General features: G+C 36.0%; 5 protein-coding genes across 6 annotated transcripts; 3 read left to right on the top strand and 2 right to left on the bottom strand.

Annotated features, from left to right (window-relative positions):
- The first annotated feature begins 415 nt into the window (after positions 1 to 415).
- LOC113357377 (putative homeobox-leucine zipper protein ATHB-51) lies at positions 416 to 1,474 on the top strand. Its single transcript, XM_026600756.1, has 3 exons — positions 416 to 560; positions 690 to 1,099; positions 1,199 to 1,474. Exons 1-3 carry the CDS (start codon positions 416 to 418, stop codon positions 1,472 to 1,474), a joined length of 831 nt encoding a protein of 276 aa, XP_026456541.1.
- Positions 1,475 to 25,431: 23,957 nt separating this feature from the next.
- Positions 25,432 to 26,441, top strand: LOC113357368 (rRNA 2'-O-methyltransferase fibrillarin-like). The gene is made up of 6 exons (XM_026600749.1): positions 25,432 to 25,450; positions 25,650 to 25,807; positions 25,913 to 25,984; positions 26,078 to 26,113; positions 26,225 to 26,308; positions 26,409 to 26,441. The coding sequence occupies exons 1-6, from the start codon at positions 25,432 to 25,434 to the stop codon at positions 26,439 to 26,441; spliced, it is 402 nt and encodes a 133-aa protein (XP_026456534.1).
- Positions 26,442 to 26,898: 457 nt separating this feature from the next.
- LOC113357359 (beta-glucosidase BoGH3B-like) lies at positions 26,899 to 28,025 on the top strand. The gene is made up of 4 exons (XM_026600741.1): positions 26,899 to 26,975; positions 27,072 to 27,315; positions 27,430 to 27,534; positions 27,627 to 28,025. The coding sequence occupies exons 1-4, from the start codon at positions 26,899 to 26,901 to the stop codon at positions 28,023 to 28,025; spliced, it is 825 nt and encodes a 274-aa protein (XP_026456526.1).
- Positions 28,026 to 30,367: 2,342 nt separating this feature from the next.
- LOC113334978 lies at positions 30,368 to 32,672 on the bottom strand. Its single transcript, XM_026581202.1, has 2 exons — positions 32,535 to 32,672; positions 30,368 to 32,338 (listed from the first exon to the last, which is right to left on the bottom strand). The coding sequence occupies exon 2, from the start codon at positions 32,290 to 32,292 to the stop codon at positions 30,844 to 30,846; it is 1,449 nt and encodes a 482-aa protein (XP_026436987.1). The 5' UTR covers positions 32,293 to 32,338; positions 32,535 to 32,672; the 3' UTR covers positions 30,368 to 30,843.
- Positions 32,673 to 42,032: 9,360 nt separating this feature from the next.
- LOC113311590 (polyubiquitin) lies at positions 42,033 to 44,520 on the bottom strand. 2 transcript variants are annotated; one of them, XM_026560418.1, is made up of 2 exons: positions 44,341 to 44,520; positions 42,033 to 43,645 (listed from the first exon to the last, which is right to left on the bottom strand). In XM_026560418.1, exon 2 carries the CDS (start codon positions 43,643 to 43,645, stop codon positions 42,269 to 42,271), a length of 1,377 nt encoding a protein of 458 aa, XP_026416203.1. In that variant the 5' UTR covers positions 44,341 to 44,520; the 3' UTR covers positions 42,033 to 42,268. The 2 variants fall into 2 exon arrangements, with proteins under 2 accessions (XP_026416203.1, XP_026416200.1); XM_026560415.1 differs by lacking the exon at positions 44,341 to 44,520 and having other exon boundaries at positions 42,033 to 43,651.
- Between the last annotated feature and the right edge of the window lie 16,428 nt (positions 44,521 to 60,948).

Raw genomic sequence — 60,948 nt, 5'->3', positions numbered from 1 at the left:
TGTATATAATTATTATACATTATGTCATATATCTACATACTGTACTAGGTATCACTTGTCTTCATCCCAATTTTAATTTCAACTCTTTTCGTTGTATCTCAATCTACTTACTTTTAACCCTGTGAGCGTACTCTCATTTCCTTTGAGGCATATATCTCTCTCTTATGTCTCTTTCACTTGGGATCTTTCTAGTCTCTCTATCTCTCCCTCTCCCTCAATCCACACACCATTTTTAATTCTATAAATGTTGAGGGCATTACCAAACCACAGCAAATCACTAGTTTTAGGTAAAAAAACTCACCTGAATATATATAGTAGTGGATATTTATGGATAGATAAACTTTTGGTTATATTTAGTAAAATCTAATAATCTAGTGTTTATTAAGGCAGTACACAATCCATATCAGTTTCGTTGATGGCTAATTGGAGTGATTGCAGTAGCACTACTCCTCAAATTCCCTCCGCAACTAGTGGAACATCAGGAGGAGAACAACAGAATTATGTGTCATTTGTTCATGATCATCAGTACCTCTATGAATCATTTGGTCACCCATTTCCAGGTTTGAAACATTTCTCTTCCATGTATAATTTTGCGGCCAACGCATTACCTTTTTTTTTCCCCTTAACGTGCTGTGTATTAACTATTTTTACCCTTATTATAACTGTTCATTATATTGCAAATTCAATAGGATTTGTAGGAGCGGAGATGATGAAGCTATGGTCTAGAAGTGCATATGATTGCGGAGCTGAAAATGGTGTGGGAGGTTATGATGCAAACATCAACAACCAAGTGGAGACAAGGAGGAAGACGCGGTTGTCTAGTGAACAAGTAGATGCACTGGAGAAGAGTTTCCAAGAGGAGATAGAGCTGGAACAACAATCTGGTGCTACACTCGATGAAAGGAAGAATAAGGTAAAGCTGGAACCGGATAGGAAAATGAAGCTGTCTAGAGAACTAGGGCTGCATCCTCGCCAAGTAGCAATATGGTTTCAAAACCGACGTGCCAGACTTAAAGGAAAGAAAATTGAGGAATTATACAATGTACTTAAACAGGATTTTGAAATTGTGTCAAAGGAAAACCAGAGTCTTAAAGAAGAGGTACTACGTAGTACGTATTACAAATAAAAACATGAAATCTATGCGTTTGTACACAAATTAACTTAATACTTACTGTTTTAAACTCTTTATTTTATGAAGGTTATGAAATTAAAAAGCAAGCTTGACGATCGTGAGTCTATGCGAGCATCAAGACGATACATAGCACAAGTGTGGCTACATGATAAGGTTGTCGCTGACAGCACAAACACAGGGATCTCTGCAGCTATCCAATCCATAAATGAAGTGCGGCAAGGAAGAACCAATAATCCAAACGATATTCCAGGGTCCAGTGGTTATTTGTTCGGCGAGGACTATTCTTCAACAATGTTGCTTCCTTATTGGGATGTTCCCAACTGTTATCCTTCATCACAGTGATAAGAAAAACGAAAATGCTTTGTTCCTGCATTGATTAACCTAGCTACCTATAGGGGAGGTTATATTGTGCTATGGTATTACTTTACCATAGGTTTATTATGTTGTGCTATTGTATTACTCTATGCTTCGGAGTTCTAACTGCATCTAGGACATGTATTTGTACTGGCTATTAAACAGTAGCTAATTTAGATGGAATCATGTGTATTAATTTTCTATGCTCCTTTTCATTACAGTCACTATGTGATGCTAATATTTTTTTATTAGGGTGCTGTCGTCTAGAAAAAATAGGTGACTTCACTATGGTCTCACCCAGCTACCCTTCTTGCAGGATGGTACAGTAATTACTGTCATTTAAATGCATAATTCAGGAAAATTTAACCATAAAGTCTAACCTATGTACATATTAGCAAGTAGCCTAGATAGACATGGTACAAATATTTGGTTTTAAGAAAAGGACGGTGCCTTGAAGCGGGTAGGACTTGCCCCGCGCTGCCTTTAGCTTGTTTTCTTGAGCAGTGCAGGAAAGACTGCCCAGGCCGAAAATATATACCTTTGCTGGCTATAAAGAAAAAGAACTAAGGGGTCAACCCGATCATCCAGAATGTTTGGCAGCCATGACGATATAATTTAAAATGTTGGCGTTTATTATGGCAAGATCGGGACAGAAAGTGCTGCTACTGACCAGTTCTCTCTGAGTACCTGGACCGTGCCTGTAAAACCGGTCCGGTACAAGTCTGGTACCGTGTTTTAACCTGGTCCTATAGCTAGCTGGTGAAAACCATGTAATCCACTTGACCGATTGCTAGCTACAACAAGACTTGGAGACTAACTGGAAGTGGTTTCGCAAATACCTTTATGCAAGTGGAAGTGGTTCAGACATTTTATGCACGATTCTGATGCTGGAAAGATAACCATCTGCTTTTATGTTGATTTTTATGAAGAGAGATCTCCATCAGAACTGGGATTATGAAGAAATAGAGCAGCCGTAAATAGGAAGACCAGGGAATCGATTAAATTATAAACACGGGATAGAAAGATGGTAAAGGGAGAGTGGGGATAAATCAAAATATGACATCAGGATTATGAATGAAATTAGTTTTCTAATTTACACAAACATCAACAGCTTAAGGAATTGTTCGTTGATTTCTCAACAGAAGATGATGAATCTACATAATACCAGCTCTAAAACACATATCTGCAAAAGCTTCGCGAACCAGATCATGTCGGAGACCAACCTCATGTGTTTAATATAGAGCGTGGTCGCCGTAAGTATCCTTTTCTCTGTCGCAAAAAAGACACATGTTGCCTTCAGTAAATAATGGGATGCCTAGGCGGTAACATAAAACAACACTAAATTGTTGAGGCCCAATCTTCTGGTTAAGCCAGTCAATGGGAATTACAAAGAGAGAATCTTGAGCATGTTTGATTTTGTTACATTGCCACCGCGCTTTATCTCTGTCCGACATATGGAATGTATTGCACAAGTTTTTCGCAACCTCGTTGAACCATCCAACTGCCAAAGACGAGATAGTATTGGGGGAAGTTTCTCCAAAGTGGGTGGAAGAGGTATCAACACCACATACATTAGCGTACAACTCCAAAGCTTGCTAGGCCCACAAGCAGAGAAATGCATTTTATGCAAAATAAGCTCTTGCAAAGTTTCAGTCCGAAGACACAAGGCTAAGTAACAATAGTTCATTGTATCTGCCATGTTATATATATATATATATATATATATATATGGCTAAATCACCCAATTTGATAGGGAGTGTGACTAGATGTTGCTGCAGTTCTCCAAACCCCCGACCATCCCCTGTCACTAACAGTCTCGCATACTGTGATAAATGGGAATCAAAAACTAATTGAGCCTTTGTGACAGACGACATCCTATTAGTTCTCATTATAAAATATAAGCGAGAAACACCAACACAGTTACGCAACAGATTTAACTTACTTTGGGGGTCTTGCAGCTTATGAACAGCTTCCATGAGTTTTATAGTTTTGTGTACTCGACTCAGAATCATGTCGCTACAGAACTCTTCGTCAAGGCTAACAAGTCCGCCTAACAGTTGACACCATTTTTTGGCCTGCATATTTAATCTGGAAAAACTCCATCTAATTGACTGCGAGCATCAACCGAATTGTGACCCCTCAATATTATTCCGTGTTCAGAAATTTTGACCTCTATTACATTTCTTTAGTTTCATAATTGTGTCTGTTTATATCTATATTTTTCCAATAAACTATGTAATTTATCCTTAGATTTTTTATATTTATAAATTAATTTTTAACGGGTTCCAATTTGAAATATTAATCATGGCTTTGGATGTAGAATTTTAAAGGTGGGATTTACAGGTTAAGGGGATTTGGTGGAATTACATTTCCCCTGGTACGTTTGGTTATCTAAATCCTTGGAATTAGTTTCTGACGGGATTCATCTTTCTAGTAAGTCCTCCATATGGAGTTCGACCCCTCCCCCTAAGATTTGCTGGGAAACTTATGAGAGGATTTATTGACCCACTTTTTTTTACTTCAAATCTCATATATATCTAATTTTAAGATTCTTAGGGCAATGTCAAACAATACATGGACTTTAACACAAGAAAATTTTATGAATCCTAGAAATCTCAACTAAGTTACCAAACATATGAGGGAGTTACATGAATCCCAGAATTTGTAATCCCGTGGGATTATAAATTCCTGGAAATTGTGAATTCTACAAACAAACCCACCATAAAGAAATTTACATAATTATGGAAACAAATATATCCTTCATTTCTTTTAACAAAAAATATATAATTCGGCTTCAAAAATTAAATTCCTTATAAAGTTTATACTCCATAAATTTAACCATGTTCTCTCATCATCCCAAGGAGAGTGTAGCAGGGTGATCCTTTAGGACCACTGTTGTTTTCCCTCACGCTTCATCCTTTGATCAAGAGAAATGTGGCACAATGTGAGCTCGAGATGCAAGCCTGGTACCTCGATGATGGTACCTTGATAGGTGATACTTTGATGTTTGTAAAGGAATTGAAGATTATACAGGATGAAGGGGCTGTAAGGGCGTTGCATTTGAATGTAACGAAAACGGAGTTGTTTTGGCCCTCACCTGATCCTAGAGATTCGATAACAAATGTTTTACACCTTAATATGAGCAGGTCGTCTATGGGAGTGAAACTATTGGTTGGTCCGGTCAGTCTTGATGCTCAATTTAACAAGGAGTCGGTGGTCAGTGGAGTGCGCAAGACTATGGCTCTTATAGATGCCGTAAAGAAGCTAGAAAACACTCAATGTGAGATGCTCTTCTTTAGGAACTGCATGGATGTGTCGCGGCTTTACTTTGCGTTGTGAACTACCAAGCCAGGATTTTTACAAGAGGCTCAAGACTTTTTTGACAAGCGGTTGTTTCAATTCCTTAGGCATATCATCACAGGGGACGGGCCTGGATATGGGCTTCTTCAAGGGAGACTCTCTACCCTACTGTTCAACCACGGTGGTGTAGGTGTTTACACTATGTAAGACACTAAGCATTATTGTTTTCTTGCTTCTTGTCTACAAACCCTAGAATTGCAGTCCACCATTTTGAGGAACACCGGTATCAGTGGTAGTGGTTGTTCTCTCCGGAAAGCTACGGACTCCTTCAACTCTCTATGTGGTGTTGTCGCTCCTTTATGCGCTATTAGTTTTTCCGCCCATTCCATGAACTCCTTGGAAACTATCTACTTTGATGTTGTTAAGAGGAACAAACCCACCAGTTATGTCATGACTGAGCGTGAGTCTGTGCTATGGCGATGCAACCAAATGAAACATGCGTGGGATTTTCCGATGGCAATTCCAATTTTGAGGCTCAATCAACATATTGGAGCTAGGAAATTCATTGTTGTTCTCCAGTATAGATTATGGATCCCCTATTCGAAGTGGATGGTGCTTACCCCTTCTGCAAGAGGGATTTGGATGCTTTCGGTGATCTTGCCCTACATCATCTGTGAATGAAGTGGTCCTTAAGTTTAGGCATGACTTGGTGCGTGATACTGTCGCTGACATGTGTTATCGAGCGGATGTGCCGGCTAGGAAGGAGATTGACTTGGTTTTTCTTTCCAATAATGGTACTGCTTTGAGACCAGATGATATACTCGTGTATAACTGGGATAATGGGCGTGACATGTACTTTGATGTGAATGGTGTTTCGCCCTTTACTGGAGGTGGGGTTAGTACCTTTGCACCGATACTTGCCATCGAGAATATTATGACTCGGAAGAATGTTAAGTATTGGGGTAGGTGTACGACACATGGATATGATTTTGGGACACATGTCTTCACCACCCTTGGAGAGCTCGGTGAGGATATCATAGAATTTTTGAAGCGCTTGTGTAATTTTTTACGGTTGATAAATTTTATATCCAAATAAACTGTTAAATATTATTAATAACTTATAAAAAAATCACTCAGGTATATTTACCGTTCGTTATATTATAGTCGAAACCAACCGTACATATTTTTATAAATAAAAAAACTAACGGCAACTGGACATTTTTTAAAAATTACGGTTAGTTTCGGGTCCATGAATAATCGTAACACTCTCAAAAATCATAGTTATGGTTGGTTAATGAAAAACAACCAATCGTAACTCCATCTGCAACGAAGTTTTTGACGAACCTGACTTATTTATTTTCTTAAAATTAGAGAATTAGGTTATTATTTTTGTTTTGATTTTTGTAGAAGGGTTGTTGATAATGATTGATTTTAACGGTTTAATTGATGAAATGTTTGTTGATGATGCCTGATTTTGAGTTGTGTTTGTAATGATTAATTTTGAGTCATTGTGATGGTGATTAGCATTAGCGATTTTTTTTTGGGTGGGGGTGGGGGTTATTTACTTTTTGTTAATGAAAGGGTAACTTAGACATTAGACATTTACTATACCTTCGAGGCACCCAGGTGCGGAGCCAAGAATTGATTAACCCTGGTTCTAGCCCCCTAAAATTTCTAAAATCCATATTTCACCCTTAATGTTTTTAATAATTTATGTTTAATTCTCTATTTTTTAAAATTTAGTCCCCTTATTTTTAAAAAATTTAGAGTTTAGTCCACTTGGTGTATACAGTACAATTTATTTTTTAGCTCCCCTTAGACCTAAAAGTTGGCTTCGCCACTGAAGGCACCACCCCTTAACTAACTAACTAGACATTCGAATTACGGTGAAGTCCTTCTAATGAATTCAACAGCCCCTATAATAAGTTTCATTTAAATAGGATGGTTGCCAGGCCAAACGTGGTTGTTCACGGTTAACCAAAGAGTCTAGGTACCAGCCTCACAACCTCTAAAATTTTGAAGTGGGCACCACAGTCTGGTTCTGGACTTGAGTACGAAAGTTCAAATAACCCGATATATAATTCTGTATAAAAGTTCAAATAACCCAAAATTCTGCCAATATATCTGATAAAAATCCCTTAAATATACTCCCTCTATCCTAAAATTTCTGTCCTTTATTATATTTCCGTTTGTCCTAAAATACTAGCCAGCTTCTATTTATAGTCATATTTTTTAGTCAAACTCTCAAATATATCCTTCAATTTTATAATTATAAGATTATTTTTAAATGTAAACAATCAAAAATCTTAAATGATAGCTTCCTCAGTAAGAAACAAATCTACTAAATCACTCCATGAATATTTTTATTTTTATCTTCTATTTAAATATCTTAAATGATATCTTCCCCAATAGGAAACAAAATTACTAAATCAATCCATAAATATTTTTATTTTTATCTTCTATTTAAACATTTTTATAAATAATAAAATTACCAAATATGTGTTTTTCTTACGTGCTCCATATACTCCTTTTAATTTTAGTAATAACATAACATTTAATTGGGATAGTTTGGTAAACTCCTTCGGTCTCCTTAATATCTGAGTTATTTAGGATTTGGGTCGTAAGTTTTAGCAAGGTAAAAGATTTGGGTCTTAAGTTTGTCCATTTTTGAGTTTGGGTCGTAGACCCGTTAGTCAGCTACAGATTTCGGTCGAACTGTTAGGGGAGAGTTAACTGTTTCATAAGTTCATTATATTTTTCTCGATTGTAATTGATTCTTCTATGTAGTACTTCTTTCCATGGAACTAAAAGCACACTGAATAAATCAAACCCCACGTCAACCACTACACCAATACTTATCGGTTTAGTCAGCTCAGATTTCTTCTCATTTTTCAAATCAATAAAAAGAAATGGCTCTTAGATGATACATCATACAAAGAATTGGGGTTTCACGTGAATCAAGATAGAATTGATTTTGCATTAGAACGGTAATCAGAATCTGATGCTCTGATTATAAGTTAATTGATAAATCCAAAGTTGCTCTGTACTATTTCTACCATTGTTATCATTCAAATTATCTGTGAGGACTGAGATGGTCTTGGTGTTAAATGGAGAGGTTAGAAGAGGAAAATGGAGGAGGAGCAGAAGTGAGGGACCGCCTTTTAAGTGTTACCGAGAGGAAGTCAGGGAGAAAAAGAGAAGGGATAAGGTGAGGAAACTACGGTAAGCTGGATACCCCTAACAGTTTAACTAAAATCAGTACCCAAACTCAAAGATGGACAAACTTAAGACCCAAATCCTCTACCATACTAAAATTTAGGACCCAAACCTTAAATAACTCTTAATATCTTGACTTAGTCAAAACGGACTAATAATTTAGTACGGAGAGAGTATATCCCAACATAATATGCCTAGCTAACAGATGGTAATTTTTCCACAGCAATATTGTTTTTCTAGAATGAGATAGTGTAGAGCTTGGTAATTTTGGGTGAGGCCTTAATTATGGAACACCTAGTACTATTTTTTGTAAATTAGGACGGGGCTGGACGGCTGGAGCCAAGGTAAGCCAACCCTTGTTTGCGCATATGGCTTCATCGTTGAACCAATAAGTATCGCCCCCTGATATCTTTATATTTGAGTTACTGGTTCGTCTTTGCTCGACATCATTTAAGCACTGAACAGCAACAGAAGTCCATGTACTCTCATGAACAGCAATATTGTTACTCTCAGCTTGCTCTAGCGGCCCATGTTCCACGTTTTCTGTCGAATCTTGCAAAGACTGGCGACTGTCAAGCTTGTCTTTCAGTTCCATAACCTTAGTATTAATGCATATACATGTAATACCTGTTAGTAGTCATATACATAAACACACATAAGTTTATGCTCATATCTGTAGCTCTGGCAACTAACCTCTTGATGAAGATGTTGGTTTTTCCTTGAGATGATTTCGTAATCCTTCTGAAGTACATTGTATAGTTGTTCCAGTTGTTTTCGTTTCAGCTTAGCACGTCGATTTTGAAACCATATCGAAACTTGACGAGGATGAAGTCCTAGTTCCGTAGACAGCTTCACTTTCCTTTCTGGTTCCATCTTAGCTCTATACTTTCTTAGCTCGGTAGTTCTACCAACTGGCTGCTGCTGCTCCAGCTCTATCTCCTCTTGGAAACTCCTTTCCAATGCATCGACTTGGTCACTCGTCAACAATGTTTTCTTTCTTGTCATATCCACTTGGTTGTTAATGATGTTTGCTTCATTACCTACACCATTTTAAGCCTCACGATCATTCACACAACTAGGTAGACCAGATATAAGTTCATCTTTTCTGCTAGCTAATTAGCATATATTTGAAATGCATGCGTATAAATATTAAAAAAAAATGTAATATGAACCTGGAAATGGGTGACCAGCAAAGTAGTCACATGGGTAGTGATGATGACCACCATTAACAAAGTTTTGTTGTTGTTCTCCTGCTGCTGCTGCTGATGTTCTACCAACTATTGAAAAACAAATTTGGCGATTTCTAAGTGCAGTGTCGCTACAGTATACATGGTTCAATTTAGCCATTATATAAAACTGATAGAAGAACGGGTAAGGCTGTGTAATGCCTAATTAAAACCTAGTAGCTAGTTATAAAAGTAACTGTATATAACCAAAACTAGCTACCTGATCTATCTATATATACTACTATGTATATATATCTTCCACTTTTAGTACATGATAGAGAAATCCAGGGGTCCTATGCATTAGTTTGCTTGCCTAATGCGTGCGTGTTATATATGCTTTCCTACTTTTTATGGAAGTGTATCTGTGTGCACTGTGGGGTATTGAAAGCGAAATATCGAGAATGCATGCAAGGAAAGTGACGGTGCAATCAGCACAGAGAGAGATGCAAAGAACGCATTCTATTATTGCATCAAGGTCATATTACATCTAGGTACGGAAGTATTATTGTTCGTTAGGCAACCCGGGGCCAGCTGGTGGTGGGGTTGTATTTCGAAATGATACTAGCTTGGTTGTTGGTTGCTTAGGGCAAGCCATTGGTCTGGACGATTCAGTTTCCGCAGAATTTTGGGAAGCCATATTTGCTTTTAGGATTGCTCGTACTAAGGAGATGACTCGCATATGATTTGAGAGTGGTTCAATGCCATAACTAAAGCACGAGTTAATTAGTATTTGGGTTGTGAATTTTGGTACTCTTTAAATTTGAGTCCTAAATTTGTCCGTTTTAGTGTTTGGGTCGCTGACTCATTAGTCAAGCTAGTCAACTAGCGATTCAGGTCAAGTTGTTAGGCATTTAGTGTTCTGGTAGTGTTAATTGGAATTCAAGTGATTTTCTTTCGGTGGTATTTACACGCAGTTGGTAGGCGTCAAACTTGGGGTGAAGGCGTCTCTTTGTTATTGATTTCTAAGCCTTTTACGTGTTCTCCTTCCCCGAAGCTAATCGGAAACAACCCATTAATCCTCATCATACCAGATTTCAGTAGAATTCACTAATTTCGGCAATATCACCATAAAATCAACTGCAATAGCATATATTTATCATCCAAATCTCTCATTAGTAACTTGCACCCAATCTCCCTACACAATAAATCCAACAAAGCAATCGGAATGGACTTCTTCTCTTCCTTTTCAATTTTTCTAACACCAACAGTGCTCTCCTGCAGTTGAACTTGTAATGGTGGTGGTGGTGGTGACTGGTGATGGAATAAAAATTTACGGAGTTGGTTGTTGTGTTTGACTCATTCTCTTAATCAATCAATCAACTCCTTAATTTAATTAGTTAATGTACATCCAAAAAACCAATGATCGAATAAGTTTTAACAAAAACCAAAAGATGATTAGATTAAATTTTGGTATCCAGGTTCTTTTCTTCTTGGATCTTGGATTTCTTTTCATTTCACGTTTCTGGGTTCTTCTTATAGATATAGGCCGTTCAAGTAAAGGAGATTTAGCGATGGCAAAATGTGTAAATAATTACATTAATGGTCGTTACGACCTAAACACTAAAACGAACAAACTTAGGACCCAAACCCAAAGAGGTTCCAAAATCCACGACCCAAATACTAATTAACTCTTAAAGCACGTTGATCCATTTTTAGTGCCTTACAGATAACAGGTCACTAGAGAAAGGGTTTTGGGTAGTCTTACTCCTTCAAAATAATGTTGAGACTATCTATTTGTTCTAATTTGGTCATACTATGGACACTACCAACCAACATTTCATCTCAAAGTCATTCATACACTTCTTCATGCAAAGGAGTGGTTGGTAGTGGACACTGCACATGCAATACATATTGTCGTGTGATAAAAATTTACCAGTATGGGGGACAACTTGTCATTTTAAAGAGAAATAGGAGAACACACGGCATACAATCTACCGTATGGAAGAATAACTAGTGAAAACTGATCATACACGGCATACAATCTTCCGTATATGAAGAAAATCTTGACAAAAACTAGATTGGGCGACATATTGTATGTTTTATAATCTTCTCCTTCTTCTCCTACTTAGCTTCTCTTCTTCAAAAGCTTGGTGTCTCCTTAAAAATGAAAGAGTTAGATTACCCATATCTCTTGCTCTTAGGAAAATTGATTGAGATTTTTTTCGCCCTTGAAGTTCAAAATTTCTCACATTTACAGGAAAGGTAAGGAGGTTGCTGATTTCTTGGCTAAATGGCGGACTGTTACCGGTTCTCACTGGCGGAGGGATCAACTTTAGCTTATTCGTGCCACTCTGGGCAAAGACAGATCGAGTTCGTTTGCTTAACATTTTAGATAATCGTAATTAACCTCCTATGTTTTTTTTTTCTCTGCTTCTATTTTTTTTTAATATTTTGGCTTAGTCTTTTCAGGTTTTTTCGCTGCTTTCCAAATTTCATAAATCCTAATTAAAAAAAAATGATCTTTTTGTCTAAATATCGTCGATCCAATAAAACTAAGGTAAATTTCCATCAACGCGTTCTACTAAGCTGATTTATTCATTGATTTAATATTTAAAACCAGTTTTTGAAAAACAAAATCTCTGATATCTACCCAGAATCGGTTTTTGTGGATCCACCGTATCCACCGATTCTGGGTTATTTCTTCGCCTTCATGAAGAACATGCAGAAGAATTGGTTTGTTAGATGATTATCATCGACCAATTCTGGGTAGAAATCAGAATATATAAAGACATCACCAGAATCGGTTTATAAGTGCATGAACATAAAACCGATTCTGGGTACTAATTTTTGAACTATGTACTCTGACAATCGATTTTTATGTACGTGCTTCAAGTGTCGATTATGTCACTTGTATGTTGAGATTACCATATAAGAATCTATTTTTATTTATATGTATTATCTACCGATTCCTATGGTTTTATTTTCCTATGTATTTTTCTAAACAAAATCAGATTACATGTATATGTGTTATGTAACGATTGCTTAACTTGGTATTTTTTTTTATTGTACTTTTTGTAGATATGGATTTCAGCCACCTGAAATTTTAAAAGCGACAAATTCAAGTAAGTGATCTTAACGGGGAGCCAGAGAAAATCTTTGTCAACAAATACAATGTTGAATTTTATCGAGAGACCAAGCTAGAGAAGGCTTTGGAAATTGCAGATCAGTTTTCATATGAAGAACTTGGGGTGCTCGGTAGCTTTGCAGAAAGGAGGAATCAAGAAATTATAGATCAGTTGCATCTTGAGGAGAAGTTTAATGAAATAGATGAAGCTTTAGCAGAAGATGTTGTTGCTGATGTTGCTGCCAATGGTGTTGATGTTGCTGGTCCTGATGTTGGTGCTCCAAATGTTGCAGCTCCATGATGTCAATGCTCCCTCATGCTTTGTGATGCTAGCTAATTATTTATTTTTCCCAATTGATACTATCTAATTATATAAGTTTAAATTTTTAATACTTTTAATGGTTTGTAATTATCGTATTTGGGTGGTGATTTCCTTGAATTATGACACAAGGGTGTGATGCTACAATGAACTTATGAGTTTTAATGGGTTTATGGTACAACGAGTTTATGCATGCTTCAAACTTTGCTTTCTAAATACAGGAACACAATCGGTGTAAATAAACAAGAGTTAATTAGTATTTGGGTCGTAAGTTTTTGGTATGTCTTTGACTTTGGATCGTAAGTTTGTCCATTTTAGAGTTTGGGTCGTTGACCCCGTTAGTCAACGAAGTCACTGGTCAAACTGTTAGTTAAAGTTAACTTCGGTTAGTAACTTATTTACGCAGTTTTCCACTCGGTTAATTGTTTCATACACGTGCAAACTTAAAAATCACGTGCCACCACTGAAAAAATACATCGTCCAAATTACACTGAGATGTGTGGACGACATCTGCTCTGACCGTTATAGGCCTTCATAAGGTACAAAAACAGATCCAGTATCCGTTTCAATCAATTACAACAAAAAAAAACAAGTAGAACTGCTGAGTTCTTAACACCAACAACTCCCATTCAACTATATGAACTCCCCATACATGATTAATGGAAAAGAAATGCTCTGAACTAAAAATAATATAAACTAAACAGGTTTAGTTTAACAAAATATATCCAATTGTATTTCATTTAAATTTAACATACCACAACTTCTGTTTTGCTTCCAATATCAGTTTTGCATCCAAAAGAAAGTAAGTTAAAAGTTCTGAAGATACTTGATTTACAATTAAGCTATACTATAAAAGATGCTTACCTAATACCACTGCACGACTGTGCTTTTCTTTGATTACTTTCCTTTCTTTGCAGGTGGTTGGTCTTGAGTCATTTCCATCAAAGAAGCATTCCTCCTAGTCATGTTCTCCACTGGATAACTTGGAAGCCCACTATTTTCACCCCTCATTCTGGCATTACCAGCTCCTCTTCCTCTTGGAGTTTGTTGGGTTATTGCGGAAGTTTGGGAGGACTGAGTCCCAACAGCTGCAGTTGTACTAGTACCTCTACCTCCAACAACTCTAGTTCTACCTCATCTGCCTCCACGTGCACCATCTCTTCCTCCCCTGCCTCTAACAGATGCAATAGGTGGAATTCCACCTCTAATAACTCCTCCATTAGTACTGCTATTGGTGTTGATACCAAATCTTGTGGTCCTTACTCCAGCGGTTTTCTATTGTGTCTAGAAGAACCAACTTCTGTAGAAATGTTAGCTTCATCATCGTTACGAAGCCTTCTCTGATTGTACCATAGATTATATTCACACTTGTACGAGGATATACTCATTATTTCACAGACTATGATTTCCATTTAAAGAAAAAACATTTAAAGAGAACAAAATCATACATATAGTGGATGGATCACCATCAGGAGATCCTTTGCAACCAACCCTATTGTGTCCATATAGCTTGCATACTCCACATTTCTTCTGGTTTCTTGTATAACCATCATCTTCATCCCTATCTCTTCTTGTTAGAGTTCTTGGCCTACCAGCTGACCTTACTACCCTTGGAGGATTAACCTTAAAAATATCCTACAAAAAATTGAACAGAAAGTTAGAAGATGCTAATAATTGCTTAAGTAACATTTAGAAAATACATAAATAACAATTAGAAGATTCTAAGTTACACTCTTACCTCAATCTCAAGCCATGTCACTGGATTTGCTATAGGACTGATATTCCCAGCATAAGACGCTACGTATTTGGTGACTAAATGGCATGAATCCACGTAGCTGTCAACAGAAACACCAAATGATTAAGTAGAGAACCTACAATAAAAAAGTAATTACAAGAGAATGTAAATGTATTATACCCATAAGTAACTCTCAGCATTACCTATATTCATCCAATCTTCTATCCATCATGATGTTCATGACATGAACACATGACACACCACCAACTTGTCATGCTCCACAATTGCATTCACGCCTAAGAAAATTAACTTTCCAAGTCATTTCTCTATCATTCTCCACTAACCATACATTCTCCGTTGAACGATAACAATTAAAAAATCTCACATTGTCCCTATGTCTAGAAAGTCTACCCTCTTCCCACTACAAAACAGAGTGCTTTTAGTGACGGTTCAAAAACCGTCACAAATAAGAAAAATCGCCACAAATAGCCAAAAGACCGTCACAAATACACATTGGTGACAGGCGATCATCCGTCGTTACTACTGGGGTCACAAATGTTATTTGTAACGGTTTTGGTTCATTTGTAACGGTTGGTCAACCGTCACGAATAATTTTGATCATTTGTGACGTTTTTTTGCCCGTCATAAAATTTGGACCACCTGGCGTCGTTCAAAATTATCCGGTAACGGCCACCGGCTACAAAAAAAAACTTACATTTTTTAGTGGTGTTTCATTGGAAGATAAAACAACACGGGTTACGTAAAACAAACCACAAAAATACTCACAAATTGTGCAATGGACAAGGTGGAGGGGAGAGTGTTAAAAATCTGAGGTTGGAGAGCTAAAAAAGCAAGTATCGCGTTTTCGAAGACTTGGTGCCTAGCGTGCACTTGTTGAAGAATTCTTGCGTTAGGATTCCCAAACTCTTGGCTAAATTTGTTGTGTACCCTAGTCCAAAAGGTTGTGGAATCCACCCTTTCGGAGGATTGACGTCTAAGTCGATTTTTCGCATACCATATTTTGGTGATTGCCAAATCTTCATTAGAATCAAATGAAGTCATTTCTTGTATGTGGATGTATGAAATGAGTAGTTGTGGAGTATATGGAGTGAGGGCTAATAAAATGATCAATTTTGGGGCAAATGGGGTCCAAGGGTGAGGTCTCTATTTATAGAGAAAGTCCCAAACGGCAATTTTTTTTTGAAAAAACGTGAAATAATTTGAATTAATCGGTCTTTTAGAAGGACTTTAAACCCCGATTGTGTTTGTATGCCACAAGGAATCAGACTTTCTTGCGACCAGCGCAAACCGATTTAAAAAATATAAGAAATCGGTTTTTATGTATTCATATGTAAACCGATTCTGGCTTGGCTTAAAAACATCCAGGAAGAATGGCTTGCACAACCGGTTTATGTTGACATATCGAGTAAACCGATTGTTGGCATGTCAGGCTAGATTCGATTTAAACATTAAGTGCATTAAGTTCAACACAAGATCATCCAAAATAAAAACATCAACCACACAAATATCATCCGAAATACAAACATCAACCATCCCAAAAGACTTAAAACACCCACAAGTCTTGTAAACTTAAAGTTTTAGTATCTAAAAGTTAAACTTAAAAACTTAAGGAGCACCAGGAGCATTTGCAGCAGCAACAACATCAGGAGCAGCATCACCACCACCAGCACCAGCATCAGCAGCATCATCAAGAGCGGCAGCTTCTGCATCATCCACATAGCTATATGTTCAGCCATTTCTTCAAACAAACCTTCCACACTAGTCCAGAAGGGGCTATGAATAACGGACGAAGTCTGTTATAAAACAGGATTTATCACGGTTTTCGATTGTTATTCGAACCATTATTTATTTGGTGTGACTTTTTATAAATAAAAAACAGAAAACGTTATTGAGTATGACGAGTAAAATTTATGACTCATAGTCACGCACAAAATTTGTTATTAAGAATCACGGTTATTGTATGTGAAATATAATAACGGTTGATGGATGTCATAAAGAAATAAAGGGAATTATATGCAAAATATAATTATGGTCATTTTCTAGCTACTGAATCATGTTTGGCCCTGATTCAGATTTTGTGAATCTAAATTCCGTTTAGATTTATATTTGTTGTGATGTTCAAATTCATATTATCAAGCATCTGAAACTGATTTTGAAATGTGATCGGGACACAACTTACAATTCCAAAATGAATACTTTATTAATTATTTTATTCAAGAAAATAGAGTATTCGAATACAAACTGAAAGATAAAATACTAGAATCCCCAACTTAAATACTGAAAATTAAAATCGTAATCAATCTGTTGTCTTCTTGCAACATTTCCCACTCCAAGAATTCTTTAACAAATGGATATCCATTAGAACAATTAACATTGTCTGTGTTACTTTCATAAGTATTCTGGTTGACATTTGGTTGGAAATACTTCTCCAGTGATAAGAAATTATGTCCAGTACTATGATGCCGCTGCAAATTACCAAACCTTGTATGAAGATGCCCACATAGGTAGACTGATAAAGAATGTTTCAGGAATACCTCTTTCAATGTCTTCTCAGAATCTGTGGCAGCTGAGAATGATAGCGGAAAGTGACCAAAAGAAACTTTAGCAATTGGTGTAGCAGGCTCCTATTACATGCCACTTAATCATATCACCTCTTGAAACATATCTCCAAGTACTCCATCTACATCACCTAACATGGCAATTGTATCCATTTGGCGGCTTTAATCTATTAACATATGCACATCGTAGCAGCCTTGCTGTAAAATGAATATGGAAATAGAATGACTGAATCAGAAAGAAAATTTATGAACAAGAGAAGAACATCCTACTAGGAAATCTAAGACCAAGTGTAGAGGCAATTGAAAAACTGAAGCAATGAGAGATTGGAATGGTTATTGAAATGTAAAGGGTATACGAGAAATTAAATTTAAAACAATAAACAAAAGTAACTAGACTATTTCTTAAAACTGAAATACCAATGAGGATGAAGCAGAAAATGAAAATTGAGGCCACGATTATGACGTAAGCAATAAAACAGACATGTACGAGCCGACACACTAACGAGAAATGCATTACAGCTGAAATCATTTCCAGGCCCCTAAACATGAGATTGGAAGAAGCATTGTTGAAAAGTGAAAGCCACACTTAGATTTCCGTATGATCCAACATACATCCAACATTCCAATTACTATCATTTACAAAGCTAAACATCAAAGGGAAAACAGTTGTGAAAGCTTACAAAGGAACTCAAAAGGTTTAAACGACAATGAAATGCAAGTAATATACTAACAGACCTCAAAATTTGAACCTCTATCTAAATCAGAACAACCGCATTCATATTAAGGTTTGAAGAAAACTCACTTCTGATGTTGTTCATGCACAATCTAAGGTGCATATTAAGAAACCACTTGTTGCTTTTCTTCAATACAATTGCAGTATCTTGAACTTTAGGATCAGTTGCAATATCTCATTCCAACACAGGAGAAACAACTTCACATTTTATAACAGTCGAACACCTGAAGAACTCAAGTTAATAACTACCACAATAACTAGTCCCACACAAAACATGTAATATAGAGGAAACAGTCTTACTTTTCTTGTATCTTAATTTGGAATGATCTGTATCCATGATCCTGAACAAGGATGAGGCCAAGGTTTTGGAATTCTCACGAATTGGCATCAGATGACATATAAGATGGAAGCATTTCCTTGAGTTGCATCTTTCCACCTCTAGCTGTGAATTTGAAAATCATCAATTTAAAAATTATAAATTTCTAGATAAAACCACACAGATTAAAACCCAAGAAACTAAATCTTTTCAAAGATGGAAAAAGCTAGATGTATCAAATGGATTAAAAATCAGAGAACATCTCAAAAATCCCATACTATAGATTCCCCTAAAAGGAACATCTTTACCGATAATAATTCTATGTTAACTGTTTAAAAAAATCGATTTTACCTTGGTAAGACATTCCACATTACTGAAATCACGAAGAGTTTCGATCGTCTCTTGGTATAAAAGCTGCAATAACAAACATGAAGATATCAAACCCCTAACAAATTCTAGATTCAAAAATAATTCCCAATTTCAATTAAAACCCTAGACTCTTTACAACAATCTACCCAAAATCATATTTTTTAATGAAAACCCTAGAAACTTACAAGAACTTTAACTCTATTTAAATCCAAATTCAACAAGAGAAAACGAAGAAGAAAAATCATACATGAAATAAAGGTTTTGTTTAATGAGAAACAAACTATTTCTGTTGTGTCTTTGGGTTTGTTTGAGAATTTGGGTTTTGTGGAGAAGATGAAAAAGATAGAGAAAAGGGTTTGATTTTGGGTTTAGTTTCTCTCAAAATTTCAGTTTCTGGTTTCGTGAAGATGGAGAAAATGGAGAGAGGCGCACAAAGGTTAGGGTTAGAAGGAAAATAAATGAAGTACGAATAAGAATGAGGATAAAGAGCTTAAAACTGGGCCTGTAGAAATAAACTAGATGTTCTATCCTCCAAGACCTCCACTAGTGACCAATAGGTTCAATACCGAACCAGGTGATAGGCTCGCGGCAAATTAAGGGTGTGTGTCTAACCATTTTCAGACTTATAGTAATGTCGCATTACATGTGGCTAGTCACCTCTGGGTATGCAACAAAAGATTAGTAGTGGGCGTATAAATACTAAAAATATATGTTGGATTTATTGTGTGATATAATGGTTTCTCGTTAAATCACGTACCTAGTAAATTATCACGTTTGAGAATGACATCTTTTTTGCGTTATATGGTGGACCCAACTATTTTCATGTGATATGACGGAATTTGTCTGTGAAATTCTATTCACGTAATTAATCCGTCATTTAAAACGTGATTTATAGCCCTTTCTGGACCAGTGTCAATTCTTGGTGGCGATCCCTCTCAGCTGATATAATGTTTATCCTCATCCTAGCGAACCCAATGACCTCAACAAGCTCTTCCAGTGCAAGCATATCAATCAACGCGAGGGATTGTTCTAGACGGGTCTCAGCTCCGAAAGCAAACTTATATAGGCTTCTCTCTGGCACTCTTTGTGGTTTCCTCAAAAATCCTCCAAGGTTACCTCTCGATTGTAAAATCCTAGGTGTGTGAAGTCCATTCTACACAAAAAAAAAATCAAAAAACAAGTAAGAAATCGGTACGTATATAAACATAAGTAACCCGATTTTGAAAGAATCGGGTTATGTGGTACATGTATAAAACCCGATTTGGGAAAGGAAGATGAAGAGACTATAGTAATCGGATTATACATATTACATATATAAACCGATTCTGGTGATGTATTTTAAATATTTCATTTCTACCACAGAATCGGGCTATGTTAATCATCATGTAAGCCGATTAATGTGCACGTTCTTCATGGACGAAAACCCAGAATTGGTTTATTCGATAGGTCAATAAAAACCGATTCTGGGTGCAATCAGAATTTTGATTTGCCAAAAATGAAGATTTAAACATGTAAATCAACAAGATACGAAGAATCGTAGATTGGGTTTATGGAGATTTACCTTTTTCTTGTGTAGATCGTAAATTGACTAGATTCATTGGAGAAGAAGATGAAAATTAGGGTTTTGAGAATTTGGAAAGATAAGGATGGAAATAGAAAAAGAAAATTAAGTTTAGGTTTCTTTGTTTTTGGATTTACTGAAAATAGAAAGATTAGAATTTACATGAGAGAGTTTTAGTAATTAATGTGGGGGTAAATTTGTTTTTTTTAGAACTTTGGGTGCCTATAGTAATTTGGTGGTGTGGGAAGGAAAATAGCTCCAATTAAATGGTATAGGTCCTAATTTAGCCGGGTTTTAAAAATAAAGATTATAGGTTTGAATTTGATATGCAGGTGAAGGACTGTATAGACAATTTTTATTTTTAAGACACCCGATGCCACCTTCGTTTGATGGGCATAAACTTAGTGGCCGCACCTAAGAACTCCAGGTTATTTTCCCTAGGAAAAGTTCTGGATTGGATATGGTTGACAATACCCTGCAGTCCTTGCTCTTTTTTCTTGAAATTGGTTGCTCTTATCATTGTACTACATTTACATAAGCAATTATTTTCAATAGGTACGCGTTTGTCCTAAGTTGACAAAAAAGGTGGATCATCACGTGCTATAGTAGTAATATGTCCTATATTTTTGGATGTAACAGCACCTTCTGCTGGATTTTTACTTTCTCATACGCAACATAGATACATACACTCAAAGCAAATCTCTAATGTCTTCAATGTCATTCTCATTTTCCTTCCAATAAAAAATCTATGCACTGTCATTTTCATATTACCGTTTTTCTTTTATATATCTCGATACAATCTCTTAATTTTCGAGATCTGCAAGTGAAAATGATACCCCTTACTCATGAATGTATATTTTCTACTGCTTCAGAGTTTGCTTGTAACTTTTGCATTTCTCTGTAGAAAATTCAAGAACAGAACATGAAGTTTAGGAAGTACCTTGTGAAAATTAAACTCTTAAATATTTTTCGTATCTTTTCATTAATAGGACCAGCCTTTTATAGGCTTACATTAAGTAAAACCCTTCTTAATTAACCGTGCAACCATTTAATCCTAAATAGTAAGGATTTGTAAAACAAATTTAAACGGAAATAAAACTCCTAAATACTAGGATAATTATTGGACTGAATTCAAAAATATTCAAAAATCAAAATTACCTAAATCCTAAAATATTTGAATCTCAAATATCCGAAACAACTTATTGACTTAAAAGATGTTTGAATTAATTAATCCCAACATCCTCCCATAATTCAAACATCATCATATCATCATCATCATACATCGCTATCATCATCAACATCATATAATCATCTTCATCTGCATTATCAAATAATCATCATTAAAACAAAAGCAATTCTTCTTCATCATCAGATGCTCCCATGCATAAATTTGCATGCTCCTCTTTTGGTTTGTCACGACATTATTTTTCAATATGGCCAAACTTTTTACAATGGTAGCACTGCAGCGGCTTTTTGTCTTTGAAGTAACATACATCAGTAGTATGGTTTTTCCTTTTGCAAATTGAACATGATTGAGAAGAAGAATTTTTACCCTTTTCTTTAGCCATAAGAGCTTTCTCTTCATATAATTCCAATTTCAGTAACCTGTTCAACCTTTGCTAATGTGCTTGAAGAGATCCAATTAGTTCATTCAAAGAATAAGTTGACAAATCCTTGGTTTCTTTAATAGCATCTACTACATGCTCAAATTTAGAGGGAAGGGAATGTAATACCTTTTCCACAATTTTTTGATCAGAGAGTTCTTCACCATAGGACACGATTGCATTCACGTTTTTCGTAACTTTGTCGAAAAATTTCTGCACAGATTCATTGCTTCCCATAGAAAAAGTTTCAAACTCACGGCGAAGAGTTTGTAGTTTCACAGTAATCACCTTATTAGTACCTTCATACTTTCCTTGCAACATAGTCCATGCTTCTCTTGCTGTTCTACGGTTAGAAATATTTGGAAAAATTGAATCATCCAAACCTTCTTGTATGAATGACAAAGCTTTTGCATCTTTCTTCACTTTTTCCCAATACTCATTCCTTTGTGCTGCGGTAAGCCTTTCATCTGGATTCACTTCATCATAACCATTTTCTACTAATTCCCATAAATCATGAGAAATAAAATTTGTTCTCAACTTAATAGACAAAAATTTGAAATTATCACCTTTGAAAATAGGAATATGTGGTGTGGAAGCATGCCATTAGTCGCCATCTCCACAGGATCGTCTAGCTCACGATGCCAAATGTAGAAAATTTTAAGAACAGAACATGAAGTTTAGGAAGAAACTTGTCACTACGGGAAAAATATACATCTACAACTGGAGATTTACAACACTTCGCTATACATCGTAGAAAGTCCTATGTTTTACAACTGGTTTCAAAGGAAGAGTTGTCGTATATCATCACTACCAACCCTTAGGAACAAGGGGTTGTGCTAAGAAAACAAACGACAACTCCTTTAGCAAAACTGTTGTGACGACATTTTGGTATAACAACTTTGTTTCATAAGTGTAGTGACTTAGCCTATCACAATTCTCACAAGTGTTGTTGAAGAACACAAAAATATGATAATGAAAAATACGTTAGAGGGGAGATTCGAACATGAACCTAATGCATGGATGTCTAGCTCATCAACCATCCTTACAGTTCACAAGTTTAGGTTTTTTTTTTTAATAGAAACGTATAACAACACTTATAAGTGTTGTTGAAGTTAAAATATAGAATGTCGGAAAAAATGAGGTTTGGGGGATTCGACGGCCAGGTTTCGATCGTGGATCCGGGTACGCATACAATATGCAGAAATATGATTTTTTTAATGTTTCGTAGAATATCTCGAAGGAATCTTACCTGTAAATGGAATATTCTGATGGAATCTTATCTGTAGATTGGTGAATTCATCGTTCCTATAAAGTTTTCGACTTATAATAGTCCACTCGCGACCAACTATCGAGCTTAGATCCTGGTTCAGTGTCTAATTTGTGGTGTATTTAAGGTTTCGGAGAATATTCCGATGAAATCTTACTTGTATATGGGTGGATTCATTCGTTCTTACGCAGTTTCCGACTTATTGTAGTCTACTCGCGGCCAGGTTTTGAGCTCGTCGCCAGGTTCAATGTTGAAGTTAACAAATTTGTGGTGTGTTTAAGGTTTCGGAGAATATTCCGATGGAATCTTAGCTGAATATGAATGAATTCATCGTTCTTAGGAAGTTCAAACCGACATTGAGCTTCAAATTTATCGATTCGATGATGTATCATGCTAAGTTTGAAGTCAGAACTCTCCCAGAGCTTCATGATTCATAGTTTCCATGTCGTTATACCATATTTGAAGTTCGAATCGACTCTAAGATTCATATTTATCGATTTTGATGATATATCATGCTACGTTTAAAGTCAGAACTCTCCCGGAGCTTCATGATTCATAGTTTCTATGTCGTTATACCATATTTTAAGTTTAAATCGACTCTGAGATTTATATTTATTATTGATTTCGATGATGTATCATGGCAAGTTTGAAGTCAGAACCCTCATGGAGCTTCATGATTCATACTTTATTTGTCGTTATACCTAATTTGAAGTTCGAATCGACATTGAGATTCATATTTATCAATTTCGATGATGTATTATGCTAAGCTTGAAGTCAGAACTCTCCCGGAGCTTCATGATTCATAGTTTCAATGTCGTTATACCATATTTGAAGTTCGAATCGACTCTGAGATTCATATTTATCGATTTCGATGATGTATCATGCCAAGTTTGAAGTTAGAACCCTCCTGAAGCTTCATGATTCATAGTTTGTTTGTCGTTATACCGAATTTGAAGTTCGAATCGACATTGAGATTCATATTTATCTATTTCGATGATGTATCATGCTAAGTTTGAAGTCAAAACCCTCTTGTAGCTTCTTGATTCATTGTTTGTATGTCATTATGCCATATTTGAAGTTCGAATCGACACTGAGCTTCATAATTATCGGTTTCGATGATGTATCATGCCATGTTTGAAGTCAGAACCATCCCAGAGCTTCTTGGTTCATAGTTTTTATGTCGTTATACCATATTTGAAGTTCGAACAGATACTGAGCTTTATATTTATCGATTTAGATGATGTATCATGCTAAGTTTGAAGTCAGAACCCTCCCAGAGCTTCTTGGTTCATATTTTCTATGTCGTTATACCATATTTGAAGTTCGAATCGACTTTGAGCTTCATATTTATCGATTTCGATGATATATCATGCTACGCTTGAAGTCAGAACTCTCCCGAAGCTTCATGGTTCATAGTTTGTTTGTCGTTATACCATAATTGAAGTTCGAATCGACTCTAAGCTTCATATTTATCGATTTCGATGATATATCATGCTACGTTTAAAGTCGGAACTCTCCCGGAGCTTCATGATTCATAGTTTCTATGTCGTTATACCATATTTTAAGTTTAAATCGACTCTGAGATTTATATTTATTATCGATTTCGATGATGTATCATGCCAAGTTTGAAGTTAGAACCCTCATGAAGCTTCATGATTCATACTTTGTTTGTCGTTATACCTAATTTCGAATCGACATTGAGATTCATATTTATCAATTTCGATGATGTATTATGCTAAGCTTGAAGTCAGAACCCTCCTGGAGCTTCCCGATTCATAGTTTGTATGCCATTATGCCACATTTGAAGTTCGAGTCGACACTGAGCTTCATAATTATCGATTTCGATGATGTTTCTTGCTAACCCTAGTTAAAATAAACCGAAAGCAAAAAACAAAGCACAAAAGCACAAATCGAAATCACAAAAAAAGAACAAAAAAACACACAAAGAGCTTCATATTTATCGATTTCAATGGTGTATCATGAGAACCCGAGTCTTCCATTGTGAACTAAAGCTACTTCATGACATGTATGGATAGTAGAAATTACTTCACGACTTATGTGACTAGTCGAAATTCAATCCGGAAGCACATAGAGAAAGCACAAAGAAACACACAAAGAAAACACACTTTCCTTGATCCGTATGACAGTCTCAAATCAAATCTCCACCGTCCAAAGATATCCCTAATCCGTATGACCATATTTAAATCAAATCTTGGCCGTTTAAAGATAGGTATATAGAAGATCAAAAGAAAATTTCTCACAGTTTCTTCATTTACCTCTCTTATCTTCGTCTCTAACCTTATCTTCCGCCTCCCTTGCAAGAGAAAAACCACAGAATCTATTTCTCGATCACTCTCTTATGTAAAAAAACCTACGGAAGTTGTAGATCGGTTCTTTCAAATTGCAATGGCTTCTTTGAAACTCATTTTCTCTTCTTATTCTCTCTTCTTCTTTCTTCTTTTTCGTTCTTCTTCTCTGCTCTTCTTCAGTTGAAAATCGAGAGGTGAAATTGAGGTATGGCTTGAGGAAATTTAAATCGTGAGTATGTATAAAAGAAGAAGGAGTTGGTGTTTCTGCTAATTATGAAGAAGAAGATTGAGTCCTGTTATGAATCGAGAATTAGGGCTTTCTCAGTGAATCGTTAATTGAGTTAGAAATGGAGAAATTAAAGATGGGTTTTGTGAACACTGTATGATGAGGAAGAATTAGTGATTGATGTGTGAGTTTTAATGAAGATTAGAGAAGCTAGGGTTTCTGTTCTTTCCCAAAATAGATATTAGGGTTCTTGGATGTAATTGAATCAAGTGACTGAAATTGAAATTGAGGTTTTAGGGAAGGATTAGAGATGGGAATGTTTGATTTTAAAAATTAGAGGTCGTGGTGGTGGTAGAGGCAGAGGAGGCAGCAAAGGAGGAGGTCGTGGTAGTGGTGGAATGAAAGGTGGTAGTAAAGTGATTGGGTACAAAGTCTGGAATCCTTTTAGATCAAAGCTTGCTGCTGCTGTACTTGGTGGTGTTGACAATATTTGGATTGTAAGTACTATTTGTGTATAATGTTTGGGATTTTTCACTTTGTGTTTTTACTTTTTTTTTCTTTGTCATTGTTTTAACATAATGGTGTTTGATTTGCAATTTCAGGTACCGCCTGATTTAGACCTAGAGGTGGTGCTAGTGGAGGAGGAGGTGGTAGATGGAGTGCTAGTGGTGGTGGTAGTAGTGGTGGTGGTGGGAGAAGGACTTATGAGCCAAACCCATTTGATGTTGCTGACAAATTTGCTGAATTAAGTGTTACTGAAATTGAAGGAGGAGATGAGGGTATCTAGAGAGTTGTCTTGCCAGGTGAAAATTGCTAAGTTATTTGTTTGAGTTTCTGTTTAATGATTGTTATTAGTGATGTAGATACACTTTTCTAATTTCTAATTACTCATTTTTGGTTTTGTGGTCCTGTAGATACATGATGAAGCGAAAAAATTCTCTTATCAGACTGGTGTTAAAGTCGCTGTTGCATATGGTGGAGCACCGATGCACAAGCAGGTTTGTTGCTCGCCCGCATACTTATTTTGTTTGTATTCACTGGCTATTAAAGATAGTTATTAAGAAATGAGATCTTATGTGTTGAATCAATGGGAGATAGCTGTTGATTGCTTCTATCGACGATGAAGCTTGAATAAGTATTGATCTCGAGCACAGTGGAGAAGAGATGCTAAGATGAATTCAGGTGGAAGAAAAGGGGATCTTATGGTAAGTTTATAAAGTCATGGTTTATTTATTTGTGTATTTTTGTGGGGATTTAAGGGTTTTTTATAATCTAATTGAATCTTGGAAATGATATAGAGGTCTAATTGAATTATTTGTGTAGGGTTTTTGTTATTCAATGCTTTTAGAGATTAGGGTTCTTATCAGGATTTGAAATTGTTGAGTTCCCAGTGATGATTAACTACCGTGTTTATTCCTTCTTATTCGTATTCAGTGACTTGTGGGTCTTTAATTGATTCTATCTAAAATGGGTTTTTGACAATTTTGTTTCTTGTTTGCATACTAAGCATGATGAAATTGAAGCAATGTTTTTTAAAGAGAGAGCCATACTTGAAGCCAAGTACCAGAAGATGAAGATTGTTCAGGAAATGATTGAGATTATTCTTGGTTTACAAGGAGATGTTCCCGCGGATTCTCGAAAAGGAGTTCCTTATGTTGGTGGAAAGTAAGATTTCAAATCATTTTTACTATTTCATTGCAAGAAGATCATATAATTTTATTTGGATTGACTTATTATTTTGTTTGGTGTGTTGTGTTGTAGCAACAAGGTTGCTTCTTGTGCAAAGCATTTCGTTGGTGATGGTGGCACAACAAAGGGTATTAACGAGAACAACACAGTGACTGACTGGCATGGACTACTCAGTATTCATATGCCTGGTTATTATAATTCAATCATCAAGGGTGTATCAACCATCATGGTTTCGTACTCAAGTTGGAACAGCGAAAAGATGCATGCTAACCGTGATCTTGTTACTAACTTCCTCAAAGACACTCTTAATTTCAGGGTAGATAGAAAACTCTCTTTGAACTAGACCAGCATTAGCTAAACTAATTTGGACCAAGAAAAATGAAGGCATGGCTGACAGACTGTTGTTTCTATTGCTTGAATTATGTGTTAGGGATTCGTCATTTCCGATTGGCAAGGTATTGACAGGATTACTTCACCAGCAGGAACCAACTATACTTACTCCGTCCATTCTGGGATTAATGCCGGCATTGACATGGTATGATGGCCATTTTGACATAAACTAAAAGTTCAATGTTAGAACTACAATAAGTTACTTTGACATATTAAATGTTTTGGGTATTCCTGCAGATCATGATTCCAATGAACCACACTGATTTTATCCATGATCTAACCTACCTGGTTGGGAAGAACGTAATCCCCATGAGCAGGATTGACGATGTTGTGAAGAGAATTCTGAAGGTAAAATTCATGATGGGCGAGCAACCATATGCAGAGACAACGGGGGACAACCTTAACTTAACAATTCATGAACCTGGTTTGAGCACTATGAAGAACTTTTGTGGCTCTATCAAGTGTGTTGTTGTTGTTATCTATGGACGACCTCTTGTGATTGAACCTTATCTATCAGATGTTGATGCTCTCGTAGCTGCATGGATCCTGGAAGTGAAGGTCAAGGTGTATCAACATTGCAAGGATGCCTCAAAATACTTTAATGAGCATGGAAGATCGAGAAGATGTCAGAGGTAACCAGTTAAGAGTTAGGATGCCTCAAAATACTGTTCCAGTTGGCGACATCAATTTGTTTGAGAAAGAAGCAGATTGTTGTTGCTTATATTGTTTAGTGGTATGTTGTTTTTTATTGTTTATACTTGAACTTCTGTAGTAAGATTTTGAATATTCGTTTTGAATATAGGTGATGATGTAAATAAGGGAACTTATGTCGAGTCTTTCAGTTTAATCCAATTGTTTATTTACATTTCAGTTTAATCTAGTTGTTTCTTTACATTTCACAAATAGTAGTGACAAAAGTGAAATATATATTCTGAAATATGGGTTTGATCTTATTCACAAGTATTGTAAAATAGTTTATTTACAATCATAACTATGTGTTGTCCAAGATAGTCCTACTACACATAGTATAGTTGTATCAAGGTACTTCTACAATGCTAACAAGTGTACTAACTGTAATATTCACAATACTAATAAGTGTTGTGTTAAAAATTTCTACGATATGCTACTTATGTTGTCCACGATTGTTCTACAATACAAGCAAGAGTTGTGTTAGGTTATCAAAAAAAATCGAAAGAGAATCGCAACATTGACAAACTATTGTCGAACCATGAATCACATCACCCTTTACAACACTTGTCAACCATTGTAGAAAAACTTGGACTTTTTATAATACCCCCGTTCCACAATGCATGAAATGGAGTTGTCGTAGGGGTACTACAACGCTTATCTTGTGTCGTCAATGATGATTTTTCCCGTAATGTGTGAAAATTAAACTCTTAAATATTCTCCATATCTTTCATTAATAGGACCAGCCTTTTATAGGCTTACATTAAGTAAAACCCTACTTAATTAACCGTGCAACAATTTAATCCTAAATAGTAGGATTTGTAAAACAAATTTAAACGGAAATAAAACTCCTAAAGACTAGGATAATTATTGGACTGGATTCAAAAATATTCAAAAATCAAAATTACCTAAACCCTAAAATATTCCCTAAAATATTTGAATCTCAAATATCCGAAACAACCTATTGACTTAAAAGATGTTTGAATTAATTAATTCCAACATTCTCTTATCATTCAAACAAAATTACAATCGAAAATGTTAGATGTACCGTGAATCGGTACTTGGGTGTGCACCTTGTGAGATAAAAACTGGCCCTACTTGAACCCTTTCTAATCCCAATGCAGAGAAGTGCTGCCGGGACCGCACGATCACCTCTCGGTACACACTGCGGTAGAAAAGCGCGGTATGTCTATCATCACTCAATTACAATACCAGAAAATTGAACCCAAATTGAAATAGATGTTGGATGTTGCCATCCCACTCTCAGAAACATTTTAAGCAAAAAGATTCCTTCAACTAAGTGTTGACCAAGAATACACTGGTTTCCAATTAAAATCTGTTATTAGTTTTTACTAAAAGAACACAACATTTTACTTCATCATATCATATGTGTGGTAGCCGTTTTTCTGGCATTACATCTCACACCCCACACATCAAAAGAAAGGTTCTAGCAACCATTGAATCAAAATAAATGCAATCATAAAACAAAACATGTAAAGAACACAAGAAGAAGTTACATGGGTTTAGTATTGATACCCAAGTCCACGGAGAAGAAGAGCTTGATCTTTACTGAAGCAAAGGGTTAGAAAACATCAAGGGATAAACTCTCACTCTCTCAAGCTCGACAAATTTCAAGTCTCTCTACTCACTCTTGTTTCACAAAAAATCCGACCCTAAGTTGAACACCAAAACTATCTCGTGTTTTGTTCCTCCCCCAATTCCTTAATTCTAGGATGCTTCCAAGTGGAAACTCAAAAAGAAATCAACGCATACTTTCTTCCTTTCAAAAATAAAGGCGCAATAGGAATTGTATACATTTAAACTTTTCAAAGAGCAAAAAAGTTCTGTGCAAAACAATTCTGTTAACTTGGTAACAGTTACTGAGAAGGGTAGCCCATTAGCAGCCATGCATGGTGCAAAACCAAACAAACATATAATTGTGAGACATAGCTATGAAAACTATTATTCAACCCATACAATTCAGGGTGCAATACTTATGTTCGGCAATGAAAACTATTATTCAACCTCCTCCTCCTTCCAACAGAACCTAGCTACCTAGGGTTGGTTATATACTAAAATTCATGAATTCAATTCACCAAAGTCCAAACATTAAACCACAGAACTGCAAATACCTCTTCTTTTTTTTTTTTTGAAAGAAACTGCAAATACCTCATTACAAAGTTAAACAGATGATGAAACAGAAAACCTAACAATGGCGTCAAAACGAGAAAGAGAGGAACTATTTAGACAATCAAACGAAAAACATTAAAAAACATATATACTCCTTGCGTACTGGAGGACCACAGCAAAAACCAACATTCTTTAAAAGGAGAAAGGAAAGGAGCAACACCTAGTAATAAAACACAGACAACTAGATTCATCATAAGTTTAATCACTATCCAACTTTCATCCATACTCCAATCAGAAGCCGCCGCTTTCTTTCTTTTCCTGTCTTTTATATACCAGAAAACATGAAGGCAAAAAACCTAAAAATTACTCTCAACATTTAAGAGTTTCCTGATAATAGGAGGTGGAGAAGATAACCGTCTTTCAGCAATCATGTTGGAGTTGGCATAGCTAGAGTATGAGCACCCATGTGGCCACTTTTCTTGATAAAATTGTAAAGATATTCTGAGCATCACACTCAATAACAACATTATCATTCAGATTATTTCTGACAGCAAATTGAACTCCAGCAAGAAAAGCTTCGGCTTCACCTTCCACAAATCTATGTACCAACAAAAATTCAGTGCATCACCCTTTGAACTCAGCCAAATGATCTCTGGCACCGACTCCACAAGCAGCTCTCAGCATTTAAGAGTTTCGTAATAATATGAGGGGGAGAGGATAACCGTGTTTCAGCAACCCTGTCGGACTTGGCATAGCTAGCTAGAGTGTGAGCAACCATGTTGCCACTTTTCTTGATGAATTTGAACTTGATGGAACGAATGCTGCTGGCCAGCTGTCTGATTTTTTTAATCACGGGTTTAATGCGAAATGGCACAGGGTGATTAGCATCATTTAAAATTGTAATGATATTCTGAGCATCACCCTCAATGATAACATTTTTCAAATCATTGCTGACAGCAAATTTAACTCCAGAAAGAAAAGCTTCGGCTTCACCTTCCACAAAGCTATGGACCGACAAAAATTCAGTGCAACACCCTTTAAACTCAGCCAAATGATCTCTTGCAACGACTCCACAAGCAGCTCTGTCCCAGGAGCTAACAACAACACCCACATTTACTTTTGTAACATTTTCACCGGGTGGCCTCCAACGGTCCTCACTAGAAGTGATGTTGCTTTTGTCACAATTCGACATATTCAAATAACTATTATCCTGATTTGGTTGTTGCACATTTAACCAGCTTCCACGCCCATTTGGTTTCTGCATATTCAAATGCTTATCCCGTACAGTTGGCTGCTGCACATCCAAATGACTAGACCCAGGCCTCCAGCTTCCACTGCATTTTCCCTCTTTTGGTTTCTGCTTATTAAAATGCTTATCCCGCACATTTGGCTCCTGCACATCCATAGGACTAGTTTCAGGCATCCAGCTTCCACTGCGTAATCCCTCATTTGGTTGCTGCACATCTGAATTCTTATCCTGCCAACTTGTTCCACTGTGTAATCCCTCATTTGGTTGCTGCACATCTGAATTCTGATCCTGCCCACTTGTTCCACTGCGTAATCCCTCATTTGGGTGCTGCACATCTGAATTCTGATCCTGCCCACTAGTTCCACCGCGTAATCCCTCATTTGGTTGCTGCACATCTGAATTCTTATCCCACCCACTGGGCTCCTGCACATCCAAAGTCTCGGGACTCCACCCTTCACTGCTGCTGGCAATATCCACAGGTAATATATCTTCCACCGGCTTTTGCAGATTTGATAACTTTGAAACTAGATGAGAATTGACAAATACTGTATGTTCCTCTTCTTGGGATTTCTTTAGTTTCGCCAACTCTGACTTCACTTCATTCATGAACTCAGTCCTCTCCTTCCTGCCAAGCATAATTTCTTCGTTCACTTTTTCTTCTAGCGTATTGACTCGGTTACTCAGTCCCTCCAACTTATCGTTGAAGAAAAGAACAGAATCAATCAGCTTCTCCAGAAGAGTGTCTACTTTAATACCATTATTCTTCCCAGACCAACTTGGCATACTACTATTATCATCATCATCATCATCGGACGCGATGCATAACCTCCTCTTCATTATATTGGGTGCGTTTTTCTTCTCTGCACTATCTCTTTATAAAACCCTATTTAGAGTGAAAGTGCGGATTTGTTATGTTAATAATTGATTATTAGCCGTAATTTAAATTTTAATAAACTCATAAGCACAACCATTAAAGATACAAATAAACAATCAAAAAAATCTCTAACGAAACTTTACAAGAAAAAATTCTAGGGTTTTAATGTATATAGGGTTCATAAAAAAAAAAAAAAAAATCTTACTTGTTTGTCTTCTTTTGATGATCAGTCGGACTCGGTGGATATAAGAATGCAGAAATCTCCCTACGATAAGTAGACAAAAAGACAAACAGAGAGGGAAATTGGGAAAGCTATTGAGAGAGCGACTGTAAAAGAGAAGGACGGAAAGACCAATGTTGATTTGGTATGAAAAAGCAGCAATTGGTGGTAGTTTTATACTGGGAAAGTCATGCCGGGCCCGACCCCGTCTGCTAGGCTAGTGAATGCTTCCGGTAGATTTTTTTTTTTTTTTTTGAAACTGAAGTTTTCATTGATTAAAAGTCTTGTGTTACATGTTGTGCATCTTTTTGTAATTGAGTTGCAATCTCATCAGCAATAGATAAAATCCAAACATTACTTAAAAGAGAGACTCTAGCTAAATTTGCTAATATATCAGCCACCTTATTTTGTTCCTTTGGTACATAGTTGAACTTCTAGAAAACTTTATTCTTGAGCATACTTTTTATATCCAAAATCATGTTATATTCTCCAGTTTGTGTCGAAATTTTCTCGATTCACTGCATCAGCTACTAATTGTGAGTCCAGTTCAAATATCACCTTGTCCAGCTTCATATCCTCTGCCCATAGTAAAGCCTCTCATAATCCTTTACATTCCACCTGTTCTGGACTCAACGCCGCCTCTAGGAAGATGCATTTGGAGCCCCTGTGAGTTCGTGCAAAATCACGAGGAATTAGTCTCATTCCTCCCATTTTAGTAGAATATCTGAAAGAACCATCAACATTAATTTTATGAGTGCCTATAACAGGTGGTTTCCAGTGAAAATTTGTCCTCCTTTGTCTAGCATCATTAGTGACAATAGTGACTTTTTTTTGGCTTTAGCAGATCTATTTCTAGTTTACTTTTCATAATGATTGAATTCAGATTGATCTTCCAACCCTTAAAGGCGTTGTCACATCTTGCATTCCATATGGACCAAGCTGTGATTGCTATTTTGCATAGATATTCTTCCTGGATTTGGTTAGTCTTCAGTCTGTCAAACCATTCACAAAACCAATCCACCAGATTAACATCAGCCTGAATATGAAGACCTGGAACAGCAAACCAAACTGCTCTTGAGAGATTGCAATGCAAGATACAATGAGAAAAAGTTTCTAGTGCTTGAGAACATAGAGGGCGGATATAATCTCCATTGCGAATCACATAGACCAGCTTATCTCTAGTCTGCAGGATATCCTTAAGACACTTCCATATGAATTGCGCTATTCTAGGCAGAATAGGTAGCTTCCAGAGTTTTTTGAATATGTACTGGATTCTTTGTCCAACAGATTGATTTGCATTTTGCTTTTCAAACATTTTCCTATAAGATGATTTAACTGTGAAAACCCCATTTCTCTCCAGTGTCCAAACCATTCTATCTGAATGATGAACATGAGTTGTAATATTGAGAATTAGTCTTGCAACTGGTTCTTCAAAAAGAGATAAAATAAGAGATTGATTCCACCCTCCAGTTTCTGAGAATAACTGATAAACATAAGTATATTCTTGATACTTAAGACATCCATTCTTTGGAGAAGGAGGAGTTGATAAATCAGCGATCCATCTATAGCTCCAAATTAAGATTGTTTATCCATTACCAATGCACCAGCAGATGTTGTTTTTGATGAATGAGAGTTCTGAGCTGATACTTTTCCATGACCAAGTGGAACTGGAATTATCTTTGATGTCAAAAATCTTCCCATCTGAAAAGTATTTAGCCTTGAGTGATTGAGCACATATAGAAGTATTATCTGAACACAGTCTCCAAGCAGATTTTGCTAGTAAAGCTCTATTAAAAAGCTTGAGATGTCTGAACCAAAGACCTCCTTCTTCTTTTGACTTACTCACGTTTGTCCAAGAAATTAATGGCTTTCCTTTATTAATTTTCTTTTTCCTCCAAAATTTTTGTTGAGTAGAATTCATATTCTTAATTGTAGTGTCAGGCAACTTGAAGCTCAACATATGATAAACTGGGATAGCATTTGTAACATTTCTTACCATTACAGATCTTCCTGCTTCAGACATATTAATAGAACACCATTTTGTCATTCTTGATTCCACTTTTTCAGCAAGATTTGAGAAAGGTATTATCTTGTTTCTTCCCACAAAGAATGGCAGACCTAAATACTTTTCATCACTAATGTTGAACTGTCTAACTTGAAGAGTACCACTGATGAGCTGGCAGCAAGAAGGATTTGTATTTTTACTGAAGTAAACTGCAGACTTATGAAAATTAATCATTTGGCCTGAGCCAACACTAAATTCTTCAATAACTTGGAGCGATTTATTTTTTTGGGTCTGATTTTCCTTGCAAAATAGAAGGAAATCATCTGCAAACAATAAATGGTTTATTTTAGGTGTTGATCTTGAGATTTTCATACCTATAAGTTTCTTTTGTTGCTCATAATGATTCAATTGTCTTGAAAAAGCTTCCGTGACCAAGATGAATAGATATGGAGAGAGAGGATCTCCTTGTCTGATTCCTCTTGTGGGATTGAAAGAAGCAGAAGGAGAGCCATTAATCATGATTTCTATAGAAGTAGTACTGATACATTGCAACACAAGATGGCAAAAATTTTCACAGAATCCAAATCTTCTTAGAACCTCCATTAAAAAACTTCATTCCATTCTATCAAAAGCTTTAGACATGTTCATTTTAAGAGCAAGATGGCATGTTCTTCCCTTCTTTTTCTTCATGGCTTTGACAAGTTCTTGAACTAAGCAAATATTCTCAGAAATTAGTCTCCCAGGTACATAAGCTGATTGCATTGGAGAAATAATGTCCACCATGTGTTTCTTGAGTCTGAGAGCAATAATGTTTGAGATCAATTTGTATGTTGTATTACATAAAGCTATGGGCCTGAAATCTTCAGGTTTATGAGATCCAGATATTTTTGGGATTAGAGAGATTCTAGTGTTATTCAACTTCTTGAATAACACTTGCACACATCACCTCCTACTAAATGCCACTGAGATTGATAGAATCCAAGTGGGAATCCATCCGGCCCTAGAGAAGTCCAAGGTTGCATTGACATAAGAGCTTTGTGGATTTCATCATCTTCTGGAATTTTGATGAGTTCTTCATTACTATGATCTGTAATACAAGCAGGAATGAACTGAAGAAAATTTGACGGATTTGCTGGATGAGAAGTAGTTCCTATCTTCTTGAAGTGAGAAACTAAGAGATTTTCAATAGTGTGCATGTCTTGACACCAAGCACCATCTGGAGTTTGAAGAGAATTTATCTTATTCCTTACCTTTCATAGTTAGCTCTTATATGGAAATATCTAGAATTTATGTTTATGTCATTATAAAAGTGATCTCTAGACTTTTGCATATTAGAACTAGCTTGTATCTCGTTAAGGCTGTCTATTTCTTTTTCCAATTTCAACACTTCATCAGTATTGTTACCCTGAATATCTTGAGCTTGTAGTTTTGAAAGATCTTCTTGTATTTGAATAATCCTTGACTGAACATGACCAAAAGTTGTTTTGCTCCATTTAGAAAGAAAGTATCTTGTACTAGAGAGCATGTTAGATAAAAGATAAGCTGCATAACCTGAGAGATTAGTGTAGCGCCCACTACTCTAGCAGCTGACTAATCCAATGAGATTAACTAAATACAGAGACACTAAGAATCCATAACATAAACTTAAGCATTCAATAAGAAATGTGCTACAGAACTTAGCCCGAAAACTAACCCCGCTCAGAAATATATACATGATCTTCTCTCAAATGATACATATACAATAGCATTTTTGTTTACAAAAAGAATATACAACATAATAAGCAAATCAGATCATAATCAACTAAAGAAGTCAACTTCTCGGATCTTTCGTTGAGCAACTCTGATTTGTCTCTGAAACTGAAAGTGGGAATAATTAACATTTAACTTCTAAGTAATCATAGGCAAGATTTGGAAAACAATACATGTGTTCGGAAGCATTAAATAGTGACCAAGTCACTCAAATAACAAACATGTATATGGACAAACTTCTTCTTCAAACAATGTACTAATATGGTTGTGCAATCCCGAACTCGTTGATCCACACCTAATCGTAAATATGGATGTCGACGATTCCGAATCGCAAACTGCCGACCAATATATCATAAAAGCTCTAGGTATAAATGTGAAGAAGCGTATCCCATATACCACAGGTGGAAATTCTTATTTCCCATAATAATTCACGACGACAACAAAACAATACAATTCCTTTCCAAACCATGGAAAGATTAACAGAACCAACAGAATAATCATAATGCAATTTAAACAAAGCATGGAATGCAGAACTAGACAATACATGAGTTTATTAAACAATGACTTTCATAAAAGAAACAACAATGATTACAAAAGAGTCAAATGTAATCCCACCTCTTTTGATGACAAGTCACGCCTACCTCGAGATCCACGATTCACCGGTTCATCCTTTGAATCGATCGTTGTTAATAACTAACTGTTAATCATACAAGAACTCTAAGAATCCAGCCAAAGAGGTTCATACAAGAATCATGAAAATATATCTAGCAGTTCTAAACCCATTTATGGTTCTACACCTTTTTAATATCTATCTTTAGCATATGTAAGCGTTACCAACTCAATTAGGTTCATTATATAGTCCATTAGCTAAGTCTTATGGATATCGACAACTTTGTAGAATAAGTCAAAGGTTATTTCAGACCATAAGGATCTAAGTCAGCAACATAAGATAACTAGTCCTAAGCCCAAGACTACCAAACCGGACCATTAACTAAAGTCCAGTCCAGACTACCAAACCGGACCATTAACTAAAGACCAGTCCATCTGAGACAACTAACGGTCAAACTGAAGGTCATAGGTCAACAAACAGTCCACGTCAAGTCAAAGGTCAAGTCCAGGGTCAATGGTCAAAGATTAACTCAGTTACTGAGTCAAACAGAAACAACTTGGTCCAATTACTGAGTCAAGACCGATCCGACAGTTAATTCAGTCATCTATCTAAGTCTGGGTAAGCTAGACCAGTCAGTCATCTAGTTGAGCTGAAAGGCACAAGACCTAGTTAAACACTATGATGTGCAATAACAACTTACATAGACAACCTAATCTTAAATCTGAGTAACCATTTTTCCCTGACATAGATTCATTTCAACTTTACTTCAATTCTAAATAAACTTCAAACTCGAATTACAAACATAAACTCAGGTTACCTGCAATAGCAGTTCCAAGCTTTTACTAAACCCTTTGTTGTGACGGCATTACAACCAACTCAGCCTATACATCTCAGACTCGAACCACTTCTGCCATACCATTCCACTCAAACAACAATAACAATTCAGTTCTCTAAACACAGACTCCTAACAACTGTCACTGTGTTTAAATCAACATTCATCTTCACAGACGACTCAAATTCAATTACTTTAACCACTAGTAATCCATAATACCAGTACCACCACAACCCATTCAGTTCAACCTCCATCGATTCTCTTCAACATCACTGCCAGAGCTACTCTCCCACAACATCAACATCAGTTCATCTCATACTCCATTCACAGCTCAATAGTATCAACACCAGACTCAATGAACTGCAATCCATACGATTAGAACTATCAACATTCATACCATTCACAAGCAATACACCCTTTATTACCAGTTATTGTTTTAAGGAGAACATCATCAACAATTACATCTCAAGACAATATGAATCCCCTGTGAATGTGATTCTGCATAAACCTAATTACAACTTCAACTTCATTCATCATTACCCTTTCACCTTCACTTGCACCTTAATTCAGATTCAGCTCATATTCATCTTCTTTCACTTGCATCAATAACAACATCACCACATTTACAGAACCCCCAAACAAATCCCAACTTCAGATTCATTCACAAACACTTAAACTCAACAATCTAATTAAACATTTAAATAAGATAATCAAACTTAAACGAGATTGAAGTCTTACCCAGCATCACCACCCTCTGAATAGCTATCTCCTCAATTCAATTTTACTAGAACCCTAGAATTATTGCTTAGCCTCCACTTGATTCAGACTTAATCACCATCAGACCTATCTGTACTCCATCTATTTCTTCTTTATCAATTTACTCTTTTAAAATTCCGCAACGTTCAGTTGGAACTAAGAATCCTAGTTACTTCAATCTCGAACCCACAATTGATCAAATACCCATCTCGAATTCCGCTTCCTAATTATCAAACTCATCTTCTATAACTTTTCTAAATTATTCTTATGAAACCCTACTTCTCAGATCATTACCAAAACAACTTTAAAACTTCAATTATACAAACCCATCTTACAACTCTATCTAAATCTTCTCAATCTTTGACCAAACCGACTCCCAGTTAAACATGCAGAAACCCTAATTTCTCAATCACCCGAACCCATCTCTTATCTCATCTGATTTTTCTACGGCTTCAACAAAATATCAATTAGTAACAAACCCATCTTCAACTTCTTCCTTAATCAACACCTAATCGAACTCCAATTGATTTCACAAAAACCCCAGTTCACTGTTTACTCAAATCCTCAATCATCTCTTAAATTTTTTCCTTAAACAGATTCAATCTAACAAACCCCTCCACTGATTACATCTAATTCTTCCTACACCACCACTCCAGTCGAATCTTAATTCAATTTCTAGAAAATCCTAAATTCGGTTTCTCTCTGGATTTATTGCGAACCCTAGCAATCCCTAGTTTGTCTTCATCATAATACACACAATCCTCTATCGCTTGATCTCTTTCTCTCGATCTCGCATCCTCAGAAATCTCACACGAACTCACCAAAGGTGAAGAACAGAACAAGGGGAAGACGGAAAGAAGAAGAGAATAAAAGAGGAAAATAGAAATGAGCTTATCTGCTCGAATAGGTTAGATAAGACCAACGAGAGACACTATTGCACGCTCTCTCTTCGATAAGGGAAGTCTAGGTCGGTCAAACTACGAAAGGACTATTTTTCACTTCAAACTCAAATGCAGATATCTTCTTGGTCTGATGTCCGATTGGAGACGTTCGAGTAGTACATTCCACGTAACTTTTCGAGTCCTATCCAGCGATACTAGTTTCGTATCTAGATCGTTGTTAGATTAATTTATATTAATTAATGTTCGTGTTAATTTAATCGAGTGATTATCGACTAATTCGTTTCTTGACTAGTCTAATTGCGTTGACGAGCTTGAGGGTCTTTACAATTAGTTTTCCAAGCATTCATAATTTCATTTTTGCAAGTATCATTTTGTAACCAATGTTCAAAAAACTTCTAACATTTACCAGTTGTATTAGACTTATTATATAAAGACAGCAAAATAGGAGTATGATCAGAACCCTTTTGGGGAAGATGAATAAGTCTAGAATTAAGATAATTGAGAAACCAAACACTATTAACTAGAGCTCTATCAAGTTTAGATTTAGTTTTTCCAGTACCATGACTATTACTAGTCCAAGTAAAGGAATTTCCACTATGCTTCGGGTAGATTTAAGCACTATTTTCTTTATTTATTTTTCATTTTTTGTATAGGTAAAAGGTAAAGGGTTAAAGGAGATTTTTTTTTTTTTTTTGAAAGAGAAGTTTATATTAAAAAGAAAAAGAGAACCAAGGAAAAATCCAAAGTTTAAAGAATTACATACACATTAGAGTTTCCCAATTACTCCAAATTAGACTAGGATCAACATACTTGAATGTATCCTTATCGCAAGAGCATAAAACTACCAACTTCTTAACCAAGTCAATACTTTCTTGCACACATTTATGACGACCTCCAAAGACCTTTCCATTCATTTCCTTCCACAAAACCCAACAAATCGCATAGTGCAAAATTTGCCAGACAAGTCTTCCTTTGCCACGCAAAACATTGGTTTCCCAAGCTTCAAATAATTGAAGCAACGTGCTTGGTGAAGGCCATGCAATTCTAAAAGCTGCAATGAAGTACTTCCAAATCTCAAAGGAATACGTGCAATGAAGAAATATATGGTTCGCGGATTCCCTAACATCATTGCATAAGACGCATTGTTCACATTCTATGTCAACACCACGATGGCGTAACATATCTCTAGTTGGAGGGAATCATGCAAATTATCCCATAAAACAAAACTTACCTTATTGGGGATATGAGATTTCCACAGAAAAGAGTTGAAGCCACATTCATCCAAATCACCTATGAGTTTCACATAACAATTTGAAGTGCTGAAATTTTCCATAATCTCCATTTTTTCATCCTCTTCCACTAAAGGAGATTGCACTGACATTGCTTGAAGCATCAAGGTAGGCGATAAGCATGGACTGTCAATTTTTCTGGATTGAAGGAGATTGCAAGGGAGGTATTGATTTTGCACAAGGTCAATCAAACACAATTCAACGGAGAAATCAAGCAGTAATCTCTGAAGCCATGAGGCATGCGAGTCTTTTTTGGGTTTTATTTTTAATTATAGGTTAATAACTAGCAAAACAGGAAAGAAATCAAGGTGCTCACAAACAACAATGGAGACAAATGTCATCTTTCGTTCAACCTGCTTTAGATTATGACTTTAAAGTTTTACTTTCAAATGTTATGTTTGCACAATCTGAGGACAATAATCTGTTGGCAAGTTCTCATATCTCAGTCTTAACTAATGAGATAAGAGCAGCCAACAGGTCTAATAGCCTCCTGTAATTTCGTTTTTTGCAAAAAAAAAAAAAAAAAAAAAAAAAAAAAAAAAAAAAAAAGTGAAGGGTTAAAATTACAAATAGTAAAAAAGAGTCGAGAGAATGTCAGGGCCTGAAGCCTCAACCTAAATGAAAACCCAATTACATTCTTACACCACCTCCCAATTGATGTGTCTACTAACCACTTATCGTAGTTTTGTCCACCAGCCACCTCTCTCTTTTTGCATGCTCTTTCAAATTGTGTTAGAATATGGGTATCAAACTCAAAATCAATTGACTATGAGTGGAGTGGCCCCATAAAATTATAAACCGCAAGATCTTAGATTGTCCAAACAATATGGGATTAATAATCTCAACACAAATACCCTCCCAAGAGGTAATTTGTATTATTAGAAGTCAAATTACTTTCACATGACTTTGTTCTTTGTTGCACCACTCTTCTCCACGTAGCTTTTTTCTCGAATGAGCATCTCTAGCTCCATTTTGCTAGCAATACCTTGTTCATGCATCTCGAATTTCTTATGGCCAGGACCTCCTGCTTCATTGGGCTTGCGAACTTTCTCCCAAGACGCCCAGCATTATCACTTTTTCTGCAAAGGAGGCCCACGTCCATACACTGGTTTGTCTTGACGAAGAACATAGAGCCCCAAATATTTCGGAGGTAGCTTCTCCACCTTACAGCGAAAAGTGTGAGCTAACCATTCAAAGCACAAGTTCTAACCTAGGGTGTTATAAAGTAGCCTAAAATCCTAGATAGACCTGATGCAAAAACTTGGTTTAAGAAATCCTGGAGAGACTACCCAAGTTAAACAAACAGTGTTTAAAGCAAAAAAAGAAAAAGAAAAAAGAAATTTTTTTATCGAAATTCATGATTTCAATTTATACTAGAAGAAACATACATACTAGACGTTCATGGTTTCAATTCATCCAAACTTAAACCACACAACTGCAGTTAACTGTGTTAACTGATGATAGAACAGTCAACATGACAACGATATAAAGAAAAGAACTACTTCAACAATAGAACGAGAATTTGGAAAACATATCCTTGGCATACTGGAGGACAACCACAAACACCAACAACCTGTCAATAATCACCACCGCGAAGACGGAGGACAAGGTGGAGAGTGGATTCCTTCTGAATGTTATAATCTGCAAGAGTCCTTCCATCTTCCAATTGCTTTCCTGCGAAAATCAACCTTTGCTGGTCAGGTGGAATCCCCTCCTTATCTTGGATCTTTGCTTTCACATTGTCAATGGTATCAGAACTCTCCACCTCCAATGTGATTGTCTTACCAGTCAAGGTCTTTACGAAAATCTGCATTCCTCCCCTGAGACGCAACACCAAGTGAAGTGTAGACTCCTTCTGGATATTGTAATCAGCGAGAGTACGGCCATCTTCAAGTTGCTTGCCCGCAAAAATCAACCTCTGCTGATCTGGAGGAATTCCCTCCTTGTCTTGAATTTTTGCCTTCACATTATCAATTGTATCAGAGCTTTCAACTTCAAGGGTAATGGTTTTGCCAGTTAAGGTCTTCACAAAAATCTGCATACCACCACGCAGACGTAGAACAAGGTGAAGGGTTGATTCCTTCTGAATATTGTAGTCTGCAAGGGTACGACCATCTTCGAGCTGTTTACCAGCAAATATTAACCTCTGCTGGTCTGGAGGAATTCCCTCCTTGTCTTGAATCTTCGCTTTCACATTGTCAATTGTATCAGAGCTTTCAACTTCAAGGGTAATGGTTTTGCCAGTTAAGGTCTTCACAAAAATCTGCATACCACCACGCAGACGAAGAACAAGGTGAAGGGTTGATTCCTTCTGGATATTGTAGTCTGCAAGGGTACGGCCATCTTCAAGTTGCTTGCCCGCAAAAATCAATCTCTGCTGATCTGGAGGAATTCCCTCCTTGTCTTGAATTTTTGCCTTCACATTATCAATCGTATCAGAGCTTTCAACTTCAAGGGTAATGGTTTTGCCAGTAAGGGTTTTCACAAAGATCTGCATACCACCACGAAGTCGAAGAACAAGATGGAGAGTTGATTCTTTCTGGATGTTGTAGTCAGCTAAAGTCCTACCATCTTCAAGCTGTTTACCGGCAAATATCAATCTCTGTTGGTCTGGGGGAATTCCCTCTTTGTCCTGAATCTTTGCCTTTACATTATCAATAGTGTCGGAGCTCTCAACCTCCAGAGTGATTGTCTTGCCAGTTAAAGTCTTAACAAATATCTGCATACCACCACGAAGACGTAGCACAAGATGGAGAGTAGATTCTTTCTGAATGTTGTAATCAGCAAGAGTTCGTCCATCTTCAAGCTGTTTACCAGCAAAGATTAATCTCTGTTGATCTGGAGGAATTCCTTCCTTGTCCTGAATCTTTGCTTTAACATTGTCAATGGTGTCGGAGCTTTCGACCTCAAGAGTAATGGTCTTCCCAGTTAGAGTTTTCACGAATATTTGCATCTGCATTGAACAATTCAATATAAGTAATCCATAACAAACTTCAATCCAAAACAACACTTTGTAGTCTATGGATAGAAACAGTACAAACCTCAGCCTAAGTTAATGGCATATGAACATAAAAACACTATAATCAGGACCTAACATGACAACATTAAAATCATAAGAAATATTACAAGGGATGCTCATAAAAACAACACAGACCCAGAGACCCTAATCAGACAATACTGTTCAAGCAGGACGTAACATGAACAACATTCAAATCATATGAAATAACCTAAAAGCTCTATATGTCAATTTTCTAGTGTACACAGTCTGATTAGCTCTATTCAATAGGCTTACAATTTTCAGAAATATTTTAAGCAATCCATATGAACCATAATAACCAGCAACAGAACAAATTTAATGCATTAAAAAAAGCACTTCATAATCTGGAATCAGAATCTAAATCAAAATAATTACATTTAATCAGAACTAAGAACCTAACCATATCTTAGATTCAAACAATACAATCAGATATAAATCCAATTAAATCTAAGAGGCAAATACATAATAAAATTGAAACAATACCAGATCAAGGAAACCTAAATATTGAATTGAAATCCAAAATCAACATCAACATAACATCAAAATCCCTAAATCATGTTCATAAAAATCAACTAGCGAAAAAGAAAGGCAGAGATCGATCGAGAGCATACCTTGTGTTAGAGAGACGGTGGAAGAAAAATTGAAAAGCGTTATAGACTGGAAACGGAAAAAAATAGTTTTTTTTTGGGCGAAGCAGATAAGAAAAATTGGATGAAGAAATTTGAAGGGATTGATATATGTTTTATAGGGACTTTGCGACGGAACCGACTTAGAATACTTGGTAATGACGTTATTTCTAAACGGGGGTTTGGAATCTTCGGGCAGGTAGGAAACGGATTAGGATAACCCAATGGGCAAGGAAGAGTAGGTACAAGAAAAGGAGAGAGAAGAAAAAAAATAATGAGATGAACTACTCATATAAATGTTGGTAAATGGACAACGGTTTTTTTTTTCTTTTTTTTTAAGCATGTAATTTATAAAAATTGAATTATTTTACAATTTGTCGTGGACATGTGGTATCCCGGGAATCATGAAATAAAATTTGACTAAAAAAAGATAGGATTGCCTAGTCCCATATTTTTATCCGTTGACTCCCATCTATCGCATGATTGGCTAACACATCTGCTGCTTGATTTCCTTCCTTATAGTTGTGCTGAATTACAGCTTGCGGGATCTGTCGAAATCTAATTTTTATTTCCTTAATCACCGATCCTTGATATGTGCCAAGGTGGGGATAGTGGAGGTGATGAGACACAGAAGGTTTGCTGAGTCAGTTTCAAAGATAACTTGCATGCTTGTAGACAACCGATTTTACTATATGCAAGATGCAAATTGTAGTCATTATATCAAATTCAAATATGGACCATACCTCCATCTAGGTCGGATTCTAATTATTGGCTTTTTTTGTAATAGGATTGGCCGAACCTTAATTGGCTACACCAAGAGCAACCGTCCGTGAATATTATGGTGAAATCTTTTCAGAAGTTGCACATTAATTATATTTAGATATGAAAGATGGAGATCCGGTGATATAGTGCAGGCTTTCCATAAGTGGAATAGGTTTTAGAAGATAACATCAAGAGAGTGCAAATTGGTGCACACTTCTTAACGAGTGTATATTTTACATTTCAATCTCTATCCTTGATTTAATTTAGCGAGTTATGTAACAAGGATCGTGATTATAAACATGGAGGATAATGGGGCCATCAGTTAAATAATCAACCAATCATAAGAATATGTGAAATATACACTCGTTAGAGGAGTGTGAACAGATTTGGATTCACATCAAGAGCAACTCTACGAACGAAAGTAAAAGAAATTTCATAATATGGAAGCAAAATATGAATAATAAATCTATTTTAAGGAGGTTTGCGTTCAAAAGTGGATAAAATACCCTTAGAGGTAGCTGGATGTTGCGGTAGTTACATCCACTTGGCCACTATTCCTTTTTTTTATATATTTTCTTAAGGAAAAAGAAAGTGCCTGATAATTTCATGGATATGAAATTTTGGTTACATGATCAATTACGTTTAGAATTATACGGGTAGACTTATGACAACCAAAAGGGATCCTAATTTCTTATCATGTTTTCTTCTTTGTGCTCATGTTCAACTATTCGTTAGACGATATTTGTCTCTATTTTATTTGTTTTTCGTCATATTTAACTCTGTGAAGTAAAGAAAACTAAACATTGAAATCTTAGCCTGATTTCCCTTTTAGTATACCTATAATACCCCGACTCAGCAAGTAGAGTTCGTTTAAGGAATATACGTAATGGCTTGTTCTTTCCTTACACTGAGGTCTTTTTAGCAAAATTGTTTCTATAGTTGGCAAAAAAATTCATCATTTAAATGTGCTCGGGGAGAGAGTGATCCAAAGATATGACCTCTCGAGAAGTTGTTGTTGGATGACCATAGTGGTGCCTGTTGAAGATTCCACACTACTAGATAACCGTAGTGGCTATGTAGAAACAGTATGTGGTGGAATATTGCGTCTTTACAAATGGCATCAGAGTCGACGATGGATCACCTATCAAGGACGAGAGAGTATGCTGAAAGGTGTGATTGTGAAGCAAGAAATATGATTGTAATGTCACTAACTTTCAATCATGTTTGGAAGAAGAACATTCCCAAGAAAGTGCAGGTGTTTGTCTAATTTGTGATATATAATGCCATGCCTAACGTTGACAACCTGAACAGAAGCAGTTGTGAGATGGATGAAGTCTATTGTTGTTTATGCACCAAAGTGAGGAAAATGTAAATCATATTTTACTTCTTTGGCCAGACGTACATGCATGCGACTAATTTACTCCAAGAATGTTGCCTCATTGGTCCTGTAAGAATTGTTAGAGCATTAACCAACATATTGAACACAAAATTAGTTAAAAAGATCAAAATCAACAATTCCTGGATGAAATGGACAGTTAGATTTTGATACTGTTTAAATGGACAAAAATATAAAAATAGGCAGGATGTAACCAGTTTCATCGTGTCCATTTTTAAATATTTTTTCTTATTTTTAGTTTACACGGGATATATCCGGTTTCATCCTTGCTATTTTTTAAATTTAAGCTAGGATGAATCCAGTTTCATCCTTGCTATTTTTTTTTTGGCCATTTCACCCAAACTATTTTTTACTCGTCCATTTGAACCGTGATTTAAAAATATTTGGACAAATTACCCATTTTCCGTACATTGAAAGAAAAAGGATGGCTAAGTGAGTGTGGAAGAGAATTCTGCTTGTTTTCAGGGTTTGAAATAAATAAAAGGATGATGGACAAAAGAAGAGTAATATAGGGTAAAACAATCATGTAGAAGATTAAAAGATTGATTTATTATAGGGGATCAATTTTTTTTTTATTATTTTCTTAGTATAAAATATATCTAACCAACAAGAGTAATAGTGCACGAGGGTATGTCAATCCCGTAGAGTTATTAATACAATTTGGTTAAAAAGGATGAAACTGTATGGTCCCAAATTGTTCTTGAGAAATTTCCTGCTGGAAAATTGACACTAAATAAGTTGAAAAATGAATGTTGTCTCTGGTTCAAGGCTGTAATGTTAGATTCTTTTCAACAATTAATATAGCCGTCGGGATACTTGAAGCCCCACAGTAATGTTGGATTCAAAGTTGGTACAACCTTGACCCGACCAAAACTACACATGATTAGTTTCTTATGATACTTGTTAGAGAGACGACATAGAGAGTTGAGATGTGTTTTGAATGGAAATCTAGTACGCTATTTATAGAGGATTATACATCCGTTGAAGATGACTCTTCATCTCCAACAGGGATCTTTTCAGAGTGAATAGGCATCTCTTCCTTCAACAGGCAATAATGGTGTCTATAGGAAAACGATGTTTTTGTTCACTTTTCTAACTGTCAATGAAAATATCCAACATATTCCGTTTGATTTCCATCCGTTGCATGATTGCCCGTACTATTTGCTGCTTATTTTTATTCCTTTTAGTTATGATGGATAGAAAATTGTGGATTTTTTTATTTTCATTTATTTTAGAGATTTCTTTTAAATATTTAGTGATTAATCTCGAAAACTATTATCGGGTATAATTGATTTTTGGACTATGTGGTTTTGGGCTTTTAGTTGGGCTTGAGTTTGCAACTGGTATTACTTTTATTCTTCTTTGAAATAAATCTTAGTGAAAAATACTACTACACCAATTTTTTAGTTTTTTTCTACTCTCGAACCCACGGACAGAAAACTTCACGCGCAGCCCCATTTTCTCAGAGGAAATTTCTCCGAGACCCGTACTTTTTAAAAATCCTGTTTTTTTTTCTTTATCAAAGGAGGCGAGACGGATAAGGATCGAGAATTTCCAAATCAGAAACCTCTGCACCGTAGAGCAGATTGATTTCGCCTTTTCATTTATAGGTTTAGTTCGATATCAGTTTCTTTTTCTGGCTTTTAAGTTTTAGATTGGTGGTTTTGTTGATTTATTATGATTATGAAGCATATCTAAAGATTCTCATGGGATTAAACTCTACAAATCTAAAGGTGATTTCAGACTTTTATACTCGTTTTTGTTAGATCTGGATTCAATGTTTTTTTCATCTTACTTAAAAGGGTTTAACTTTGAATTATTGGTGTATTTTTTTTAGAACATCACAGTGGTTAATGGCTGGATTAGTCGGTAGGATTGAAATACAAGCAAAGGGATTGTAAAGAAAGAGATAGAGCGTGACAGATAACAGCTTCATTTTTTTTCCAACGATAGCCTTTCAAAATTCCAGTTTATGAGGTAACAAATTCAGTTATTCTGATAGTTGGATGTTTGTTATTCTGGTAGTTGGATGTTTCTGTAGGAGTTAAATATCGCACAGGTTAATAACTACACGAAATGAAGAACACAACATAAGCGAAGAGTATCGCACACATCAAATTGAGATATCACATCAGATGATGTCAGCAAAGTCACGAGTATATGTAAGATATGCGAAGATGTAAGATATGCGAAGATGAGCGATTGTATATGAGCGAACATGTCGCACAGAGATCCCGAAAATAAAGGGAGTCTTAGCTGTCATCCACTATGTAAAACCCTATATAAAGGAGAGAGTAGTTGTCTTGTAAAGGATTCTATGACAAGTCTTGTAAGAGAGGTTGAAAGAGAGAGAAAGTGAGTTTAGTTTACAAAAAGTATTATTGTAGATTTCCATCTATCTTGTAAACAATCTGAATATATTAAATCAATAAGATCATTATCCGAGATGATTACATAGAAAAATAACCAGATTAAGTGGAGTGTAGTTGTAAGATTTCTTACAACTACATTTTTGGCGCTAGAAATAGCTCTTGATGATAAATCCTGGTAATGGATCTGAAATTCAAAGAGAAATTAAGGAAGAATCATAAAAGACTAATGAAGACAACAAGAATCATACCGGTTCAAGAAAGAGGCAGAGATATTCAGTGTCACAACATAACTAAGGTATCAATTTCTGAGGAAGATTTCCAAGCGACAGTAACCGGGAAAATTCATAAAAGAAATCATGAAGGAAAGAAAATTGAAACGATGAAGGTAGAATTACCATTACAAGATTGGGAAAAGGTGAAGATATCCTTTGCGACAGATGAAATTCCAGAAGAAGACTTACAGCGAACAGATCCATTGGTAATCACAGTCATAGTCGAGCGAGAAAAAGTTATTGCACAACAGAGGACATTTGAAGGATGGGCGATTGATAAGATATTAATAGATACAGGAAGTGCAGTTGATATATTATTTTATCGCACATTTAAAGCAATGGGATACAAAGATGAAGAAGCGACACCCGCATCATATAATATTCATGGATTCAATAGAGCAATTACAAAGCCAAAGGGAGAAATCGTGATGCGATTATTACTGGGATAGATCGAAACTAAGATAACATTGTGTGTGCTTGACATTGAGTCACCATACAACATGTTGTTGGGACGACCATGGGTACATGGATTAAAGGCAGTTGCGTCAACATTACATCAATGTATCAGATTTCCAATTCCAAGCGGTATAGGTGAAATCAGAGGACATGTTAAGGCTGCGGATACTTGCAATCAAATAGATGTGTTAAATTATGAAGGACGAGCAAAGAAACGAATGGATAGATGGAGAAAAGCGAAAGAACAAAAAAAAGAAGAGGAGTTTCGAATATACATGATAAGAGCAAAGGAAGGAAAAGGAATACCAGGTGAAGAACCAACTGAGGAAGGTGAACGAATTAAAGAAATTAAGGAACCAACACCTATGGGCGAACCTAAGGCGAATTTTACCGCAGCAGAACCAACAAAAGAAATAAATATAGGAACTGAAGAAGTACCAAAAATATTAAGAATCAGAACCAAGATGGGTAAACAAGAAGAAGAAAAAACAATAAACATTCTGCGAGCATATAGTGATATTTTCGCATGGAGTATGGATGAAATGCGAGGAATAGATCCATTTGTCGCATGTCATTGATTAGACATTAAGAAGAATATCAAACCATTCAATCAAAGAATAAGGAAAATTCCAACTGATTATCATCCTAAAATCGAAGAAGAGTTACAAAAGATACTGGATGCAGGAATTATAAGAGAAGCAAAATATTCAGAATGGATAGAAAATATGGTGGTGGTACCTAAAAAGAACAAGGGAATTAGGATTTGTATAGATTTTACAGATCTAAATAAAGTGTTCCCGGAAGATAGCTTCCCTCTACCCGACATACCCCAAATGGTGGAGTCTGCGTCAGGGAATGATAGAGTCACGATGTTAGATGGGTACAAAGGATATAATCAGATTCCATTAGCAAAAGAAGATCAAGAACACACTGCTTTCTTCGCACCTAGAGGTTTATAATGTTACACAAAAATGCCGTTTGGATTGAAGAATGCCGGTGCGATGTATCAAAGAATGGTACAGAAAGTATTTGAAAAATTGATCCATAAAACACTGGAAGTTTACGTGGACGATATCCTGATTAAAATCAAAGAGGCGAAATACCACGTTGATGATTTGCGAGAAATATTTGAGCAAATGCGAACATTCAATATTAAGGTAAATCCAGAAAAATGTATAATTGGTGTATTATCAGGAAAATTCCTAGGCTATATTATATCTAAGGAGGGAATACAAGTGGATCCGGAAAAAGTCCAAGCGATCAGAGATATGCCACCACCTGCAACAGTCAAAGATGTTCAAAAATTTAATGGATTGATATCATCGTTGGGAAGATTTATTGCGAGATCTTCGGACAAATGCAAACACTTTTTCAATATATTAAAAAAGGGAACCAAATTTGAATGGACAATGGAATGTGATAAAGCATTGCAAAGCATAAAATATTATTTGGTGAACCTATCCATTATGCAAAAGGCGAAACAAGAAGAAGAACTATTATTGTACTTAGCATCAACATACTATGCATTAAGTGCAGTATTATTATGATCGGAGGAAGGTGTGGAGAAATCAATATATTATATAATCAAAACCTATAACTGCGCAGAGAAAAATTATTCAAAAATCGAAAAAATGATTCTCGCACTGGTATATGCATCATTCAAGCTTCGCATTTTTTTTCAAACCCACAAAATTAAAGTATTAACAAGAGTACCAATTGAAAATGCAATGAAGAATTCGAAGAGGTCGTGAAGAATAGAAAGGTGGAATGCACAGTTAGGAACTTATGAGATCGACTATGAAATTTTATCTTCACCAAAGTCTCAAGTTATCGCAGAGTTTCTCGCAGAATTTCCAATAGAATAAGATGAATATGTAGAAGAAATGATGGAGGTGGATGACGAACATGGAAATCCTAATGATTTATTAACTGAGCGAAACTCAAACAGATGGGAAATTTTGGTGGATGGATCCTCCAATGGAGAAGGAAATGGGATTGGTATTGTATTCATTTCACCAACGGGGACGAAAATGGCTTATTCTTTCAGATTAGATTTCGCATCTACAAATAATGAAACGGAATATGAAGCGGTTGTTCATGCACCAAGATTAGCAATTGAAATGAAAATTGAGGATGCGCGAATAACTAGCGACTCTCAGCTGGTAATTCGTCAGATAGAAGGCACATATAGTGCTAATGAACCATTTTTGCAAAAATATAGGAAATTGGTTATGGATTTAATAATGCGAATTCCAAAAATAAGTTGGAGACACAAAGGGAGAAAAGATAACAGGCTTGCGGATGCATTGTCGTTCATACCATCAATGTTAGTGGATCCAGTTGCAAGGGATATAAAAATACAAACACTTTTGTTACCATCTATAGAAAAGAGTGAAGAAGTGCAAACAGATGTGATGATCGTAGACGGTACACAAGAAGAAAATGTGAAAGAAGAAAACGATTGGAGAACTGAGATACACTCTTATCAAGAAAAGGGAGAATTACCGAGGAAAAGATTAGAAGCGCACAAATTAAAGAGCCGTGTGACAAATTATGAATTAAGGGATGGAGTTCTTTATAGGAGATCGTTTCTTGGACCTTCACTTAGATGTCTTACGCGAACGGAGGGAATCAAAATTCTAAAGGCATTACACTATGGCGATGCTGGCAATCATAGTGGAGGAAGATCACTTGGATATAAAGCAAAAATACAGGGCTATTACTGGCCATATATACATGAAGATGCAAAACAAGTTTCGACGAGATGCGAAGAATGTCAACGTCATGGCAAGAAGATACATGCACCTGGGGCTATGCTTAACACATCGACAAATGTGTGGCCCTTTGGGAAATGGGGAATAGATATTGTTGGGCCATTTTTACCAGGGACGGGACAAAAAAGATTCTTAATAGTCGCAACTGACTATTTCACTAAATGGGCAGAAGTAAAAGCAGTTCAACATATTCGCGATAAAAACATATTTCAATTCATTTTTGAAAATATCATATGCATATTTGGTATTCCTGCACAATTGGTGTCTGATAATGGGAAGCAGTTTGAAGGAGAGAATATAACAATGCTGCTCAATGCGTTCGAAATTCAGAGTGGCAAATCTACTCCTTTGTATCCTCAAAGTAACGGAAAGGTAGAAGCTACGAACAAAACAATCGCAGACAACCTGAAGAAAAAATTATAAGGGCACAATAAAGGATGATGCGAACAAGTACATAATGTAGTATGGGCTTATAGAACTACAAGGAGAGAAGCAAAAGAAATGTCGCCCTTTTATCTGACATATGGAGTAGAGGCAGTGCTACCAACAGAAGTGATCATTCCTACCACAAAGAGAGAATCTTGGGAAAAGAATTTAAGTGCGGATTTGATTTTAACAAAGTTGGATGATTTGGAGGAAGTACGAGAAGTCGCTTTGCAGCATATGGAAAATCATCAAAAAATACTAGCTCGAGAATACAACAAGCGAGTTAAAATAAGAGAATTCCAACCAGGCGAATTTGTGCTACGCGAAATTCCAATTTATCAAAGAGGAAAAGATGGAAAGTTGGAGAAAAGCTGGGATGGGCCTTACATAATAAAACGAATAGTTGGAGAGGGAGCCTATGAACTAATGGATCCCGAAGGACGAGATACAGGTCGTAAGTTGGATCTCCCTTGGAATAGACAGTTCTTGAAGAAATATTATCCATAGTTACTTCCGAATCAATTCGCATGTACAAAAAGTTGAAGTTTTAAAAGTTCATAATTTTAAATAGAAATGTAGCGCGAATGTTTCGCTAAAATGTTAATAAAAAGAGAAATAAGACCTTTATAAAAGGCTACAAAAAATGATATTTATTATCAGATTGGCTAGGAATCCAAATATGGCGTGCACCCTAGTTCGCTCATATGGAAGAGGCAAAATAGTAAGACCTAACGCACGTCATAATTGGAAAGACCTAGAAGGCATGACTCAAGGGAAGGCTACACCGACCCCGGAAATTGAGTTGTGGAGATTTGGGGTGAGAATTAAACGATAATGCCTATCCTGGAGAGATACCTTAAATTTTCAGTCTAAGATACTAATCTTAGATTGAGAGCCTAAGGTGAGAAAGGCTCTCCTAAGGAGTGCAGAAACTCCATCAGGGCGCCGAGGTACACGGTTGAGACAAGAGTGCCCGGGATGTCTGGAGCGTACCTTGCCACTCTTGACAAGTCCTGAATATGATGCACTCGGTCCGAAGATACCCCACTTAGGGTGCAATCTTGCTGTCATAAACCCTATAGGTAGTGTATGCGAGATTGCGAAATCAGCTGGTTGTTGAAAATCCGGATGGGAAGAGCCATAATCTTAACCAGATAGAGGTAAGATTCCTTGAAGGGGAACCAGAGGGGAAGATAAGGACGCCATTAGGGAGCTGAATTGTGTCAAAAGACGTAAATTTCGCAAGGCTTTTACTCATGGGAGTATTAAGACTTGCGATATTTATGCAAAAAACCTGAAGAGGAAATAATACAAGCAAAAAAGATAAGACGAGATCAATGAGTCAATGTACTAAAATACAAAGACCTCATGCGATCTCGTCGCACGAAAAATGGGGAAAAATAAGACCTTTACATAGGAAGGCAGCATAAGACCTCCCAAATGTATTAAATAAACTACTGATAAATTCGCACAATTTTTTCTTACAAGCAATATAATAAAAGGCAAGTATGGGAATAAAAATAACAATGTATTATCTTCCTTGCAACAAACAAGTCTAAAGGGGGTGCGAAGGACCAAAAAACATCAAAATAAAGAAAAGAAATCAAGGATGATCAAACAGTAACATCAGACTTTAGCGCTGGGCTCAGGATTTTTAATCTCAATACCGACATCATTAGTAGATTTCTCTTCTTCTTGCTGAATTTCTTCATCACCTTGATCCTTCTCATCATCGCTTAAAAAGTAAAAATCGCTATCCGGTTCAGGATATTCTTCATCTGCACTCACATTACATGCGTGAAGTTTTACTACTGGAAGAGAATTGCTAGAAATAATCCCATCAATAACAGATTGAGCACTAGAGTGCCCTTTGCGAATAGCAGCTCTTTCAAGATTTCTAGCATTTATCTCTAGAAAATTCTTCTGGAATGCAAACCTTCTTCGTGCTCTGTTTCGAGACGCAGAAATAGAAAGCTCAAGATTACCAAGAAATAATTCCAGATTAGCATACTCTTTGCAAACTTTGGATAATTCAGAATTCAATTGAGCAACAACAGACTGGTGCGATGCTTCAGAATCTACAAAAAAAAATGATAAATAACCATAAATAGAAATAAAAATTCACACTGTGCGAAAATAAAATGCTGAGAAATTATCATGAGGCAGTCAACCCAAGTTGACTACCTTGGAAGAATTTGGAAAAAGCAAGGGTATTGTCCTTCATACTTTCCATAGCCTTATCAAATCCACCACCAATTGAACCACTGAGACGAGAGCGAATTTTCTTTTCTTCAGAAGAAAGAGATTTATTCTTTTTCTTAAGAACGTCATAAGAATTCTTCAGCTGGCCATATTGTTCTTGAAATTGGTTCTTCTTCACAGAAAGATTTATATTATTCTGAATTAATTTCTCATTTCGGGAACTCAGATCTTTAAGCGAAGTCTCGTACTGCTCCTTCTGTACGTGAAGAGTTCGCGCTTGGTTTTCATTTATTTCATGAAGAATTGAATACTGTTGTGAAAACATTGCTTCTTTCTTTGAGAAAGACAGTTTTTCCCTAGAAAGGGTATGGTTCTCTTGTGATAAGGTTTGATGAAGTAAGTCTGCGTCGTGTGATAACTTAGAAAAATAAGATATTTGATTGCTAAGAAAATTGATTTTTTGAGTAAGACGGTCATTTTCATGGGAAAGATGGTCAATCTGATTATGTGCCTATGAATATTGATGATTTAATTGATTTAGCTGAGACTGTAACTTCGCGTTATTCGCTTGGGCATCTTCAGCAAGGAATTGAAATTCATATTCGCTTCTGGTTTAAATCTTGACAAATGCATGAAGAAATTTACAAAAATGAACGTATGCGAAGAAGTAAAAAATACGATAAGTGACTCAAAGATAAAAATAAGTACCTCTAAGTTTCTGATTTTCGCTGCGAAGATTTTCAGCCTCAAAATTTGAAATCTGAAGTTCCCCTCTCAATCTTTGTATTTCCTTTTCCAAAGAAATATTTTTCTGCGAGAGTTCCAATTGAGAACAGCTAGACTCAAAATGCTTTTCAGCTAGCATCATACGACGATGAGATTCCTAAAAATAAAAAGATAAAGATTAGTACTTGGAAATGTCACTAAAGAAGATAAAAGTTAATGTGTGAAGGATAATTACCAAAACATCTAGAGCGACGTGGAAACTTGGGTCAATTTGAGAAAGGACCTCATCTCGTGAAGCCTTGTCAACCGGAAATTCCCGAAGAAGCTGACTTAAGGAAGAACATGAGCGAAGTTTGGAAGGATCATCGGTTAAAGATTGGGAAGATTAGTTAACATCGGAAAGAGTTTGAGTAGCCAATTTTATGCTATCCAAACCCTTTTTATTCAAAGGAAGAGAATCCAATAAGGAAAGAGAAGGAGGAGTAGTAGAAGTTGTTGGGATGGTGGATTTATCTTGAGGAAGGTTTAGATGAGAGCTAGAGCTAATGTGTGAAGGAAAAAATTGATGCGATGGATTCGCAGAGGCAACATGGGAAGTATTTTTCAGGATTTGGCTTAGAGAAAACCCCTTATTCGCAGGAGAATCTTTAAAAAGCTCGTCGTACGTGATATAAGCATTCTCATCTATAGGAGGATTTATTGCTGAAGGAGTAGCAGGAACATTCTTCTCAGAACCTTGGGAAAGTATATGGGTAACAGAAACATTTTTCTCAGGAATTTGACTTATTGTTGGAGTAATAGGAGGATTAGTGTGTGAAGGTTGAACTGTAGATTCAGGAAAAACATCTACATCAGTAAAATTTAAAAAATAGAAAGATTTGAAGAGAGAGGTATGGGTTTGCGAGACTTTTTAACTTTCTATTTTTTACCATCAACTATTTCAGCATCAAAAGCCTGCGAAAATAAAGAAGATAAGAAATAGAGGCAACAATATTGTTTAGAGACAATAGAGTATTTCTTACTTATTTATTGTTCGAATCCTTCCTCTTGTGAGATTCCTTGTTTTGAGGTTCATTATCAATATTGGGTTTCTTCTTTTGTGTTTCTTTATTTTCACTTGAAGAAGAATTGGGTCTTTGCATAATTCGAAGAGCACTAACGGAAGATATTTTTCTGCGAAAGTATGGGAATCAGACCATATAATAATAATAATTATAAGTAATGGTCAAAATCAATAATCATAATGAAGAAAAGAAACGAATCTTGATTCGGGATTCATGGTAGAAGAACAATAGCAGAAGAAATCAACACAACAACAACAGAACTGGGAAGTAGCAGACGAAGATGCAAGAGAGAGAAGATGAATGATGAAGGAAGAAAACCTTGTGGATAAAACTCTTAAATGGGTGAAAATAATATACCGGTTGGGGACGGTTCAAGCGGGTAAAAAAGGAAGAAAATCGACACGTGTAGAGAGAAGCTTGAAATCCGGATAACTGTCGAGAAGATAAAATGGAAAAAGATAAGCATGTGTGATTTGAGGATGGAGAATTTCTCATATTTTGAAGAATCAAGCGACATGAGAAGAGGCAAATGTAGGAGTTAAATATCGCACAGGTTAATAACTACGCGAAATGAAGAACACAACATAAGCGAAGAGTATCGCACACAACAAATTGAGATGTCATATCAGATGATGTCAGCAAAGTCACGAGTAAAGTGTGAGGAGTTATGCAAAGATGTAAGATATGCGAAGATGAGCGATTTTATATGAGCGAACATGTCGCACAGAGATCCCGAAAATAAAGGGATTCTTAGCTGTCATCCACTATGTAAAACCCTATATAAAGGATAGAGTAGTTGTCTTGTAAAGGATTCTAGGACAAGTCTTGTAAGAGAGGTTGAAAGAGAGAGAGAAAGTGAATTTAGTTTACAAAAAGTATTATTTTAGATATCCATCTATATTGTAAACAATCTGAATATATTCAATCAATAAGATCATTATCCGAGATGATTACATAGAAAAATAACCAGATTAAGTGGAGTGTAGTTATAAGATTTCTTACAACTACAACTACAGTTTGGTACAAATTCTTCATCCTTTTGAATTGTTAAAACAGGTAGTAGTTTTATGATGTTGATATGGATGGGGGCGTAATTCCCTAGTTCACTAATGCTTAAAATAGAGTTGATTTCTTCAAAAAGGAATCAAATCAAACTAACGAAGAATTTGGGGTCATTCCCAAATTATGATGATTCTTCTTCTTTCTCCTACAGAGTGGGTTTGTTATTTCTTGTCGGCATATTTCCATACTAGAAATGGTTGATATGTAGTTGTGCAAGTATGATCATAATTGAATTGATGCATTTGTCAGTTGCTTCCAGTTTTTACTCAAGACTTTAAACTTCGTATTTTTTGGAAGGCTATTATTGGGGCGTCACATTCTATTAGAGGGACGTCACCTAATAGGTCAAAAACGGGTTGTTTATAAGTAATATCAAAAACTTTTTATCTCAAATAATTTTGTAATGACTAAACAACCCTTATTCAGTTAATTTTAATTTAATTTAATTAGATAAAAATTAAATTAATGAATTTTGTTGTATACTTGGTGAATTCTGGGACAAAGTTTTTGTGGGAAGAAAAACTGGTCGTAAAATAAACTTCTACGGTTGGAAATAACCCAAACCTGGACGTAAAATAACTTCTATGGTTGGAATTAAAAGAAAACTGGACATAAAATCAGATTCTACGGTTGGAATTAAAAGGAACCTGGACGTAAAATGAGCTTCTACGGTTGGAACTAATTCAAACCTGGGTGTAAAACTGCATGCAAATAAAATTCTACGGTTGGAATTAATCCAAATTTGGACGTAAAATCACTTCTACCTTTGAAATTAAAATAAAACTTGACGTAAAATCGGATTCTATGGTTGGAATTAAAAGAAATCTGGATGTAAAATGAGCTTCTACGGTTGGAACTAATCCAAACCTGGACGTAAAATTACATGCAAATAAAATTCTACGATTGAAACTAATCCAAACCTGGATGTAAAATCACTTCTAGTTAAAGGGTAATCTAGACATTTTGTATATGTGGTAGGATATCCCATAACCACTTTTTTGGACATTAAGAATCCAAGTGAAACCCCTCTATTGGAATGTGACGCCCCAATAATAACCATCATTTTTTGTTTATGCAGAAAGGGAGAAATTGTTAGTTCCTTGGTGAATCTCCTGTTTCACAGCTTTCTTAGTGAATCAATTGCAGATAACGCTGATGCGAAAAGCTCCACGCCAAGCTGGATGCCACAAATGAGTGCGGCTCTTTGTCAAGTTTCGTTTGATTTTAATTTTTCATTTAATTTTTCTTGAGCTTTGCCTAGGAATGACAATTATAATTTTCATTTCGTAAGTGTTTTCCTTTTTATAAACGCTACATATGAGTGCGTCTCTATCAATGTCAAGTTTCCTTACTTTCATTTTCCATTTGATTTTTCTTGAGCTTTGCCTAGGAATGACAAATATAATTCTCATGTCGTAACTGTTTTCTTTTTTCTAATGGCCGCATAATCTATCATGTAGTTACAAAAATGGTTGCATAAGCTATTATGCATATACAAAAATAGTTGTATAACTTGTTATGCAGTCCAGAAAACGGTTGCATAATACAGTATGCACCATTTTTTTGTTATCATTGAAACCAACGAAAACAAAGACTGCATAACTTGTCATGCTCCGACAGTAACATATGCATAACATGTTATGCAGTCATGAAAATGGATGCATAACCTGTTATGCAGTCGTGAAAATAGATGCATAACCCCGTTATGCATCCGAAAATATGACTGCATAATGCATTATGCATCGAGAAAATTGTTGCACAATCTTTTATGCATCGAGAAAATAGATGCATAACCTGATATGCATCCGTAAATATGGATGCATACTGCATTATGCATCAATTTTTTTATGTACGCACTAAAATCAACCAAAACAATGGTTAATAACTTGTTATAGATGCATAACTTTGTTATCCAAATGCATAATTTGTTATGCAGTGGAGAAAATGGTTGCATAATTCGTTATGCGTCTGCAGAATGTGTTATGCATCTTTTTTGGTGGCTGCATAATGGTTATGTGTCAAGTTTTCGAAAATTTTGCCTAAAATGATGATCACCTCCGATTTTTTCGTGAAAAACAAAAATTTGATAATCTTGTTTGTACTCGTTGCGTAGCTCTCTTAAGAAGATTTCCAACGATATAAAATTTGTAAAATTTCAAGGCGCGGAATTTTAGGTATGTTATATCCAAGTTGCTTGCCAATTATACCCTTGATGCATAACCCGTCATGCGGATGCATAACCCGTCATGCAGATATTGTTAATAATTTCATATAATTATGGGTGTCACAATGAAAATATTATTTTTATTAGGCCTGCGCGTAACTTTTCCTAAATCTTAACTTATTTTTACCAGAAAAATAAAATAAAATATAGAAGATTATTATTTACAATATAAAAAGAAAAGTAGGTGTGAATCTTAATCAGAGACGAGACATGAAGGCTCTCTTGTTGTATACCGATTTCATGTCTGGAATTTGATGGATTCAGAGCTTGCTTCAAGGATTATAGGAGTGTTAGAAATAATGTGGTCAAGGCTGAACCTAGTAACCTTGACTTTAGTCCTGTCCTATATGTCAGTGACAGCTGTTCTAGTTGTATTAGTCCTTTCCTCTCTCTCTGTATTAATACTGTCTGTAAACAGTTTGTGTCGGTTAATCAAGAACTTATCTTCTTTTCATTGCCTACACCATTCTTTCATGGTATCAGTCGCTTGACTGGATCCAAACTTTTCAACAATTCAACAACACCAATCAATTAAACATTTAACATCAATCCAATATCAGATTTACATCAATTAAACATTGATTTTTTAGGTCTTTTTCATCAAATCAATATCAGTCTTCTGTTCTTCAATATCTTGTTTTCAGATTTATTTTCTTGGTTGATTCTTCAACGGCGACAACAAGAAGTATGGCGAATCAACAACAAAATCACAATTTCACTCAAAATCCTTGGGGATCTACTTCAAATTCTTCCGCTGCTGCTTCTACATCTGATCCTTCATTGAATTTTTCTTTACCTTTCACCAACATCTCTAATTTTGTCTCCTCCAAACATACTGGTAATAATTACCTTCTTTG

Source organism: Papaver somniferum, chromosome 1 (assembly GCF_003573695.1).
Source record: "Papaver somniferum cultivar HN1 chromosome 1, ASM357369v1, whole genome shotgun sequence".
Classification (NCBI taxonomy): domain Eukaryota; kingdom Viridiplantae; phylum Streptophyta; class Magnoliopsida; order Ranunculales; family Papaveraceae; genus Papaver; species Papaver somniferum.
This window is presented reverse-complemented; position numbering and strand designations above follow the sequence as displayed.

Excerpts from the sequence above, each read along its gene's own strand:
- LOC113311590 (XM_026560415.1), bottom strand. The coding sequence starts at position 43,651 with ATGCAGATGCAAATATTCGTGAAAACTCTAACTGGGAAGACCATTACT.
- LOC113357359 (XM_026600741.1), top strand. The coding sequence starts at position 26,899 with ATGATTGAGATTATTCTTGGTTTACAAGGAGATGTTCCCGCGGATTCT. Across the intron at positions 26,976-27,071 it reads GTTCCTTATGTTGGTGGAAA|CAACAAGGTTGCTTCTTGTG; the intron begins GTAAGATTTCAA and ends GTTGTGTTGTAG. Across the intron at positions 27,316-27,429 it reads AAGACACTCTTAATTTCAGG|GGATTCGTCATTTCCGATTG; the intron begins GTAGATAGAAAA and ends ATTATGTGTTAG.
- LOC113334978 (XM_026581202.1), bottom strand. The coding sequence starts at position 32,292 with ATGAAGAGGAGGTTATGCATCGCGTCCGATGATGATGATGATGATAAT.
- LOC113357368 (XM_026600749.1), top strand. Across the intron at positions 25,808-25,912 it reads GTGTTGACAATATTTGGATT|GTACCGCCTGATTTAGACCT; the intron begins GTAAGTACTATT and ends TTGCAATTTCAG. Across the intron at positions 26,114-26,224 it reads CTAGAGAGTTGTCTTGCCAG|ATACATGATGAAGCGAAAAA; the intron begins GTGAAAATTGCT and ends GTGGTCCTGTAG.
- LOC113357377 (XM_026600756.1), top strand. The coding sequence starts at position 416 with ATGGCTAATTGGAGTGATTGCAGTAGCACTACTCCTCAAATTCCCTCC. Across the intron at positions 561-689 it reads ATTTGGTCACCCATTTCCAG|GATTTGTAGGAGCGGAGATG; the intron begins GTTTGAAACATT and ends CAAATTCAATAG. Across the intron at positions 1,100-1,198 it reads ACCAGAGTCTTAAAGAAGAG|GTTATGAAATTAAAAAGCAA; the intron begins GTACTACGTAGT and ends TATTTTATGAAG.